General features: G+C 36.0%; 1 protein-coding gene across 2 annotated transcripts; it reads left to right on the forward strand.

Annotated features, from left to right (window-relative positions):
* Positions 1-4,213: 4,213 nt before the first annotated feature.
* Positions 4,214-48,052, forward strand: LOC135076743 (cadherin-89D). Of its 2 annotated transcripts, XM_063971163.1 has the most exons (21): positions 4,214-4,344; positions 9,279-9,417; positions 24,254-24,353; positions 31,190-31,376; positions 33,918-34,026; positions 35,133-35,335; positions 35,848-35,976; positions 36,348-36,540; positions 36,655-36,813; positions 37,021-37,154; positions 37,234-37,837; positions 37,935-38,093; positions 38,182-38,362; positions 38,433-38,596; positions 38,677-40,829; positions 40,935-41,314; positions 42,809-42,877; positions 43,745-43,948; positions 45,268-45,585; positions 46,245-46,361; positions 47,003-48,052. In XM_063971163.1, exons 2-21 carry the CDS (start codon positions 9,348-9,350, stop codon positions 47,499-47,501), a joined length of 6,132 nt encoding a protein of 2,043 aa, XP_063827233.1. In that variant the 5' UTR covers positions 4,214-4,344; positions 9,279-9,347; the 3' UTR covers positions 47,502-48,052. The 2 variants fall into 2 exon arrangements, with proteins under 2 accessions (XP_063827233.1, XP_063827234.1); XM_063971164.1 differs by lacking the exons at positions 45,268-45,585; positions 46,245-46,361; positions 47,003-48,052 and adding an exon at positions 44,967-45,261.
* Positions 48,053-72,089: the final 24,037 nt, after the last annotated feature.

The following is a 72,089-nucleotide window of genomic DNA, read 5'->3' on the forward strand; positions in this document are numbered from 1 at the left end:
CATTGTAACTTTATAATGTCACTTCCGAGCTGAGGTAAAGACTATCTCGGCTAGATAACATTCTGCTTGATACCATCTTAAGTTAGTGCGTTGGAACTAATTAATATCCGATCACCTAGTACTGCAGCTGACTGGTTAATTAAGGCAATGATCATTTGAAATCCAATTATAGATTAATGACTCAATACTGTTAATTACTTTAGATATGAGGCTGTAACTACATCTCATGAAAATTCAACTGTGGATTGAGTGCTTGTTAAGTAAAGCTTTTTAAACCATTTACGCGATTAATCCATTTTAAATAATTTTAATAGCATTACTTATGGTAGGTAATTGTTCTAGAACTTTGCTCTCGTAATGTTTTAAACTTATTTTTGTATCTTAGAATAATTTAAATACTAATGTTCCTTGCTGGTTATTTCGATGTTGTCTAATTTACGGTCCATTAAGTTTAGAGATTAATTAACCGCATCGGCACATCTTTATGCATTTATTACAGAAGTGGTCACATTAATATTATAAAATATGCATTTCATGACCTTGTGATCCAATATAGTTTCGTGTGTTTAGCTGTGCAATCTTTTATATTTATTACCCAGAATAAATACACACAAATTTTCATAATTATTATTGCGATGTCTTGAAATCTATGTTTGGTATTATTTTTTGGCTCATTTCCGTTATCGTATTTGTTCTTTACATTAATTTTAATGTTTGTAAATATATTGATATTGGGATTATAGTCCAGTCAATAAAGCATTATAGATGGAAATCCGTGAAACACATTTTCTGACTTCAGGACTTTATTTAGACTAGTTAGGAGGTGAACATAGCAAAAGTCCCCGCCCTTAGCCCTTGAGCCGGCGGGGAGAGGGGGGTTTAAAGGTACTACTTTTCGGTTTTTCGCTTAATCCTCGGAAACTATGCGTCCTAGTGACATGACTACTATGAACCAAAAAAAGCTTATTCAATTTTCTACAGGTGAGACAGTCAAGTTTTTCTATATCTTTTATAGTTTTCACGGCATCTGCTCTAGAAGGTCTGTAATATTGGAAATTTTATTTTTGTCTAGTCTAAATAAAGTCCCGAGGTCAGAAATTGTGGATTTCTCTCTACACCGTCGTTAAAGCATTCGTTGACTGGACTATTAGGTATATTCAATTTATAGGGCGAGATCGAATCAGAAATGAGGAAATCCGTAAACGAACTAAAGTCACTGACATAGCCCGACGGATTAGCAAGCTGAAGTGGCAATGGGCAGGGCATATAGTACGCAGAACTGACGGCCGATGGGGCAGCAACTTCTGGAATGGAGGCCGCGTACCGGAAAACGCAGCGTGAGACGTCCACCTACAAGGTGGACCGACGACGTCGTAAAGGTAGCAGGGAAGCGCTGGATGCAGGCCGCTACCAATCGATCAACGTGGAAAGCATTAGGGGAGGCCTATGTTCAGCAGTGGACGTCCTATGGCTGAAATGATGATGATGATGATGAGATGGAAACACGAGAAACAATCCCCACCTATTCATATATTATAAAAATACAAATATTCTTTCTGCAGTTGTTTGTCAACCCTCGACAACTATTCCTCCATGCGTCTCAAAGTAATTTAAGTTTAGTTTATACCCAAGGTAACCAGTTCTCCTGTTAGGTAGTTTTAAGTAAATGAGTGCGCTTCAAAATCAAGACCGACCGGTCTAATGTAAATCCAGCTCGCAACACCGTTACAGACGGATTTATTCTGTGACCTGCTGACGGTAGTCAGAAAAAAAATATGAAAAATAAAAGCTGAAATGTATTATGATGCTTATGTCGCCTCTAACCTTCTAATGAGTATTAAATACTACGATTCTATCACTGACCGAAAGCTTAGTGTTCTGTGGTGAGGTTTATAGTCACGCATACAATTATTTAAAGTCATAGAAGTTTCTTACATAACTGAATCATCGTTGGTATTAATGTGTTCTATCATCCCTACCATAGCTCAGCTTACTTCTGGTTCACCGTGATTACAGTATGCGCTATTAACATCCCATATTAGAGGCAGAGCGTTTAGCGATGGTGTGGAAGCATCAAACCGGCTCGAAGAAAGTGCTCATGAACTTTTGATGGAAAGTGCTAAGTCATAAAAGGTTCATTATAAAATAATTTATATAATTTGAGATATAAAACGTGTGGTTACTTAACAGGTACTAAGATATAAGAAATAGCCGTTGGTTCAAATTCATTTCCAAAGCTATGTCGGTATCTTGAATGTTTATAAATATTAAACTCAAATTAATGGTCAAAATATGATCGGAAAAGTATTTAATTCCTGAAATACCTTAAAGGTTTTTTGTCATTTACAATTCAATAAATATTTATGTCCAAGTGTCCGGGACTTTCCTAACGTCCGGGTATGTCGTAAGAGTAATTTATAGGCGAGATTCAAAAAATATTTAAGAAGATAATACAAATTTCGTTTGGACCTTACAATGACTTAATAACAGCGTTATTATGGTCAAGAATCATGTCGAGTTTTGTTCGAAAGTGCAAGTGGCAATTTAGGACAATTAGTTTTTTGTTGGATGCTTTTTATTCGAACACTTCGGTATGATCGATTATGAAACGCACCTGTGATTGGAGCTAATAGGTTGGCCTGGTCGATTATCTTCGTACTTTTTTTTACCATTCTTATTTTTACACTCGGAACGAATTCAATCGCTGGTTACGGTCGGTAACACCAAGATTGTCAAAGAGTGAGAGCAAAGAAAGTAAAATTACCTAGTTCACTCATGGTGATTCATACATACAGGATGTAATGGTAAAAACTTTGACAGTAGGTAAGTACAGGTTAGAGTGCGAGCAACAGTGAACCCAGTGGAATCATTTACACTTTGCACCATTTTTAATCAGTCTATAAAACTTTTAATAATTAAGAAAGAAAATAAGTCTTTGTAAAACATTATTAGGAATAGTAAAACTAATTATGATGATGCTTTAATCTAATGATTTCAAAAATTTTTGTTTTAAGTAAGCAGCAAGTAAAAGTTAAAAAGATCCAATATTTTTCAATTTCAATGAACTCTACATTTGCCATAACCTTCGAACATGAAACGAACATGTAGCCGTTTTACCTCAACTGATTAAAAACCATAACATGCAGTCATCTGAAACCATTACCGTCCTTCCTGCACTTAAAAATTCGTCATTTGCGCAGACGCACACGCGAGGTGGCGAAGATTGTGCGCAACCAGAGCGTGCCCGATCACAGCGCGCGTGAACATGCTCTCACAAGGGACAGTGAAAGTCATTCCAGAGGAACAGATAACATGGCTAACAACCTATTGCAATTAGCTTTTCCCGTGTACTTAAAAATAAATATGGTTTTGAAGTACGACCAAGAAAACTTTTCTTACTTGTTATTGCAGTAAATAAATATTCATACCCGAGACTTCTATCCGATATTATGGATGTCGTTAGAGGGTTAGATTCTACGAACAGAATGTGATGGATTAATTTATTTAGATCAAGTCTAGATTAATTCTAAGGTCGGTCACAAATTTTTTGGAGGATATGTGAAGACTGGCGTTGGTCCGATTGAGCTCTGTCTGACGCTTACAGTGTCATGAATTCTTACAACGTGATAATAATGATGTATTTATTGTTCCCTACTTCCGATAATAAGTTTGGAATTCTAATTTCGTAGGCACACAAAATAAAAGAAGTAGGTATGTTCATCAAAATGATTGTGGATTAGTAGATCAATTAATATAGATTTGCATATTAAACATATCTTTTAAATAATAAGATCATAAGTAATTTTATTGCAATATTCAGGACCCAAGCTATTAATGGCTATGCTATTAATATTGTGCCCAGCATGCAAATAATTTTCTTAAGTGGGTCTCATTTCCTCCAATATACATGTCGTGCTAAATCACTTTCGCTTATCCCTCTAGGATAATCTAAAAATAAATCATTCAAAGAAAGTTAGCTTACTTAGCTTTCTATCAGACATTTTTGTAGCGTTTGTTGTCAAACGCTAATTTGGTTGACGTTAAAAACAAAAGATCGTCGCTTAATTTGTACGTAAAATAAGTAACACATTTTCAAGTCATAAATCACAAGTATAGATGGACAAAGCACCCATCTATCACGGGCAGGTGAGCCGGCGACGCAGCCGGTTGCAAAAGCTCGCTGACATCGTCGGCTCGCCGTGCAGTAGCGTCTCCTCCGCGGCGGCAGTGGCGCGTGCGCACGATTTGACGGTTTCTTTGCGGAAATTTTTATGTCAAACTCAGTGTTGTGTTTTTGAATTGGACTGTTATCGATTTTTGGATGTTACGATTTCTTGTGTGATGGTGAGATTCTTTGTTTTATTTACGAGCTTTTCGCCGGCACGTGGGTTCGGTTTGTGGAGGAATTTCCAGCAACTTCAAGGAACTTTTCATATTTTCCGGGATAAGATTACTTGAGAATTTTAGATAAGTTATTGAAATGAAAAGTATTGTAATAGTAGGTATATCAATTATATACTTACTTTTTTAAATTAAGACATATTATGATTGCTGTATTAGAAGTTTGTTAAACAAGAATAATAAGCTATGTGATCTAAATCCTAAAGAAGCATTTAACTACGACAAGTTAAACTTCAGTTTATACGAGTATTAATAATACTTACATTCATTTAAATCAAATTTAGTTGACTTTAAAATTGCAAAACGTTTGAAATAAACCTAAATATTTGATTGTCTATGCCTAATTTTCACTACTTTTGCGTAGATTTACATAAAATATAGGCGCAATAAAACTAAATGTTTCACTATAAATTGATTAGCACTTAATTAAAAATCGTGATCAGTATGCAAATGATCCTATATTATGCACTTTCTTTATGTTATTCAGTGACATAAACTTGAACAGTATGCCTACCAAGGAGTCGAAAGCCGGCGATATTGATATTTTGTATGTTGAAGAAAGCTGAGCGCATAATTTCGTGATTTGCTCGGAGGATGGCGAATTAATTTGTGTGTTAAAATTCACTTATACACCTATAAAGATTATCTATTCTGCTGTCATATTATGGGACATAATTATGGGATTTATTCAAAATGTTGTCATCAATAACATGTTATGATAGATCACTACATAAGCATCAATACTTATTAAGCTTACGCCTTATCATGCTCGTTTCTGCTTTTTCCTTAACTTTTGTTACAGCTTTACAAATGGAGCGTTTTGTTGTTACTTGATACTAGTTGATACTGATCAACTGGTATTTGCTTTCTTTGTTAGATGTTAATTATGAAATAAATATGGGGAAATTAAATCGATATATTATTCATATTTCACGCGCACGAACCATATTTATACAGGAGCACCGTAAGCTGCGATTTTAAAACACGTTTTTAATTTCTGCCTAGCATTTTTTTGCCATGTTCAATGCAACGAAAAAATTAAATTTGTGTGTCAATAAGAATTTCACTGCCAATCAATGGCAGCGAAATTTTTAAGTTTCGTTCTCACACTGCTATGACGTCCTGCTAGTTAAATTCAAAAGTAACAAAGATTTAACTTTTTTTTTGTTTGGTCATTTAGCGTCATTATGTATTTACAATGTTTTGTTTAGAAAGTGGATAATCTTCGACGATTGTGTCCCGACATTAGTGGTCAGCGGTTAAGAAAGTTATCCGTGATCGCTGTTGGTTTTTTTTAAAGGTTATTGCATCTTCACGTCGGCAAACAAGTTTCATTAACTTTTTCACTGCGCGTGGTTAGCAGTCATAAGCAGCAGTCAGATAATCTCGTAATTTTCATGTATGATCTGAGGTGGAATTGTGTAAAGCAATCGTAATCATTTGACAGTTCATAACGTACGATAAAGTCATTTAAACAAAGCATTTGACAGAATAATCGTACGTTATGAACTGTCAAATGATTACGATTGCTTTACACAATTCCACCTCTGACAGAAAAACCATAGAGTTGTCAAATTCAACAAGAATAATGATAAATGAGTAGGTGATTGTCTTAACTGTAATAGAAGTACAAAGCGTAGGTAAGGAGGGATAAGTAGGCGTAATCTTAATCTCTAATTTGAAGAGTTACCTCTAAGTAATTTTCCCGGAAATGAGAGCATAGAGGTCGTGAACTGCGTTTGTTTTTATTTTACAAATTAAGTAAATTACAAAATTAAGATGTTGACCAAAATTATCCTATTAGAGTAGAGCGGAAAGACATAAACTAAACTTGTAAATGAATTCGTTGCATGCGATTAGAATTCTTTTCAATCTTTCCAACCTTTCCAAGACAGAGGCAAGTGGAACTAACGATCCCTTAACATCGTTACTTGCAATAAAACCTCTTGTTAATCAAAGAGTCTGATTCTCTAATACACTTCCGCATAATCATCTTGGCAAATAGCACAAAAGACTGCAATTTGTACATATTAACCAGAACGCGGGCATATATTATGAAACCGCTATAATCTGAATAATTCATAGATCACTTGCGTAACTTATAATTGTATGGACAGTTGTATAAATGTCGAATTAAGTCCGACAACGGATGACACTGTCCGATGGTTTAGTAGGTGAGCACTTTGTTAGATAGGATGCCTGACACAAATTCGTACGATTACCTAAATGACATAAGTAAATTATTAATTTGTAAGTCATGACTCTGCTGTATTAAAATGTTATTTTGTAATATATCTACTTTATTATAATTTATGTTTTGTCAACACTATTACAGATACTTAGCTAAGCTCTAGGTAATGTATACTTAGGTAGCGATGTAATGTGCTTACAGTAAGCGTAAATAACAAAGAATCAAATACTTTTATGAAGTCAAATTGGGATACAAAATGTATGTAATCCTTATACCTGATAGCACAGTCCAGTAATAACACTGTAGGAGTTGCCCCCTTTACTGTGAGATGAGACTGTGGCCGCCAGAAACTGTGAACAGCCACCGCTGGATAATGGCCCGTTCCGTTACACACTTTGTTTCGGTTCATCGGGAATCAATTCGCGTGAACACATCGCGGCGAACGGGTTTATCGAATCATTTGCGATTCGATATTTGTCTAGCACCTTCTAGGGCAACGATTGGCATTCCTAGAAATGCATTCCATTAAAATATTTAAAGGCCGGAATTGTTACCGTAATTGTTTTACCTGAAATAAATACGCCTATATTATAAACAAAATTACTGAAGGAAAAACCATGTGCCTAAGATTTACTTTAGTTAAGTATATGCTTCGCTTTGCTTTGCTTTGAGACGATACCTACCGAGCTAACTCATTTATGACTCGGGGGCTTCCATCACTCTGTACCTACCGGATTCAGTCTCGTAGAATCTTCGGGATCGTAAATTCCACCACTAGGATCTGTTTACTAGGCCACCAGTTGAAGTACAATTGGCGGTCCATTAAATTCTAATTACGCATTAATTTCTCATTATCGAGCGGTGCTTTGAAATGCACGCGATAAATCCATCTTATTGGATTACACGTTTACAGAAAATTTAATTGTTTCTCATCCCATCTCAAAACAATGTCATTAACTGAGCTACTATAAAACAAAATTCAATCGGGCTTATTAGGTAACAGTTGCAAAATAATTAATTGTGCGATTGATCACGCGAGTGATTGTTGGCGCCGATCGGCGCGGGTAACGGGGTTCGGTTCCCGCGGGCGAGCGTGCGCTATTATGTTGTAACGATGTGTCGATGCGATAATGCTGATATTTTTAAGATAATGAGCGCAATTACCTGTGTTTCCTGCATGTCAAAATTGAATGCACTTATTAGGCAAGGCTTAAAAACATTTCACTAGATATTACTCTATACGATTAACAGTATAAGTTCACTAATCGGGTAGATTTTAAGCAAAACTGGTTTCTTTATAATCAAGTAAGAGGAAACTCATGTTTCAGCAAAAACGCATACAGCACTAACATCGTAGCCATCAAAGACTAGGCAAAATTATTATGCAATTTGTAAAGGTCTTCACTAAAGTGACCATCACCCATTATTCTCGGCTTATTGTTGTCAATTGCTGAAAATAGTTCCACTGAACTGAACTAAAGCGGAAGCAATTTAAAGTGCCATGCACGCATTTCTAGAGTTACTAACAAAATTGAGCGATTTCAGGGGTAGAGTTAGATGAGCAAGTGCGAAATCTCTCCTTTATTGATGAAGTTTAATATTTTTTTCGTCGATATTGGACGTACACTAAAAACTAATTTAAAGGGGTAAAATCCTTCGTGTAGCTTGTAATTTGAACACATACTTAATCCATAAAACTAGGAAAGACATAAAGTAGTTTGTACACCACCTGCGCCAATTTATAAATCTGCTTTACTGACAGTCAAGTGACAGTTCTGCCGCGTTAGAAAGTTATTTTATACACAGACATCTCCAACCAGTGATGTCGTTACAGTTAGGCGGTTATCACACTGCGCCGCGCTCCACCGCGGAGCGCGTGATTTTCATATAAAAAATCACGCGCGCGGACGCGTTGTCAGTGTGAAGTGCCGCGCGTGTTTTCTATACAAACTGAGGTACTTGCATACAATGATTAAATCTGTCGCCCCGCGCTCCGCGGCAGCGCGGCGCAGTGTGATAACCGCCTTATGGTCTCCGTGTATCTGCCGCCCAAGGGCATGCATTTCATTTATGCAATGTTCCTTATGTTCAGTGGATGAAAATCATTATACGATGAAGAGGAAGAGCATTAGGATGTCAAATATTAATCCGAGTAGAGCGGTGACTACTGTCATTGCGCTCTGTTTTTGCGACGCTAATGCCCGTTTTCACCATCAATCCCTAATATTTAAGTGACCCCTTTGTAAACAATTCTGTTATGTGTTACCATAAGGGTTACTTAAAAATAAGGGATTGATGGTGAAAACGGGCACAAGTTGTGTAGGCGCATGCGTCGGATTTACATCAAAAGTTTAGTTTTATTGTAGAGATAAATATCGATGAATTAATAGCGGTTAAGGAACCGTTCCCGAGTAACGGCTCGCGATTGACGGGTCCCGCGGGCGGTCGTGACGGCTCCTACTCGCGCTAACTTGATAATGACGCCATTCAATGTAACTGCTATCACTTAGCTCGAGGATTCCCATCTTACAAAACTGAATACAATGCTGAAGAGAAATACATATTATTTAGAGACCTACCTCAGTCTTTGCCAAAATGGTAGAGATAAAAAGGAAGCTGCACTAAAAATCGTAGTTGATAAATTCTTTGTATTAAAAAATGCTTAACATTTTTTTCTTTGTTCCAGGGTTCAAATGTGCTGGTATGAGACCAAGTGGACTGAGCGTCGCAAGATGATCCCAGCAGTGACGTCGTTATGACCAGCGCAATGGCTCCGCGGATATTGATAGTGCTGTTGGCTATAGTCTTCGCGAGGAGAGCAATATGTAAGTGGAAGCTTTGTTGTAAAATTCAAAGCTAACAAATCGTGCTACGGCACAATTTACTTTAACTAGTAACTAAAAAGTAGTAGCTAAAAACTCTAACATGAAAATGTATAATTATATACTGCGTCAGTGAGAAGATTTTTACTGCCGAAACGTGTACCAACAAACTCATTTAATAGGCAGCACTCGTACTACGAGTAAGTTGGTTTGCTTGATCATTACATTTTTTGTTTGACAAATTAATAACAGTACAAGCGCATGTCTGCACTTATTCACGTACACACAAAATGGGGAATTATGTTCAATTATAGAGTTCCGTTGTCATAAGCCGACCGTGAACTTAATTATTTCTGTAAGATTTAAATATGACTTGGCCAAAACAGTGCAAAATTAAACACAAATTATACCCATCAAGTTTTATAAACGACTTATTTTCTTGAAGAAGAAAAATAAATGATGACTTAGGTCGTCAATCATCATAGATAATTTGTGTTTCAAAATCGTTAGTTTGATTTGGATGTAAGAAAAAGTATTATGTAAATATTTCACTACAAAATATAAACATAACACTGTGTAATAGTAGGTACATCCTTATAAAAGTGATAAAATACGCAATATACCTAACCCAATTCCTGAACGCACGTACTGACAATTGTTCGCGGCGGCATTATTAGTCCACTAAAAAGCGTTTAGTGTCATTTGAACCGACTAATTATGGTCAAGAGTTCACTAGATTTGCTTTCCCAACTTTCACCGGAACAATTGTATCGAGATTAAAATACCGATTCGTCTAAAGATAATCCTTTGTGTGATGTATGAGAACTGCGCGTGATGAGATATGATAGTCGTGGAAAAATTCGTATGACCACGTCTGCTTCAGTTTTTGTTTGACTGCACTTTTGTTTTCGTTGAATCCATAAATAAAGTGAGAATGTGTTTAGTTTTTCGTCTCATTGTGTTTTGGTATTTTTCAGAATTAACATTAAAAAGTTTAGTTTAAAGTTTTACATTTATCAAGATTGCTATCTTTAGAATTTTAATTATTTTAGCTTAGCGTGAGATGATTAAAAAGTTAGGTTAACTTGTACCTACTTGTTTATCTTACAGCTGTGTTTTTACTTTTTAGCTGATCAAAATAATTCTACATGCGGGGGCTTTGTTCGCGTGGTTTGTAGACTTAGTAGAGGTATAACATCTATAAACTGCAACTTAGTTCTTTATATTAAAAGTAAACAAAGACTATGCTCAGTCAACATACGACACAGTTTAACCACATTCAGAGCGCAACCAGATCATATCAATGTCTTATCTGCACTTTCCATACGTTACAAGTTAAAAGTTGCTCAGATTAACATATGAACGTTAACTTAGAGCACAATAATATAAGGGCGTGATGAGTGGCCATCATGTTACAGTTATTATGCAAACTGACGTAAAGTTCTATTTGTTTTAGTATCGCATTAAGTAAGTAGCGTCAGTCACGGCTGTAGATGATGAACAGCTACGGTTATCTAATGCATCTTAACGGCTCAGTTTTGAACTACCGACTGAGATGTGACTAGTTTGATTGTAGAACAAAGCAAGTTTGTTGTTTTAAAATAACTAGTAACACAGACATTAAAATGTGACTATTTATTTACATTGAAGACATTTTTAAGGTTAGTTAGTTACTATTTGAACAAGAACTCTATTTTTTATTTATTTTTGTGTTTACCAGTTGTTTAATCACTGCGATCGGTTTAGAACTATGATTAGCATAATGTTACAATTCGACTTTTAGTTCTGCATGTAATTATAAGAACTCTTGCGTAAAAAGTATTTTTTCCCACGAGAATGAAATGAAAAAGTTAACTTGAACATATAATTTCGAATGTGTAACATGGCAAATATGGATAAATCTCTTGTTCGTGCATCACGTATTCACGAAAATTAAAAAATCATGTTGTTTATCTTACTTTGGAAGTAGAACTAGACATTCTCGAAACTTGAAACATAGATGAAGCTTTAAGACAAACTTAATGAAAGCTTTTTCTAAGCATCAAAGCAAAAGTGCTTTAAAAATTCCCAAGCAAGTTGTACAAGATGTTTATAGTATTAGTCAACTGTTATCTGAGATATTCTTATTTAAATGTTCTGAAAACGAAACGAAAACTAAGTAATAAAGTAAAATCTATGGAGAAACAAGAAATAAAGTTTTGTTTGAAGTGAAGTTTATATAAGAGGTGGGCAAATACAATAACACCGACTTAATATTCACTATTTGTCGTTTGGTATATTTTACTGAACATGAAAAAGAAACAGAGTAATGTGTAAGTAACTTTGTCCTACGATGGTTTGCATTAGTAAACCTACACAAACTCGGCGATACTCGATTAAGACACTCAGCGTGCATTACAGTTTTCAACATTGGCGCTGGCGGAAACGCGTTATGAATCAAATAATAAAAAGAAATCGGAATACACACGGCCATTTCTGTATTGTGCCTAAGTAAGTCACATCTCACGACCGACTTATTGCTATTACTGCCGATTTACTGTCTGCCTCGACCTTAGCACGGGGGGTTAAGATTGACAATCGAATGTCTTTGCGGGAGGTGTAAGCTAGCCCAGTTTAGTCTATGCTGTAATGGCGATGACACTGACTCTTTCTTCGGCTAATTAATTTGCGCGGGTTAGAGAAATCCATGGGAGCTGTCGTTTGGACTGTTTTTTGGGTTCCGCTTGATGATTTGTGTCTACGAGGCAGATATGTGTCTGTAAAAACATTCCATACAAACGTCTCTCACGTTTAAGTGTACCTTTAAGCCCAATAACTTTGAAGGTGGTAATAGGTTTCAGCTTGCGACCACACTTGGTTCAGCTTGCGACCACACTTGGTTCAGCTTGCCATGGTAATGCTGATCTAGGTCGATTCTAGACTCATAAAATCATTTCAGGTAATTTAGATTATTTATGATTTAAAAAAATATAACACGTTGCTCGCAATTAAGCTCACTGACCCAACTTGGTAATTATTTCATTAATGAGAAAACTCAGTGAAAAAACTTCATGCCCTTGTCGGTTACGACTTACACCATAAGTTTGTAGTTAAGTGGTTTTAGCAAAACAAAATAAGTAGGTATACTCATTACTTTTTATGCGGAACTCACTGGCGTTATTGCACTAATCTGGAGGTCAAACTTGCACAAACCGTCATTGGTTTCGGTCGGAGGAAAAGTGGTTCTTTTCATCTCGCCCTACGCCTGATAGACATAAGGGTCAGAATGGTAATCTACTTTTGAAACCAGCTACGGCTTCGTAGATGCTAATTTTACGGCCCTTAATTAGTCCAGTCACAGTGGTGTTGAAACCTTAGTTGAATATCAATCAATGACTTAAGTTTTGTATTTTAAAATGGTGATATTATATAGGTATGTGATGAATATCTTGGTGTGAACTTACCTTACATTTTTAAGAATTTAACTTTGAATTTTCACGTAATACGTAACTACGAGTACATTGGCTATAGGCTATATGCATTGAGTCGCTACTCTGACTTGGATGTTCGGACATTATCGTAGACTTCTTGACAACATGCGAGTTCCTTGAAGCAGTGCCTATTTAAACTTTGACGATATGATACTTAATCTAAAACTCATATCTAAGTATCATAAAATATAGTTATTTTAAATGAAACCAAAACTAAGGTAAAATCACTTAATCGGTCTTGCATTATACAGGAAAATATAGCAATACGCTAATAGCTCCAGTAGTTAGAGCTGACTTTAGGTAGTTTTTCATAATCCAGGCTCAGGGTGTGTTCAAATTGCCGCCCACAGACAGGCCGCCGCATTTTGCAACTAGTCTAGTTAGATATCCACACTGATTGGACTGGTGTGCTAATGTGTATCCTAGAACTTAATTATAAGCTTGATTTATAACTATCACATTATAATATCTTAGAAATTGTAAACTACCGAAATAGGTTAATATGTTTCGAAATAAATAAATGTTTTTTATTGATTGGATGAATGTACTATGTATTAGCAAAGCACAAACAACATCGATATAAACTAACGAACCTCTTTACTAGCTCCATGTTGTTAATTTTCACCTATTTTAATATGGACGTATCGTTCGTTCGTTCGTTTCAGCCAAATGACGTCCACTGCTGGACAAAGGCCTCCCCCAAGGTTTTCCACAATGAACGGTCCTGCGCTGCCCGCATCCAGGCTCTTCCCGCGACCCTTACCAGATCGTCGGTCCACCTAGTAGGAGGCCTGCCCACGCTACGTTTTCCAGCCCGTGGTCGCCACTCGAGAACTTTCCTGCCCCAACGGCCATCGTCTCTACGAGCTATGTGCCCCGCCCACTGCCACTTGATTTTAGCAATTCTGCGAGCTATGTCGGTTACTTTGGTTCTCCTACGGATCTCCTCATTTCTGATTCGATCACGCAGGGAAACTCCGAGCATAGCCCGCTCCATCGCCCTTTGGGTGACCTTGAGCCTTCTTATGAGGCCCATAGTAAGCGACCACGTTTCGGATCCATATGTCAACACTGGCAACACACACTGCTCGAAGACTTTCGTCTTGAGACACTGCGTATGATATGGACGTATGTCACCAGTAAATGAAGGAGCATCCACAATTACATTAAGCGCTTTCTTTAACAATAAATTATCATTTTTAACCCGATACGTAAACGCGAAAGTGTCGTTCCATTGAAAGAAACTCTAATTTCAATATTGCCTTTTAGCTCGCAGATTAACCACTACTTTCATCTAATTTAACAGTATAATCTGAGAATTACCCAGGCAAGTGGCTACCTGATGCAACTTCCTACCCCTGATAATGTTTTCAAACTTTATGTCTATGGTCTTAGGCGTAAATTCCCAGTAGGTATCTCTCTATGGAATAGACTAATTGATTTTGTGCAGAATATCTACTTAAAAATGAATAGTAAATGTCAATAGTTTTATTTACGAGTCAGACAAAAACCTATACAATATAATCAATAAAATCATGTTTCATCATCACACTAGAAACAAACACCCACAGCGAGGCAAATACACGCACAAAACACATTCTCCTCGCTCACTACATTACGCACGGCGCACATAGGTACTCATTAACGAACACCTTTACACAATAGTACATACTACTCTACTCGTTTATCTTTTTAGAAAAAGACAAACGCATCACAAACATGCAATTTTTTACCTGTAGGTACTAATTAGAGTTTACTCGTTGCTTTACTGTTACATATCCAACAATATTTAGTCGGAGTAGAGTACATGGACAAATAGTTAAATTTAATATTTTTAATCTTGGGCACTATCACTATTATTTACTAGTGTGATCTTGTCATGCTGATGCTCTACCATTGCCATAGGATAGATGTTTTCTATGTATAATATGTAAGTACTTATGTAATTACAAAAAAAAGTAATTAAGATGTTTATAAAATATCCGTTGTCTAGTACCCATAGTACTGCTTATACTACTGCTACTACTGTACCTGCTTTGCTTAGTTTGGGACTAGAGGCGCAGTGTAAAAATATCCAAGGATATCTATTTATTTATTATTATTCATAGGATCCTAAAAGTATTTTGCAGTTAAATTGCTGCTCAAGAGCGAAGGCTAGTCCTCTAGTGTTGACGTCTCAGCACAGATCGGGTCATTGCCCGGCGCAAAAACCCAGGAAGCATGCACCTGATGCGCTCGCGCAGGTAAAGGCGCGCGCTCACTCGGAACAGACGCCATTATCGCCTCGCGTGTCATGACTCGATCACTGCTCTGATCTGCCACTAAAATGTTATTTCATATTTTACAACTGATCCTTATCTAGGGAATGTAATACGTGCAATTAACTATATCGGCATCACCAATATAATTATTGAATTACAAGTACATAACTATTAAGTTACAGATGTTTCAGGTTTACACGTGTTTGATCACGGAACAATTAAGAACTATCAGGCGTTACGGACTAACAAATTTGATGACCTTAAACTTAAAAGCATTTATCCTTGTCTCTATTCAAAAGCAAAACAATGTATGTGAGAAACTTTTAACTAATTATCATTTAATTCATTTGACATTCGGTAGGAGTATCCATGTAGTTAATGATTTCAGAAAATCTAATCCGTTAATAAACTCGTTTTATGACTTTCAAAAACGCACGTTTAACTCGGTGAGGCCTCTGGTGTGAGTGCAGCTTGACGTGACAGTCCATATAAATTGACAAGGTAAGGGTATAACGTGTAGTCTCATCAGCCGAGAACTGTCAAGTTTTATGAATGTCGAGTAGTATGTCGGGCTTCAGGGACGCGGCCTGTGTACCAGGGCCTTTATAGTAATAACTATAACACGCTTGTGAGAACAGTCAATAGGCGCGAGTTAAAAAAGTGCATTCTCCCGAGATTCGTTCCGCATTCCTGTTACTCCGAGGAAATGCAGTGCGCACTATTTTTTACTACTCCTCGCTTAGTGTCTCAGTCGTACCTTCATTGTCTATTTTTATTCCTACTTGAGCGACTACGATTGTCTGTTAAGAAACATATGTAAATGTCTTAATAGTACCTGTAATGCTATTGTTTTGGTATACTCTGTAACACATTTTTTATGATAAGAAGACTGAAACGAAGTCATACAATTTTGGTCTGAAATTCAAAGCTGCTATAAAACAAAACGTCTATGTCGTGTTTGGTTTGGTAAATTCTTTTTAATTTCTGATTATGAATAACACATCAAAATTTGAGTTATGCATTGCTAAATAATACAAACCACGTCAGGTTGTATTCTAAGCTTAAAGCTTCTTTAATTACTGCAACACATCATTAATGAAATCGAAATAATCTAAGATATTTATTATTTAATAACTACATTTACTACATGCAGGGACTAATTAAAATTAAATGTTTATGATTACAATCACCCAAAGTGATTCCACGTTTATACTCGGCGCGGATCACTTTCGTTTTTTGAGGGACCGGTTCTGATACTGATGTAAATTCTTGGACGGATATTGTTCCTAGCTAAAGATGCTTGATTTTTAATGAGAAATTGGTTACATAACTGATGCAGGTAGACATTTCTAAGATTTATACAAAATCAATTTTGAAATGCAAGTCTTGCATTAGTGTCTCACGTAAGGTAGCATATTTCTGCCATATAAATATTATTAATTTATAATATGAACATAATTTAAAATTCAAGTTTTATGGATGAAATGATCTATGTTAATGAGTTGTAAAACATTATCTTCACGTTGACATGCCTCAGCATCAGCACAAAGCATCATGTCCAGACCTCAAAACTGTTAGTGGGCATTCCACGTAGTATTTAATGGCGGCATTAAGATGAACCACAGAGAGGGCAATCGCGGTGAAACCTCAACCGGCAGTTAGAGCCGAGCACGCAGCCCTGCCAGGTGGCTAACGGGCTGGCGCTGGAAATCGAAATCGCCGTAGGTCAGGCACCAACCGGTCCGTTATGGACAACTCGAATCGGTATAATGAAGTTCTTGACCTTGAGAAGATCGTCAAGTTCAATTTCACTAGCAAACTAATTGAACAATATGCACTAGCTCTATCTTCGATTCGAATTTCGTTATTCGTTTACATTATTAATATGTATTAATCGATTTTATTTTTGCAATTCCAACGTAATTCTTTTTAAATTAATTCAGCTTATCGAAAAATTGGGTATTCTTACAAAAAATCTGATGTCATTACGTAAAAAGATGCGGACAAACTTGGACTCTGTTTCGCTCAGCTTTCCAACCACGCTTTCTTCCAAATCAGATACAAATCTGAATGATTTGCAGATGTGAATAGTGCACCTCATCATAATGATAAAATCATAATAATATTAAGGTTATAGCATAAGGTTTTCACACTAACTTTATTTCGAACCTCTAACGACTGTCATTACCGTCAATAACGATAAAATTCGAAATATAACAAGACATTTAACAAAAAGTTCCCACAGTTAGTTCCCGCATTACACAGATTTAAGCATTGATCATTTATTACGAAGTCAGTTATTTATAAATATGGTTTGCTTCGAGTATGAGAGACGAATATTGATACTCACATTTTGTCATATTATGAGAAAGAAAAAAATTCCCAGTTACTACGAAATCTCTATCGAACAAAGCACGCCAGATTTTCCTGGTGCTTAAATCCTACTTAGTTGAATGAAGCAAAATAATACATGACGGGAACGAATACCTAAAACATAGATGCGTATATCACAGAGCTCTATTCAACGCTGTGCGTTCGATTTGCTGCTTAATTTAAGCAAGCATCGTTTGTGAATACGGGTGTATGTCGCGTGGTAAAGGAAATCTTAAAGATGGATATTAATACAATATAGCCAGTTATATCAAATTGAAATCATCTCGATTCCGATAGAAAGTCTAGAGCACGGCGTTATCCGCCAGATCGACCCAAATATCACATCCACGGTACAAACCATACCCTTGCCCGTGAAGGCTGCATCATTCAACGTCATGATTGCTATCTGAAAAGCTGTTATTTTAATGCTGAACGTACAGTTACCTTCAAAAATATGTTCAGATTTTCTTCTTCCATTGCGTTGTAATAGTATTTTTTGAGATCAGAATTAATCGGAACGGGTACTAACATTAAAAAGTTTTTTACGAGTAATTAACACAACTCTATTGCGGTAAGTAGGTACAGTCAACACCGTATCAGACTGCACATTTTTGTTGAAAAGTACGACTTTACAAAGTAAGATGCCACAATTTAGCTTGATGTGCTGTCGTCTGTACGCATAATACTATGAATGCATTAATGATACGAGTATTATAGAATTCTAATAAATAATAGAATTAATCAATTCAATGATACGTGCTCTTATTATGTGCCCGAGTGTACTTTTCCTGAGTTGGGTAGATTGATAACAGTATTTTGGGTTGAGAGATTGAGATCTATAATGTATGGCAAGGAAGTTAACGGTGGTGTAAGTGCCATTCTTGAAGCTTCTTGAAGCATGTATTTTGATAAAAGTTAATACTATGGTATGTCTTTAACAATAAAGGTAGACAATATCGGCGACCCTTGATGTTCAGATGTCCACGGGCGGTGGTATCATCACAGTGGCCTACTTGGATTGAACTAAATTATTATCTTAACGGCTAGGTGTACCGATTATTCAAATTGTACTTACTATACATACTTGAAATTAATTATTTCTTTATAAGTTTTTAGGACGTTTTTAACTTTTTGTACCAGTTTTCTTTAAAAATATGTAAATCTTTCGTTTTCTTGTAACTTCATACGAGTAAATGCGCATTCTCCGTTTATTTTAGCAAACAAACAAGCTTGCAGATTGCTTGAAAGCGAGGTGTATAAAGACTTTACTTAGCATAATTAGTACATGTACATTTATCCAGTCGAGTCTCAGTAAAAGTGAAAACATGGAAACCAGTAGCGGAAGCCAGGAAACACGCCGCTGGACCACTGTAATATTATACTGGACTTAGAGGCAGGCTTAGTTTCCTGTATTTGCATTTAGCTGGTAAAAAGGTAAGATTATTTACGATAAAGATCCGATCACCGTTTCATTCTTTAAACACCTATGTTGTATCAAGCTCGGCAAGCTCAAGTTCAAGCTCAAGCTATTAACTTTTAGTACCTGTACGACAGTACCTCAATATTGTCAATGAAACAATAAATCAGATGTTGCAGTATAAAAAGATGCCTATTCACGCGTAGTAGGTACATTCGCGTTGATTTCACTCCTACGCAATTTAATTAGTATCGTAACAAAGCGTGTACTTAGTAATCAACAGAAATTGTATAAAACGTAACAGGATAATTCTAAACAACATTGTAGCAATAAAAATCACAACTCTTTCCACGCTTCATTACGGGCCCGCAGCAGGTACATTTCCATAAAGTTCATTTGCATCTGCATAATTTCATCTCGTATTATCATAGTCCGTTATGATTTGCCGGTGGATACAAGCTATTGGCTGTACTAGTAATCGCTTGTGTATACGTGTGGGAACATAATAATATTGTTTAATAACAGTTACTTAGCTCAATTAATTATTTTATAGCTCTACCAGGTCGCTTAGGTATTTCTTAAATTACTAATGTAATATGTCCTGGTTTAAAACTACAAAAATTCATAGTACCTATATCTCACTTTCAAAGTTATTCAGTTTGATTTTTTCCGTTATTCTATGTTATGACTTTATAGCATAAGAGTCAAAACTCAACACATGATTTTACGTTTTTCAAAATTGTTCATTCAATAGTAGTTTGCCACAGTACGGTTTCTATTGTTCAAAGTTTATTTCATACTATTAGCTTTTGCCCGCGGCTTCACCCGCGTTAATTTAGTTTGTCACGAATCGTCATTATAGCCTATATGTTATTCTGGGTTATAATCAATAATACTGCAAAGTTTCATCAAAATCCGTTCAGTAGTTTTTCGTGAAAGAGTAATAAACATCCAGACATCCACACAAACTTTCGCATTTATAATATTGTGTGGGAGCAGTTAGCTAGAGACCTTTGGCTTAATTGTTTTTCTTTTTTTTATTGTGTTTAATACTGTATCTCATGTTGAAAGCCCAATAAAATAAATAAATAAATAAATTAAGTAGGATTTTTGGCGCTTTTATCGAATTTTTATGCAATTGAAAAATTACAGCCAATTTTTTGACCCATTTACTGTTGAACTTCATTGAAAATTTTAAATTACCAAAATTGCATCAGCAAGACCGAAGCCAGCTTGTGCAAAACTTTTACATCATTCAATTTCTCTGCGGTCGCAACAGATATACCGGTCCTTAAGTATACCTACTCCCGTCTATTTTTATCTGACCCAGAACATGGACGTCTCTTACACGGAACAATACACCCTCATTACTGATCACTCTCCATAATTTTACTGCCGAAAGATAACAAAAATGTTCACGCTTCTGTCTTCAATTTACTGGATGCTGTTATTTGTGATAAGTATAACAATGGCCTGGGAGGAAGTGTTGCTATCGCGGCATCTATGGCGGCCTTCTGTTCCATTCAATTGGCTTTTCCCGTCAGAGATTAGGATCGGTTATGATGGTGAAGGTATCAATATTATTTTATACTTCATTGAGTTGGTTATTTATTTTATCGGTGTGTGATTTGGTGATTTCGGTTTCGGTGTGTGAGTGAGATTTTTTTTAAGATCATGTTACCCAATCTCTAGTATCTCTATTGCCCATAATCGCTATCTAGAAAGATGCTTCACTTGTTAGGTTTTTATTGGCGATCAATCTGTAGATCCTGGCTACACAGGAGTTGCAGCCTTGTGAAGGAGAGGTGGTGTCTCTACAAAATTCTAAATCAGCTTTATCGATATGATTTCAGGCAGGTCGTTTACTAGTGCGTGTTCAATTATATCGATCTTTATTTTTTCGCTTGTCGATCATGACGATGATCGATGGATAGTTTCTGAAGTTTGAAAGTTTCGAAGTGGGTAAGTAAGCCATTGAAGTGAAATACATCTGAAAATAGTTGATAACTTCAAACATGCCGATGAGAATTTCAGTTTACTTTGTGTGCTTCTTCACAATATACTAGTTGTTGGATGCTTTATAAAAGTTTATTACAGTGTACACTATCATCTGCAGCGTTTACCCTGGGTGTAATAATACGTGTACGGTGCTATGTCCCATCACACGGCCACTTGCGGTATTTTATAGCTGCGTTACACTTATGGGAATCACTATAGAATTATTTTCACATTCAATCTGATCAAGTTCCCAGGCTTTGAGATTTAACGGGGCTTCAAATTGTTTTCAGTCAAATTATTGAAGAAAAAATAAAATTTTAACACATAGTTTCCTTCTTCAAAAAGTCAAAGATTTTCTCCTGACAATAAATGGACCTCCTGTTATGGCAGTGAAATGCTGTTGTATGCAGATAAATAAGTAAATGAATTTCAAGTAAGATATAGGCCATGACTATCATGAGATATAAAATCGGATGGAAAATGAAGAAAAATGTAAGTATCCAGAGAAATCGCGCACTGAAAAATCTTTTATAAAGATTTGTTAAGCTAGTGATTTAAAATCAGTTAAATGGTACCTAGGCCATCAGCTCGCTCCAGCTTAGACAATATGCTCAACCCCTTGTTCTCAGACAGAATTGCCAAACACACCTAACATGTAACATAATTATGTAAATGTTTTTTACACGAACTAATTAATTATAAAATTTCCTAACTTATATCACAATAGACTAGACTTATGCCAGATTAATCCTAACGCGTTTCAAAACGAAGCATCGCGATTAATTAAGAACATCAACATGTCACTCATTATCTTAAAATCGTGAGAAATATTGGTTCTTTTAATATTGCCCGTGAAAGTTTTTGGCTCACTTTCGTTATTGTGCAAAGTTTATTCGTGCCAAGTATAATTATTTACATGTTAACGTTTATGTGGAGAAATTACGGATCATTATGATTGTTCATAAAAACGTGGAATGGAAAAAGTTTTATTGCGACAAGCGAGGTTTTTGTGGCCGTGAAGATAATTTAAAAAGCGATGACACGCACTAAGTAGGCCTGAAAACTAAACTACAAAACATCTACTTACTCGCCATGACTATGTAAGTAAATCGCATTAGAAGATATAAATCTGGGTTTTGAAACTTCTATTTCGTGAACTTAAGTTTAATGTTAAAAGCTTCAATTTTAGTAGGTATATCGCTTAGAATTTTTGATAAAAATACCAAATAAATTCATAGGTGCAAACCAATTTATTTACTTGAGGACATTATTGACATGTTGATTTAATTATGTACATATAAATACATATTGAACAGTGCATCGAGTTAACGAAATAATGAACAAAAAAATCACCATACTTATAACGTACTCACTTGGTCACTTCAGCCTTGCTTTTTGCCAAAGGCCTAAGCAAATTGTTGTTTTTAGCAGCTGTTAAAGTCCTTGAACCAATGGTGTAAACGGTAACAAAAGTAAATAATTGAATTGAAATCCCATCAAACAAATCTATTTCTTGGCCAATGTAAACAGATAATTTTGAACCATGGACAATTGATTTCACGGGCCCAAAGCCATCAGATTCCGCTTAGGGAAATTGTGAAACGATGGGAACATTGACTACAAAGTGTCGCTACATTTGCTGCGCCTGCGCGTAGATATTTTAGGTCAGTTGAGTAATTTGATTATCCAATGAATAATTTACTAATTTTAGAATCATTAGATACACTTGGCAATAAAGGTAATAAGTAGAGTAAGTAAAGCTAAAAGTGTTATCGCGATGTCAGCAAAAATAACAACTGAATGAAATTATTAACATCTAAAAGTATTGTTGATTTGTGACAGCAATAAAGAAATGTACACTCGATAGCAAATAAATCGCACCACCCGCGACGCGAACTTTAAAGATTTTCTTTTGACACAATAATGGTGCCCCAACAATATTGGTGTTATTTAAAAGCCCAATAAATATCCTTAAAGAAAAACACATTTAATTTCTTAATAAATGATTAACATATACCATAAATGTGACTTGAAAAAAGACCTCACTTTGGGCTCACCTCTGGGATCAATTAGACCAAATTTTATGGTTATAAAACCAAATAATGATCACACGTGTCCTCTTTAACAGATGGATAGCGATTAATCCCAACTTAACAGTTTTATAGCCATAAAAGTTGGCTCAAGCGTAACTATCTATTTTTTGAAGAAGTGTCTCTGGATCCTTCTAAAGAAACATTTTTGGGGTAAAAACCTTTCCTTTAGTGAAATGAAGTTTAGAACTAGGCTTTTGAATGGTACCAATATTGGTGTGAAGTGGGGATGCATACGTTTGAAAGTGCTTGTCGCGGGTGGTGCGATTTATTTGCTGTCGAGTGTATTGTTATATTGTGTGCCGTTTTGTGACGTAATCAATATCAGTTATTTCCAAATGAGTTAATTACTAAAGATCCCACAAACACTGACTAGTAACTTTTCGCCTCAGCTTGACATCAGAATGGCGACCACGATTGAATGGTCCACTTGTGAGAATTTATTTCATTGCAACATACTGTAGTGCTGTGAAATAATCGACGCCATTATTGATCGATAACCAGACAATAGGAGATTGACTAACAAACACATAGACTACGATTTTTTAAATAATGCTTTGCCTGTCTGAAATGTTTTAATTTGACCGCTATTTTGTGAGCTTATCTAATGGTAGAGTCAGGAAGTAAGGACAACATAAACTGATTTTTTGAGTTACTATTCTGATCTCGCTGGTCCGGTCAACGAAACGGTCCGAAACGGTCCTAGTACAAAACGTGCAAATAATATTTTTCTACGGTATATTAAAATGTAGTTGTACTAAAGAATACGAAATACAATTTAGGCATTTATTTTCTCAAAAGAAATTGCAAGTTATCGATGAAATAACTTATTGCATCACTATTGTATTGGGCGCCCAGTTGTATTGAGATGAGAATTTTTGTAGCATTGTCTAGTAGAGTCATGTACCTAAAAGGTTTTTACTGTCGGACCATAATGGTATTGTTCGATAGGAATTTAGCGTTATTAATTGGTATTTTGTGCTTTGTTTTAAGTTTAATAATAGATCTGATAAGCAAAGAATGCATTACTGAACCATTAGGTTAAAATTACTGTTGAAAATGTTTATCTTTAGATATTGAGAAGTGGCGGTTTACACTTAAAGAAAAACATAGTGTTATCAAAAATCTACAAGCGGCTTGAGTAGACGTGAGACAATGATATGACGTGTGAACTTTTGATAATACGATTTGGACGAGTACACCCACTGACATCATGATTTATTGTTTCAGGTTGCAACTTTTATCCTGTAGGCGAATACCTGAAATTCGTCAGGATACCAGAGAACCTCAAGGTTGGAGATGAGGTTCTGAAGGTGGAAGTGCATCCAAGGTAATGTTTATAAATTATCTACATCGTTTTTATTGTCTCCCTCTTTATGAAATAGACTGACATAAATTGTGTGTGTCTAGATTCTAGATATGTGTGAGTAGACCACCAAAACCAGAGTTTTTGTCGTCATACAGTTAGTTAGATAGCAAGAAAGCTTGCATGCTTCAGTGACCGCCCGCGCTATTGGATGACAAGTCGTTAGAGGCATAGAACAAGTTTGTCATAAAAACAATAATTTTCGCGAACAAACGCGACCGAGCCCGTCCGCATGATCTGGGTCGCCGCCCCGGTCTTACATCATGAATTCTTGTAATCAATTACCATAAGTATCACTTACTACACGTTTTCAAGCATTTACAATTACGTCTGGCTTAAATTTTGATTTATTGTTATTTAAACGGTCAGTGTCATTGTTATCAGCTCGGAAACTATCTTGTATCACTTGAAATATTTTGTGTTAGATTTCTAGCAGATTAAGGCTGGGTTGCACCACCGAAATTTGACCATAACTATAACGATAACCGGTGTATTTTCTATGGAGTTTTACAGATTTTTGACGTTTGTCAAAGTTAAAGTAAGATGGTGCAACCCAGCCTTAGTTTATGTAAATATCGACAACTCAAAAACATTATTTTTCCAGCAATTGATACCTTAAACTTATTAACAGTACTAGAATTACAGTACAATTACAGTTCTCATTTAAGAAACCTAATTCTTTCAACCAAAAGAGATAAGGCAAATAAAGATAAAATAACAATATCAAATCATAAGTGCCACTTGTGGTCTAAACTGAATAAATATTTTTGATTTTGATTTTTGATTTTGATTTTTGATTTTGATTTTTGACAATTAAGGTTGCAGCAAGTAAGTTTGTAATTATGTGCGTCTTTTAACGATCGTCGATAGTAACAAAGTAGGGTAACTTACATACCATGAACTGCAATAAACATAGTCAACTTTTAAAATTAGGATTTGGGGTCCGTTATGACCGATTGTCTGAGTTCGAAGATATAATAAAAATAAAATAAATAAAGATTGAATTACTTTAACTGTATAATCTGATTGAGTGTCGCAATGTGACATTAGTGGTTCCTCAGTTGGGTAACAGGTTAAAAGTAAAAGTGTGATGTCATTTAGTGCGAGCTGTCGTACCTACTCTCGCTGGAGGTCGGCGAGCGATCATTATCTTGTATCGATATCTCATCGCTAATCCCAGTGGGAGTTGTGTGGCAGTTATTTTTTAAATAATATAAATAGACAGCTTTGTATCAATTAGCTGGGATATAAGTAAGTGGCAAATACTCGTAAATGCGCTTAATGCAATCATAGCAATCTTAATGGCAAAATCTAAATAATATCAAAGGTGACTGACTGACTGACATAGTGATCTATCAACGCACAGCCCAAACCACTGGATGGATCGGGCTGAAAGGCATGAAGGTAGATGTTATGACGTAGGCATCCGCTAAAAAGGATTTTACGAAACTCCATCCCTAAGGGGGTAAAACGGGAAGTAGTAACGGGTAGTTGCAAATAAAACTGTACACCTAACTCTACATATCTCAAACTTTTCATCACTTCTATAGACTTATAAATAATTTATAATTACAGTCTTAAAAGTCAATGATGCAATGCACCTAAGTTTAAAAAAATTACCTATTTATCTCTACATAATTGATTCCGGATATTGATGGTTCAAAAATTACCCATTTATAAACTCCTACTTACTCTTACATAACAACATAGGCATTTCTAAATTCCTGAACATTCATCGTAATATAAAATCATGACAATAACAGTTTATGAATAAATTACGCATCACTGTCTCTAATAAAGGCACACGCAAAAAGATTCACAAATATGTAACATGTTACTCAATTATTACTAGTACGTCAGATCGTATCTATTTATCGCTGTGCGGATCGTTTAATCGACATCAATTAAATAATATTCCTTTGAAATTCTTTCACCAAGGTACCAACATGCAGTAGCCTTACTTTAAATGGCGTGGTAAGAAAGCTCTTGCGGCTAGATCAAATGATGAATTTTGATCTAAAAAGACGGAAAAGAGTGGGATGCATTGCTTTTTGTCTCTATCGTAACTGTTAGAGGTGTATGTTTTGATTGCTAATATACTTAGACCTAATATAAACATATTATGTGATGTAGGAGACACAAGACCCCCTCATAAAAACCCCGGAAATGGTTCGTTCAACTGCAGCAGAAATTGTTATTTTATTTTTCATCATGTATGCATGAGTAATTTATTTCCAGATTAACTTACATAATAGGCAGTATTGCACTTGCAGGCACTTAAAAGCTCATTGCACGCACAAGGACTGGCGTTATAAAGTAAACATTATTTTGTACAAGCTCATTTAATGCGGTTTCCACTTTCAATTGTCTCAAATACCGCGGAAATTGCCTATCACAGAGTAATAGCTGTAGAATTAACTCGAAAACACTTTTACTTTCAATTTTCTATGACTTATAACTTGGTGTTACATAAAAGTGGTGGAAATGGGTAAAGTATTAGTTGTAGTGCTACTGTGCGTGCGGACTGTTTTAATGTGGATACTTATTTAGCCTGAGGACCTGTATTAAATCTATTAATTTAAATATGTTTATTTAATGTAATCTGTATCTATGTGTGTGCTTACTTACTTGGAATGCAACCATAAATTACATGGATAATTCTACATTATAGAAAAACAGGTTCATACGAATTCTAAAAATTTACGAAATACTTTAGTATGATTTCTTCGTCCAGTAGGCCTAAGATGCGCGCCGTGATAAGCGGTTATCACGCCGTTTTATCGATTTTTCCCATACATTTTGACGTCGATAAAAGTTATCACGGCGCGCATCTTAGGCCTACTGGATATTGAAAATAATCATGTAAATCCTTCCGTGTAGACTACTTCGATAATAAAATTGCATAACTGAAATAATAACAACAGCATGTCAAGTCGGTCACTGAATGCGACTTACAAGTCATTTGTTAGTTTAACCTACTGCATGATTTACACAAGGTATAATTTTAGCACATTCGTTCAGTCACATAACATCTCGATCAATATCAGCATGTGATTATCTGCTGTCGCTGTATTATTGCAATGAGCGTTTGTATTCAGATAGTTTCATTTAAACTTTTTTGATCCACTTAGTGCAGATATTTACTCGTATGTGGGTCATTTCTAAACGTAAGAAATGTTTTGTTTATGGATTGTAAATGTTGTTATGTTATTCGGAGCGATAGCGCTTTGATGAGAGCTTTATGATATGAAAATTATGTAACGTTTAATTATAAAGTAAGAATTTATTGGTGGAGAATGTCTGAAAACAAAATGTAATGTAAAGAATTGTTATATATGCATACATGTATGTATACCTAGGTTAGTTAGTTGCGCGGCTGCGCCCGCGGTTTACTATGAATAAACGCCAGTGCGTTGACAGCCGTCTACAGTTTTACTCGTGCCCCTCTCGCCTCTCATACTTAACACTGGCGACGAGGATGGGATGGCGGAGAAACCGATTCTGGTGGCCGTCGGACGCCTCTATCCATGTTTACATAGGAGCCGCTTGGTGGGGACAACGATGCAGTTGCTATTTCATCCCTTTCCCGATTTTATGGAGATGGATACTAACTAGAAGTCGTCGACTTAATAAGGATCATAGGTACAGCGAAGCAGGTCGATTATTGATGTTTCATTGAGGCATGTTTTTTCATTTCGTTTTATTCAAAATAGAGCTCATATTTTTATCAGCAAAATAAAATGTTCAAACAATATGAGGTTATCCGTTCACCAAATCTAGTTATTCCTTTTGCAACTCAAGACGACGATTTAAAACTCACATCATCTTTATGCATTAATGTGCTTCTGATCGACAAATCTGCATTATGCAAACCGTTACTAAACTCATGAATAGAATTTCCTAATTCAATACTATTATAAGGCAATTTGCCTCATTACAATACACTTATTTGCGAATCAAAATATTAATTTCTTAAGGATCTTACCGGTAGCGATTTACCATGCGTGTAGCTATGGACGGATCTCAACGGGGTGCGAATATTAATTATCATTTCATTGAGATGATACCCTGTCCTTGACAACAAAATGATCAATCCATCAACGTTGTCGCAATAAATGTCGAAAATAGACCAGTGATCTTTAACATCTGGTCTAGTTTCAAAAACCACTAAACAAGGTTTTGATATCTTTAAATTGGATTTAGATGCTTATTCTTCTTTAATAGCATCTCTTGATTTATGATTATTCATACGAGTAGATCTAATTGAGTATTAATGTTTTACAGCCGAGACTTGATATGCAAATAAAAATAATTTTGTCAACCGCATCTGCGTTAAAATGTTGCGTAAAATAAGATAAAAATAAGGAACCTCTTTGTCAAAGTTTGTGATTTTATTAATTACTAGCGGCCGCCCGCGACTTCGTACGCGTGGATCCCGTTTTACCCCCTTAGGGGTGGAGTTTCGTAAAATCCTTTCTTATTAGATGCCTACGTCATAAAATCTACCTGCATGCCAAATTTCAGCCCAATCCGTCCAGTGGTTTGGGCTGTGCGTTGATAGATCACTATGTCAGTCAGTCAGTCAGTCACCTTTGAGTTATATATGTTACGGTCAAAGTGATAAATGTGAAAATTATGAATAATCGCCGGTTATTATGAATAATTACCGCATGATTTGGTAAATGTGATTAATATGAGGTCATTTATGTGTGTATAAAACTAAATAGGCGGCTTAGGGGTGGCCCAAGGGCCACCCCCGCCGCACCTTAACCTATTTTTCACTTTAAATCAAAACATTATGTTATGGGCATCATGGAAAAGTAATATTATGCAAGAAAAATTCCAAACTCATTATGCCAAATTATATTAATATATGATATCAAAACGTTCAAAAGTTTGGTTGTACACGAGCACGTACACAAGATGTTGTTCACTTTTATGAAATTTGTTACCTACTAAGGTTGAATTATTAAATAATCACTGTTAAATGTGATTAATTTATCACTTTTACCGCGATTGTCGGTAATTATTCATAATAACCGGTTATTATTAATAATTTTCAATTTATCACATTAACCGTAACATATATATTTAGATTGTAGTAATGTTAATTGACAAAAAGGTTTATAACCCAGAAACTAGTCAAAATTTTATTTGAACGTATCAGGTAATCTAGATTTAGACGTAAATAGATACTAATATCCATAATGCAATAATGGCTGAAGTGTGACGCGTCTGCACGCACTCGGCCAGTCCCAACTAGACTCAAACTAACTAGAGTATAAAATCTACATTCATGTGAAATAAATTTAATTACTCATACCAACTTATCGCTACAATTTACAACGGACAGACAATGTTTTACATAACTCTAGCATAGCGGAAGAACTTCCAGTGGGTTTAAAATAAGCTGCAATTCAAAATATAAAAATACTTAGCTTTTTTTTTGCTTACTTAAATATTTTATTTTTTTCTGGATGGTTGGTAAGATTTAAATGGGATTTGATTAGGTTACATTAAACTACCACATTTTTTATTTATTTTGAAAACGTAGGTATACTGGGAGATGCATAAAAATTGTTCAAAAGGGGACTTACATAATTACTAAGTATCTCATTAATGTACATTCGGTACCCTACGTAACTTCGTTTATTCATAGAGCATACAGCGTGATAGAAGTGATAGCGAACTACGACTTCTGATCCTATCTTCCATTATGACTCGAGTTTCCGTTCAGACATGGGAAGAATTTCGGTTTGAAGATTAACACAGTGTTAGTTGCATAATTATTATTGTATTTTATGTAATTTAGTGTTACGTGTCTCATAAGTGGGTTACAAGACTTTACCGTTGGGTTTTAATGTTTGCGGTTAGTAGGAGCGACAGTTAACTGGTCATTAGTGAAATAGATTTTAATGGACATTAACTCCTGACACTGTAACTGAGTTTAAGTGCTGCAAGCTGCACTTTAAAACTATGTAGGACTTTTATGTACCTACTCTACCGTTTTCTTGCAATTTCATCACCTCAATTTACTGAACTGAATATTATTATGGATAGGTAAATTTATAGAAACTAAGTCCTAAGAAAAGTACCATCCGAATGATAATAATAAAAATATAAGTACCTATTATGCAATAAAAGACTATCGAAATGGTTGGAAGAGGCCTTACGTCTGATAAACTAAGTAATCTGCAGAAATCAAGCAAGAGTCAAGCAGGTACCACGTTTATGTTTTTATATGTATACCTATTATAGTTTATCAAGTTGTTTAGAATTAAAATAATCCTGTATTTTGTTAGTCTTTTTATATTTTACTCTTAAAACCTTACCTATCATTCTAAGCGCCACCTAGCGATTACGGTTAGAACGTTCACAATTCTTGCGAGCGCTCGCCCCAGACTTGCTCGGAACCTTGGAGGTGTGAGCGCTACTTAAGTAAAAGTAACCTCGTTTCCGCTCACAGACACAGATGGCACTTTACATATTTCCCGAATATTATTAGGTTTTCGCATAGGTTTTTCGTTTATTGCTAAGCTTACTTATCAAAAAACTTATCAAAATTCCTTGATTTCGTCGCATTATGATCTTTCTAAATTCTTTGATCGTGCGGTCCACACAACGTATGACCGCAGTCTGTGAAGAAACACTATCTGTGGTCGCGTATGATCAGTGAGGGACCGAGGAAGAAGAATAATGATCCTTCTGTAGAATTAGGAAAGTCGTTAAGTTATGGCGTGAGCAAGGGAAATGGGGATTAATTTTGACATAATGTAAATGATCGGTTAAACTTTTTCCAGGAAGAACCTGAGCCTGCAGCCGGTGGACCGAGAGGAGGACGCGCACCTGTTCACGTACCGTGATGTCAACCGCACGCACGTGGCCGTGGTGCTGGCGCAGAGCGTGGACGCACTGGTGGACAGCGACACGCCGCAAAACGTCGTCAAGTTCCGCCTCGGCTGCGACTTCGACACCGGCGACGACCTGGTGAGTCATCATCGACGTTTTTCTTACCACGGGGCACTTCTTGGCTTGCTTCATCAGGAATCCTCAACCATAGAAGAACTGGCTACCTTACCTCTGTCGACAGTTATGGTGATAGACTTAGGTAAGACGACTCTGCGGGTCCGTGGCCGAGTCCCCCAGTATTCGACGCACCCGTGGTTGAAGCCCCCGATTTAAATAAATTTAATATCATATTTTTTTCGGCTTTTGCACTAAGTACAGTCAACGAAAACCATGCATGTTTGACGTTATTTAAAATGATGTATTTAATTTTTTGTTAAAAATACTTAAAACTTTTATAATTAAAACTTTTATTTGTAGTTAGTTAAATGTAGAGAGAGTAGAGTTATTTTAAATACTGATTGTTACAATTATTTTGATTAGGTAAAACGATTTACATGTTATTATAGGTAAATAAAACCTATGATAAAATATGATAGGTTAAAATAAAACCTATTATATTTTTAGGTATCATTATGGTAAAATAATATTAAACATTTATTTGTACGATCAGTATAAATATTTATTCGTTTATAAATATATTTGTGACTGACTGTACATTTGATTAAAAATTGTTTCTATCTGATCGGGGGCGTCGACCACGGGTGCGTCGAACACAGGGGGACTCGGCCACGGACCCGACTCTGCTCTGTTCTTAGCTGCGGCTACTGGGCATCGAACTAGGGAACTCTAGGGCTGAGACATTTGTTCCTGCCGCAAAGGCGCCTCAAATGAATAGTAGTTAATACTCCTTATTACTTTTACTTACGTTTAGTTTCGATTAAAACTTTTACGTTGATTTTCAGCGTGGATGGAGCGTAGCGGTCAATGTCTACCGCTCCCCGCAACCGTAATCAGTATCAAAGAATCTTAATTAAACACTAGCCGTTTCTCGCGCTAAGTACTTTTCCTACTGATTAAAACTTCAGCTGTTTATTTTTCAGAATTAGTATTTTTTAAATCCATCGACCATAGATGAAAAACCAAGATTATAAATATTTAACATTTTCTTTTACTCAATTTTTCACTTTCAGCAATTTTATCTTCAGTTTCATAAAATGGTAGAAAATTATTTTAAATTAAATAAGAAACCCTATTAATAAACCCTTAATGCGTGTTGACAAACTGATAGTAAAATGAATCCTTTGTCCAGAGTCGTAAAGCATTCGTACAACACTAGTAAATAAAACGAATGGGACTGAAAGACGATTTTACGTTTACTTTTACAACGGCTGTCGTAAAAATGAAAAGGCGTCATTTTAATGAAGTCAATGAACCGCGGTGCGTAAGGAACTCCGTGCACCAAGGATACACAAACATTACACACTTTTCAGTTTTGGCATACCTTCAAGTTCTTACAGTCATGTAACTGCGCCAAAATACTCAATTCAATAACTAGATTGTAAGTACGGCCGGCACGGTAGAGAAGAGTCTTGATACAATTATTAGCTCAAGAGTTCGTCAAACGAACTCTTTTGTTTTGATATATTGTCTTTTGATGCCAGCTTAACTTATCGCTCCTACTGAACCAATGTTCAGCTATCTGGCACCAGGGATGTGTTCTCGACACATCCAATACCCCCAGAAGTGTAAAAATAGGTATATTCACCTACCTACTTAAAGATTACCTACCTATAAACAGAAAAATCAAGGTAACATTACTGTTTTAAGTACTATCGTGGTTCATCTAGCACCTCTAACTCTATAACAGCAATCGTCTGTAGATATGTTGTTGTTTTCATGTGCCTGTCGCTATAATATTTGCATAATAATGTCTCCACGAACACACCATGAACGCAGTTTTATTTATTATTGGGTACGTAGCAAATTCAAATAAATCAAGTACGTATCAAGCACATATTTAAGTGTGTGTAAAAACAATAAGAAAATGTTTATTATTAAGGTCTTTGCGTCAGACCCTACACAGACAGGAAAACCCTTGCAAAAGGTTTAGGAAAACATTTCAGGTCTTAAAATAGTCATACTACGAGTATTTTTAGCAACTGAAAATTTAAAATAGAAGTAGTCTCCGGTATCAATTTGCATCAAAGGAAAACACAAGTTGCAGAAATAACTCTACCATTTCTGAATAAGAATGCTATGATGTCTATGATAATCTTTTCGAAGGTAGACAGGGTTTTCTTAGATAAACGAGTATTTAAGGAATATTTCAAAGTTACTATCAAAATGCCACCCACAAACAAGACATTAGCATTAGCAGAACTTTAAGTCTTTTAAATGTCAGTATTATTTACTAAGGGCAATATTTTTAAACTATTTTTTTCATAAAAGAATAGACTGAATAATGTACGTTCTATTTTTTTTTTGTGGAGGTTCCTAAAGTTTCAGTTTAACTCCATGTCTTTGTTATGGAGCTTGGCGTTTGATTCAATTCTCGTGTTTTTATGCCATGAGTTTTAGATAGAGTTAAATTGGATTATTTTCTTTGTACCATGCAACTGTTTCACAGAACGACACATCTATTAGCTGGTCACCTAACGATTGTTTTTCTCTACATTTCAGATCTCAGCGTACCTCTCAGTGACGGTGTACATCGAGGACGTCAACGACAACGTGCCTCAGTTCCTGGACACCCCCTACCGCATCACAGTCGATGAACTTACGCCTACAGGTTCGTATCGCTACTGTGCTGTGAAACGCGCTTACTAAAAAATGTATGAAAATAGGTTTTGAACGTTTCCTGCTAGGAACGCTGTACAATCCGTCATACATTTAGGCTGGTTTTAGAGTCAAGCTGACGCACGCTGACCGTCACAGCGCTGACAGCCAAAATGTATGCGTCAACGTATGATCAGCGTCACTCAGGAACGTTCCCTTCAATTAGGTCCCTTCAAACGAGCGGTCAGCGCGATTCTAAAATCCGCCTTAATGTCATGTGAGCGCGTTTGATGTAAAATCACACTAGGCCCTCTGTTTGCTAGTGATAAGGAAACGTCCTACAGTAGGGCCTTTAGTGCTGCCTGCGAAGTAAAAAGATTAAGAACAAAGCTGCTGTAACTTTTCGGCAGTCTGAAGTAACTTGCGCGGAGCCCTGTTAATAGAGCATGAGTAACTTGTAGTGGTCAAGGCAGACAGGACATAAGGAACGGTATATAGGTATCTATTGTTTCTAAAAGGTCACATCTAGAGTTATTGTGTATATTATTGTTATGATTGTGTATTGTGTTTTCGAGCTCGCGTAGGAAGAAAGTATACAATCATTTTTTGGTAAGTGACAATGATCCCGAACTTCAATAACGATTACGCCTCGTTATTTTATTTATTTGGACTTCCCAAAGGTTTCCGCAAAAATACGGGGTTTCTTCCCAATAATACGTAAGGCCAATCGGGTTCACGTTTCATAAAGTTATTCTCGGTTTGTTTGGATAACAGTATTAAATAACACCACGTAATTCTCGACAAAATTCTACGTAAGATTTCTGTTGAAGTTATTATTGTCTCGAAATCATTATTAATTTTACTAGGTACAAATTACCTAAAGATATTTAATTGTCTGTTATAACATTTTCAGTATGAGAATTATTAGGTGTAATTATTTATCTCGAGAGTTGTAGTGAAATTCAATTGAAATGGAATTTCAGGAAATATCAACATAATGGTCTGAATAGCGTAAATTGTACTTGGCCTGCCGAATATAGGTATTGATCACAATTTAAGTTCCAGTGTAGGCAATAAGTCATAAAAATAATAATAAATTATAATATTACTCTAATCCAGGACTAACAATCTACAAGGGCATCCGCGCCTTCGACCGCGACAAGCCAAATACACCCAACTCCGACATCCAGTACAGCATCACGTCCGGAGACCCTGAGGGCCACTTCGCCTTGGAGAGCTCCCACAAACCATCGCTAGTGCTGAGAAAGCCACTGGACTACGATGCTGGTGACAAGGAGTTCACGCTTGGTATCACGGCTTCAGTAAGTATTAATTTAAAAGGTGCTCTCCTTTACGAAATTAAATAAATTGAAGATAGTAAAAACTTAACTTTCGAAGAACTTAAAGTTCAATTTTAATTAACTGGAAATTCCACAGATTCATTACATTTCGGCGATGTTCGATAAAGTTGGAAACAATTACTCCATCTCGCTCAGTTAATCAACTAAACGGCAGTTTGGAATTTGTTTAATATTATTCATCTGGTTCGTTGACACGGTCACATTTTAGACCTGTAGCAATTAGTATCCAAACTTTAATTAAATCAAAGACGCAAGTTATGTAATCAAAAGTTGTACCTGCAAAATTAATGTGTTATGAAGTTACCTACATACTAATTTGACAAGCTATCAAGTTTGTATTTCACCTACCTAAACTATGATTGTCAATTATTTATTAAATTGTGTACAGTATCGGAAATATTCGCCAAGTATATGCTTCAAAATACATTTTATCATTATTTTATTTTATCTTTCCTTTTGTTTTTATTTTTCAGGACCGTGGTTCGCCGCCTCGAAGTTCGAACACAACCGTGCACATCATTGTGCAAGATAACGATGACCTGCCTCCAAAGTTCACTCAGGATGCGTACAAAACTCAAATACCCGAGTTTTATCCCATTTTGGTAATTATATTTTCCATTTTATATACTTCTACTTCAAAACATCATTATTAGGCTACAAAACGGTGTTTGAAAATGTTTTTATGTCTGAGGTATTAACCAGTACACGGCCTGCTAAAGGTGCTTGACTTATTTACGGCTATAATGTCTGAGTTGTCTCAGAAAAACTGAACATCCACTGATCATGTTTCCCCCTTACTGACAAGACGTTAAGAATCTACGAGTATTTACAGGTTTGCTACCAACCCCGCACCGGTGCGGTCTCGCATCTTAGTAGATTCATTAAAAAAAAACAGTATTTGGCGTCCCAGTTGATCATATTTTTTTGAAGTGGCAGCAAACCTGTTAAAGGGATTATTAAACGTTAATTCCAGGGCAAGCGTATCCACCAAGAGCTGCTATTTCCAGAGCCGATCCACGCGTACGATCAGGATCTAGGTGTGAACGCGCCACTCCGCTACGAGCTGATCTCTGGCAACGAGAGGAAGCTGTTCACACTGGACCAGCTCAACGGGACTATGTTCTTGGAGAAAGAGATCGATTTGGATATAGAAGTGGGGTTACCTGGTAAGAACTTGGAATCTGAATACATTTTTAGCCAGACTAAAAAATAAGATTCAGTAACCTTCGTGTCTGTAGAGGGAAACAATAATTCTAATACTTATTTATTTTTTATTTTAGGAAACACATTTGTGCTTCAAATTCAAGCAGCTCAAGTCGACAATCCTTTGAAGACAGCTCAAGCCCGAGTGGAAGTAGAAATAATAGACTTGAACGACAATTTACCTGAGTTTGAAGTTGATTTCTACAACATTAGCATCGTGGAAAACTTGCCAAATGGTAAGTTTAAACCCAAGGGTTAACGAGTAACTAGGTAAAAAGAGATTATGGTCAAAGTTATTATTCGATTTTTTATAAGAATGTTAAAAGCTTTCAAATGAAATACTTAGAATGGCCTAAAACCTTTGGAGTTCCTCAAATTTTAAAGTCACTATTCCTACCTAGAGGTAGATAGGTACTAATACTGGGTCTTTCACATTATTTTAGGATTTAGCGTTCTACAAGTCATGGCCTCTGATAGAGATCAAGGTGATAATGGAGAATTCACATATCAATTGAGCGATGCTGAAGGTGCATTTTCAATAGACCCTAGATCTGGATGGCTCACTGTTAGGAATCAGGTAAATAACTTATTAGAAACGTAAATACAGATGCATCGCGATGTCCAAAACTAATACATTTCCTTTTTTATTTTTACAGTCTGTTTTAGATAGAGAAAAACATTCATCTCTGAGAATGAAAGTATACGCCAAGGAAAAGAATCCAAGCGTTGTAGGTACTTTTTTAGACAAGCAACGCTTATCAAAATGGCGACGAAATCCTTCAACCTCCAGACCACCTTACAAAGATAAAACGACTTACGTGTTTCCTGATAAAATAAATACCAGGAATGAAAACATTGAGTACTTTGAAGATATCCATCAACTAATGTCATTTGTTACTGTTGAAGTAACTTTGCTAGACGCTAATGACAATAATCCTGTATTTGTTCCTAGTAATTTATACGAATTCGCAATAAAATCTAATTCTAAGCCGGGCACATTCATTGGGAAAGTTAAAGCAGTTGATCCAGATCTTGGAAGAAATGGAATAGTTTTATACGATTTGCAAAGGACAAGTAATTTAACAATAACTTCGCCATTTCAAGTAGATCCTCAGACAGGGGCTATCTCGGTAGCAGAGTCTCCAATAGTTGAGGGCAGACATGCTTTATTCATTGAGGCATCGGATCAACCCGCCAATCCAAGTGAAAGAAGATACTCGTTAGCTGTTATTACTATCGATGTCACTAGAGCTACCAAAGGTATTTATGGGTCAAGTTTTGTCAGTTAAATTATCTGATTGGCAATAAATAATAACATTTAATATATTATTATTTTGTGTTATATTACAATTGACAGGTAATAGACCGGACAGGCCTGATTTTGTCGGAGCTCCTTATGAGTTCTGGGTTGGCTCTAACGTTGGAATTGGAACAAGTGTGGGCCAAATAAGAATTAATGAAGCAATGAACAAAAATGATGTTTCTTACGACCTATTACATAGTTATGAAGAAGGAGGTAAGTTTTCGTTAGTAAAACAATGTAACATGTATCTACTACCACTTAAAAGTTGTTGAAATTTTATTGTAATTTTATTATTTTCCAGTACCATTCGCCGTTGAGGAAAAATCTGGAGTCATAACTGTAATAGATGAACTTTCGAATTTCAATCGACCTTTATATGATTTTGAAGCGGTAGCTTTACAAGAGAATGCAAACATATCAATATCCACTAACACTACGATTCATGTTGTTGACGTAAAAGACGAGAGAGGTGTTTTATTGAAGTAATATTTTTTTCCTAAATTTCTTAAACTTACAGCTTAGGATTCTCAATAACATTATTTACATTTGTAGGGGTGCGCATTCACCACTTGTGTTCCACGTCAAAGAAAATATTGCTGGCGCGACCATTGGACAAATATTTCATGTCAATATAAGCGCACTTCCAGTGAATAGTACAGGAAATATTCGATTTATCATCGCAAATCAACAAGATGTAACAGACGATATAGCCATTGGTAAGTATTACATTTATATGAATAGGTATTTCAAACGTATGTGGTCGTTACATGAATTGTTTTTTTAAATTTCTTTTCAGGTCAGGATGGCACGATTTTTGCCCAAAAACCTTTGGACCGAGAAAGACGAGACACGTATCGAATGACTGTTATTGCTGAATTCAACAAAGGAGTGATATCTGGCGCTGGTATCTATCAAGTTACGATACACGTTGATGATGATAACGATAATCCTCCAGTATTTGAGATGCCTGTTTATGAAGGATTTATCAAAGAAAATTCAAAGAGAGGAACAGAAGTAAAAACAAGTAATAAGATAAAAGCTACTGATGCAGATGAGGGCCTTAATGCGCAATTTATGTACACTCTATTTGGAGATGGGCATGAATTATTTAGTGTCGATGAAAAAACTGGAATTGTGACCTTCATCGGAAATAAATTAGACCGGGAAGAAAAAAGCATGTACCTCTTGAAAATTGCAGCCAGAGATAAAGGAGGGCTCAATTCAGAGGCTAAATTAACAATTACGATAGTAGATGAGAATGACAATGAGCCAGTATTTAATCAAATCATAATACCACTGGGAGAAAATGTAGAGTTATTAGAAGCAGATGATAAACACAAAGTGAAAATTTATCGTGAAAAGAAAAACGATCTAACGGGCATAATAACAAATACAGAATTAAAACCAAAAAATAAATTTGCTTTTAATGTCAGCGAGTTGGGTCCATTATTTTTGGTGCCAGAAAATGTAGCTATCGGTTCAACAATTTTGAAATTGAACGCCATTGATATGGATAGTGGTACTAATGGTCAAGTGAGATATGAATTTGTTTCGGAAGTTTTTATACCTCCACATGCATTAACTCCTCATATGATGCAAATCAAAAGATACTTTGTTATTAACGAAAGACACGGTCATATTATTGTAGCACGATCTTTGCCTCCTGAATCGGAATTTAGACTTAATCTGTTGGCTATAGACGGAGGAGAATTGAATGACAAGCTTTCAGTCAGAGTCTTTGTCAAAGATGTTAATGATCACTATCCTATGTTCAAAAAATCATGGTACACATTTAATGTGGAGGAAGCTCAATATTCAAGAAGAGTTCTAGGAAAAGTAGATGCTACTGATGCTGACTTCGGCCAAAATGCGAATCTGACATATTTTATTCAACCTTCAAGTAAAGAACTTCCATTTGAAATTTCACCTCTTACTGGGGTTTTTAGTGTTAATGGCGAGCTTGATAGAGAAAAAGAAGACAAATACATTTTAACAGTTGTAGCAAGAGACAATGGTCAGGACAAAAAGTCTTCATCAGTTAGCGTCGAAATACAAGTATTAGATGTAAATGATAATGCACCTAAATTTTTCGGCTACGATGACATTCTGCAATGGAAACATCCAGAGGCAGGTGAACTTTCAAATCACAATTTTGAATCAGTTTTAATGATACCAGTTTACAAAGCGGTACTGCCAGAAAATGCACCGATCGGTACTGTAGTTACTAAAGTATACGCCAATGATTCCGATTTTATTGGCAATGGAAATGGTCTTATTCTTTATAGTTTGCCACAGAAGAAGAATCAACTTAATCTTTTTGCCATTGACTCAAAAGAAGGAATCATAACAACAACAGGAAGATTAGATTATGAAACACAATCAATGCACAATGTGACGGTAGTTGCTTCGGATTTAGGGTCACCTAGTTTAAGTTCAACAGCGATGTTATTGTTGACTGTCACTGACGTGCCCGACGAAATTGAAGTTTCAGACAAGCCAGTATTTATTTCACGTTATTATGAACTGGAAATAGAAGAAAACGTTCAAACTCCTATCGAATTAGTAACACTAAATCTTACAGAACATTATGAGACCTTCAAAATGAAATATTTTATTTTAAATGAAAACGACACGGATATAAAAAGAACATTCATAATTGATCCAAAGAATGGTACTTTGTATATGATAAAAAGCCCAGATAGGGAAACAAGAGACGTATACGAAGTCATAGTGCGAGCTGAAAGACAGAAAATTAGTAGAGAATTGCCTCATATGATATATCCAGTACCTGACGATGTTCTTGAAGGAATGACGAAATTTGATGTTAAAGTAATAGTAAGAATAAGGGATGTGAATGATAATGCGCCTAAATTCATAAACGGTGGCCGACCGCTGGTAACGGCGATAACAACTACTGCACCGTTTGGCTATCAAGTTATTCAGTTACAGGTAAGTGTTTTTGTGATGAAGTCCAATTTTGTGTTTATGTAGATTCTAGACAATTAAAGGTTTTGATGAGTTTCTTTTAATATTGTGTTCTTGCTCTATTAACAGGCAACCGATGCAGACTCAGGGATAAACGCTGACATCCGCTACCAGATTATCAACGAACAAGCCCCTCGTTTCGCCATTGACCACGTGACCGGTCGCGTGAGAGTGGTGGGTTCTCTAATAAGAGATTCCGGTAGAGTCTTCGGGTTCGACGTCAAAGCCACTGACAAACGCGGGGCTGATGACGGGAAGTCAGCAATCGCCAATGTTTTTGTGTACGTTTTGGATGAAAACAAACAACTGGTATTAGTAGTTGCTGCGAAACCAATGGAGGTTGAAAAGGAAATATCGAATATTACGCGGTACCTGACCAAAATGACCGGTTTTGACATTAGAGTGAGAAGGCTGGAAGCTAACACAAAGGCTTCGATGGATGGATATGCGTAAGTCCTTTAGTACTGCTAAAGTAGAAATTTATCGAATAAAATATTTACTTTCTACTTTTCTATAGAGTTGAAATAGCGTTCCGAATACGAGAACCAGGCCTGGCTCACTCCGCGCGGTACATCCGATAATCACCTACAGCGAAGCGCCCCGCCGGCGGGTATTATATCAGTCGAGTGTCTCGCGCGCGCCCGTCGAGACTTGATGTTTTGCCTTTAATAAATAATTTCTTTTGAATACAATTTATGATGTTTTAAGAATTTTATCGTTAAAATATTAACTATTACCTTTCCGTGTAGGTAAATGAAACGGAAGAGTAACATCGATACACTAAATTACGACAAGCTAGTTCTTTTACCATAATGCATAGGTACCCCAACACTATTCAGTAAAAAATAAATTGTTGCCAAAGTACAGCGAGTAACATTAGATTAGATTAAGTTTGTGCAAAGCCAAATACAAATATGATTTTCGGGTGATGCATCTCGTTCTAGGATGTAGCCGTTTCGTGTTTGCGTAGTAAGTAGGTAGGTAGGTATGATGTCATTCTTTCTTCTGTGATAGTAGGTATGTTTAATTTATTTGTCTTATGTTAAAATAGGTATGAATGAAGACATTGTATTAAAATAAGTACTTTTTTATCCTAAGTAGGTATATTTAAAATGTTATTTTTACAAAGGTAAATTAACACTAATACTTACCTACATACGTACCTGATTACAAATACCTAAGTAGATTAATTCTATTTTTTCACTAGACAGCATAGCAACCCTAGCAGCGTAAGAAGAGTTCAGAGGCACGCGATAGAAAGAGACAAAACTTGTAGGTGAATAAAATTGTAGGTACGTAGTGCTGTGCGAGCTGAATTCCACTGTATCGCGTCGTAGCAAGACTCGCATTTATTTAAATCGTCTTGCGGAGTAATCCTTCTGTACCTGTACTATTACTTATTCTGTGCGAGAACGTAATGTGATATCTAATCAATAGAATTGTAGATAAATTACCCAGCTGTTGTTTATTTTACAACTTTTGTATTTAGCTAACGTGCATTGAATAAAAACTGTAAATAAGTTAATTTTAACACGTGCTTTCTCATAAGGATAAATAAACGATCTCAATTTTTTGCGATCTCAGTCCTTAAAACTATGCCTTTTAAAATAATGTTAAGTATACAAGAACGCGAATGTTTCGGTTAATCCCAAGTTTTCAGCGTCTTTTTTAGTGTTAAGGGTAATTTTTCCCTAATTGTCAATTAAGGGCCGAGGTCGAGGAACTGAGCAGATTAAAAGTATTGAGTAAACTTTAAATGAAAACAATCACTTTCTTTTACGTCCATTAGAAAACGGTTCAAATTGTTTTGTTTGACAACATAATAAACCGTTGCGGAACTCATTTAAAAGGGAAGGTTTAATATTTTGTGGAAAGAAAAAGTATATTTGATTGTTATTGATTAATAAATTATTGTTTCATAAAAACATTTCGTTATTTTGCAGGACTGATATTTACTTGTACGCTGTGGACCCCATGTCAAACGCCATTATTGACATGGAAGTTCTTCAAAAGTAAGTAGCGTCACGTCGTTGTATTTTAAATATGTAGGTATCATTGTAACTGACAAACTCCGACCAGAAAAACTACAATGATAGTAAATTTTTTCTCTACTTTAAAACTCTTTAGGCCTAAAGGTCACTTAGGCAAGAGCTCGCATTCTTTTATACAGACTGTAACTAATGTACTAACGTCATGTATAAACACCGATATTGTTAAGATACTGTAACAACAATGTTACAGTTATATTATGATGGAAATAAAAGAATATGAATACAAAGTAATGTAAATCAATCGTACATGACTGTATTGTTTTCCTAACCATAACTGTTATGAGTAATATTTTTTCTAATGTCATACAAGTTGCTGGTTTATTTTTTCTATCTCTATAGTTTTCATTATGAAAATAGTAATGAAATAGAGCATAAAAACTGTACAGCTGAAGGCATACTATTAAGCTAAGACTGCGGCATCTTATACAGTACAGTAATTTGCGATATTTACATAAAAAGTGCAGTCTGATCAGATATCGACTGTGTTTGAGAGCAATGTCTATGTTGGCACATAGTTCGAAGAACTGATGACCGTTGGGGCAGAAAAGTTCCCACTCTGTTGATTATCTAGTGAAGGTCGCGACAATCACATGGATGCGGGCAGCGCATGACTAGTCGTTGTGGAAATACTTGGGGGAGGCCTTTGTCCAACAGTAGACAGAATGATAGGCCCCCACTAGTTGCACCGACGATCTGGTGAGGTCGCGGGAGGTGCCTAAATGCTGGCGGCGCAGGTCCGGTCGTTATGGTAATCCTTGGGGGAGGCCTTTGTCCAGCAGTGACATTCGGCTGAAACGAAGTTGGGATGATGTATGTTGACATCCTCAGATCGCTGCTGAAGCGCGAGGTGGACCTCCGTCACGAGCTGGCCGGCTTCCGAGTGCTGGAGGTGGGCGACACGGCCATGGTTTCCGCGCGAAGCGGCCGCCTGCTTAGCACCATGGAGATCAGCGTGGTCGCGCTCGGCTGCATCGTGTTTGTTGGCGCCTGCACGACAGCCGTCTGCGTGCTGTGCGTCAGGAAGACTAGGAGGTGAGGATGGGTTCACTAGCTTCTGCTTCTATCGCGAGGGTTGCTCTATTGGTTGACCACTAGAGCTATGCCGCTCATGACTGTCTTTCTAGGGTCTTCTTTCATGTTCGTTTGATTTTACATTCGCGGGATAAATTACAGAACGGAGCACGCTTTCCGTAATCCATATTTTGCTGCAGACTAAATACAAGAGTGGCACAGCTCTTGTGGTCAAGTTAAAAGGACACTACTTAGTAGCTGATTAAAGAATGACAATATTAAGAGTAGGCTATCTGGAATTTGATTAGAAATATTCAGATACATCGTAAAATACTTCTAGCCAATATCAATCGTTTCTGCGAGAAACATTATAGGTAACTACCTATTTAAGCATGACTAAATATTCTTTCCTCGCTTAGTTAGTCTAATACTAAAAACGGTGACTCAACGTCTGCTACATAAAAATCGTTGATGTTTTTACTAATGTCATTCAATTCTTGCCTCCAGTTGTGAGAATGAATTTATACATGATATCAAGTTACTTACAAGTCTAACTCATAAAATCAACATTTTGAACATCAATAAGACGCTCCAATGAGCAAAAATTAACTCTTTCGAACTATTAATGTTTTCGTTTCTCCATTACCCTTCAACGCTTAACTTTAAATTGAAAACAATAAAGATTCAAAACAGACTCGAGTAGCATTTTCGCAGACGAAGACTTTCCACTTTTAAAACAGTTAGAAGCTGTTTTACATCGATGCGCCGAGATAGGGAACAGCGACTACATAACTATTGCCGAGACGATTCCGAAAGTTAACGAAAAACTTCGCCTGCTGTAGAATAGTTTACAAATCCGTCAGAATATACCTATTCATGAAGAGTTCACTTTCAAACTTTTGAATAAAACATTTCCTGAGGTACTAGACACAGCACTGTTTTTAAATTATGGCTTATTTTAAAGTAGGGTATTTAAATTTTAATTCTAGCTTTTTAGCACCTTGAGGTAAGCAAAGATTTATTTTCTATTGCCTTTCAGAGATCACCGCCACCACAAACGCAAACATGTGACTCACTATATCGTTTGAGGACTTAATTAAAGCACGCTTTAAAATGTGATATAGTTCTTCTTGTTTGTCTTGGAAATACATCATGTAGTTTTAAATATAAATAACCTATTTAGTTTAATTAATTTATGAGTACTGGTAATAATAAATTCTGGAAGAATTGAGAGTATTATTATTGTTTCCATATCTATCTTTTCTTCTTTTGTAAATTCTGTAAAAACTTCTCAGTATTTGGAATAACTTTGTCTAACATTTCAATCTTTGCCCTAACAGAAAACATCACAAACCATATTCCCAGCAACGTCTTAATGCTTTCTCCACTGAGCACCTTACTAAATACGGCGGTCTTTTCCCGTCGGGTGGCAACCAGTGCCAGGAGTTGAATCAGTCCTATAGCGAGGGCGACTCGTACATAGACGTGATCAACCACAACGCGGCCAAGAAGATATGTCCGCACGGGAACACGGTGGAGGAGTTCGGGAAGGCGCACCAGAAGTGCGTCAAGGGCCAGTTCGGGGACCACACGTCGGAGTTCAACCAGAAGCACGAGCGGATGTGCATCAAGTTCAACCAGCGACCTTTGCAAAAGAGGTGAGACTGTTGGAAAATCTAAATTAAATTATCAATTTAACTGCATACTATTCTTAGCTTATGACGAGAGAACTAACAAATCAATGTCAGGAAAAGGATTTTTATTTAAAGTTAATGGAGGTTCCGGGTATTACCCGATTTAAAGTGCGCATAATTGAAATTAAATTTTCTTATTTAATTAGCTTTTTATTTATATTTACTGACTTTAAAAATAACCTTACTTATCACCCTGCCCCTATCCTTTTAATTTATAGCTCATGTTTTGCTTTAACCTTCATCATACTAACCTAATTACGCATACAATATTAAACCATACCTATTAACACTAGCCTACCTTTAATCTCACCTATAATAATGCAAAATATGTATAAATACACCAACATAATGAATACGAATAACAACCAAAAAAATACATCCTTTTTTTACGTTACATCGTAGAAAAAAATATACTTTTGAAGAAAAAAAAAGTAGAGTCAGAATTTAATGTTTCCTTTATAACTATCAGAGTGAAACTTTTCTAAGATACCTACTGATAAGCTCTGATAAGTTAAAGAAATGGAGCATTTAGTCTCTGATAGATGATTGATCAAAAATATCCTGAAGACACACTAACCGAAACTCTGAAACATGACACACAGTAAGCATGAGCATTCCGGTAGGAAGGGGCAGGACACGTCGATAACGTCCGTGAATTCCAGCGGCCAGGACTCCGGCATCGCCGAGGCGCGCTGCCCCTGCGGCCAGTCCAGCGTCCACACCTCCGAGGAGAGCAGCGGGTACTTGCTTTTGTTTTGAGCCTCAAGGCTTCTCCAAACAGAACGCGTACTTAGCGCGTGCTAAAGCGTTAGCCTGACGTAGCCTATAGCGTCAAATTGTGTTGTTAGAATGTGGATAGTTTCATGTCAAACACAGCGCTGGCACTAGCAATACGCAAAGCTCTGTGGCAGCGTTAGGATGGTGTGACGCTGGGTTCTACATTCTACCAATATAATTCAGCGTCAAAGCTCGACGTTAGGCTAGCGCTCTACGCCGCGTAAGTACCTACGCGTTCTGTTTGGCGAAGTCTTTATTTGTATTCACTAAGCGGACAAATTAAATATTCCATGTCTGGAGAAGTGCGGTGATGTCGTGAGCAGCTGCCAGACATCTTGTTACGTGAGCATTTTCATAAAAGTTCAAGCCAAGGACGTGTCAGCACTCATGAATGAACTTACTACGAGTTACAATCAGAGATCTCTGAACCGTGTCGGTTATTATTTAAAAAGCGTAAACGTAACATTTGTGCTTTAGCAATGAGAAACTAATATATCGCGCTTCATTGACGGCTTTTAATCATCGTTTCAGAAAATTATGCGCGTTCAATAACATTAACTGCATAATTTTCGTGTGCCTTGTCTTACTAAGACTCATTTTCCAGTTGCAGCTACGAGGACTCTCTGAAGTCCAACCACAACCAAGAAGGGCGCAAGGCGTACCACAGGGAGGAGCCGACGTTCCACCGCCGCGCGTCCTTCGGGCACCAGCCGCTCGACCCGCGGCACCTCCACCACCGGCGGCAGTCCTTCTCCGAGAACATGCAGCGCCACTTCCCGCCCCACGAGAGGATATCCACTGGCGGGATAACCAGGCAGATATCCACGCCCAATGTGTCCAACATTGGCCAGCCATACTTCGTCACCAACAAGAAGAGTTTGCGACGAAACGAGGTCTTGACCGAACCGATGATCGACTACGATCACAGCGAAGGTGAGGATGTCTTTGACACGAGGATAGATAGGAGGCCGAGTAAGAGCCACAAGAGAGGGAAGTTTATGGAGATAGGAGGGCAAGCGGCCGTGTTTGTGGCGACTCCCGCGGCGGCTGAAATCATGAGGAGGCAGGGAAGTGAGAGACTAATGTTTGCCCGACCTTTGTAGTGCTCGACTTAGTGAAAATTAAGACTTTGAAAAATGAAGTTTAGCCAAACTGACTTTCACGTTGTGTTGACAATAACATTCTAGCAAAATGTTAATTGAACAAAACTTATTTTTGTACAATCGTATCTAGGTAGGTAATTTACCTAGGTTACTTTACAGTTTATCGCTATTATTATAAAATGTGATAAACATTATTTTTCAAAACGACCAGTTTTAAAATTGGTTACCAAATTGTAACTTAATTTTAGTTTACTAGTAATAATTTGTGAATAGCTAATATGTACACATTGTAAATAGGACTGTAGATATTCTTAAAAATTAGGGTAAAAATCGTTTTCGCTTTACCGAAATTTGGTCCACACGTGTCCAAAGAAAATGTTAAATACTCATTGTAAGTGTGCCATTTGGTCGTCTTCAAAACAAACGGAAGACTTATTAATACTTATTTACCACCTCTACAATAATTACTGCGTGATGCGTATTTATGTAATGTAAATTGTATTTTTGTAAATAATTTTTAGATAATACAGAATTAAATGTATTATTTGCCATGCGTTTGTTTTTGTTAAAACCAAATACTTACATAACTAAATTAAGTTTAAATTAGATAAATTATAAAAAGCTAAAAGGTAGTATAGTAAAAGCTGTATGGTGAGAATATAGCTTTTACAATTTCATAAGATGCCACCACATGCAAGAAGAACTTGCATTAAATATTACTCAGAAACTACATTGAACAAGCATATGAGAGACCCCATTAATTTGTTTAAAATAAGTATTTACAAGTATGTTTATATTATTTAGATTTAATGTCTTATTTATCCAAAACAAGGAGCATTAAGAAACGAAACACGTTACAGACCGTTTGACTGCGTTAAAATGAGGTGCTATTAATCTTCGTCCGGCTAATCCGGACATTACCGGGGCAACCCGGACGCGTCCGGATGGGTTAAGGGGACATGAGGTTAGCTGCTGGGTCGACGACCGGTGGAAGATCACGAGGCAGAGGCTTTGGGATGCATTTTAATACTAATGTGAACCTTTGGACTATCGCTGAATTATTTTTTTTCATCTTAATTGTCTCATGAAAATTTTAACAACATGTCAATATTTACTAATTTTATTAGAAAAAAATCTGCTTAGAAAAAAGTAATGTCTTATTATTTTGTACCTACTTGTAGCCTCACCAAAAGAGTCTGTGAGAAGAATGGCCTCTTCATATTTTGGCAAGAACTTTAAAACGATAGTATGAACGTAGGTAACTAATGCCCTTTTTCACCATCAATCACAATTTTTTAACTAACCCCTATGAAAACAAAATTCCTGTTATGTGTTACCATAGGGGTCACTTAAAAATTAGGGATTGATGGTGAAAACGGGCATAAATCTCCGAAGCAAAGCTCTTTTTAAAAAATACAATATTTTTTTGATAATTTTGAACTTCGTTTGCTGTTACATCCAAGTAGTCGCTTAGTTTAACTAAGCATAAGTACATTGTATAGTAGAATTCAAAGTGCCTTAACCACACCATTTCCTTTTAGGGCATCGATAAACGCTAACATAGGTTGCTTAGGCCTCCAACAGTGCGACATAGCTATGTACTCCGAATTAAGTGTAAGGTCCGTAAAACAAAGCTTATTATTTATAGCCCTTTTACGATCTAAATAAAAAACCGGTTCGGGTGACTTGTTAATTTACTGGGGCTTTAAGGTCGAAGTTAAGAAATCTGGACAGGATTTTCATGAAAAGAATTTCTACTTAAGTCAAAGGTCAAAATAACGCAAGTATCTGACCCGTTACGTAAGTTGACTTTGTTATTGTTTGTACAACCCACCTGACTTTGTAAATAAACCAATTTTCATCTTCATTTTTAACATTTCGAAATTCTGTGTAAAAGGTTATTTATGAAATACTAACATCCTTGAAGGCTTGAACATCCTTAGTACTAGACTACGGCCATTCATTATTGATGTTCGTTGAAAAGCATCACCAAACAATGGAATTACGACAGCAAGCAAACAGATGACAGAACGACCTCAGTCAACCTGCGTTACAATAAAGAATATATATGTAAATAGTCGTTAACCTACTTATTTTAAAAGTGCAATGAACTTTCCTTACATTAAAAAGTAATATTGGAAAATAACTCGTAGTGAGAAGAAACAGTCACTTGGACCAGGAGGAGAAACTTTGCAAACAAGAAAAGTTTAACAGGTGAGAATGGAAATAGAGGTATCCAGTGTGAGATGGCAATAATAATTTAGAAGGCATACCTGCCTATACTATGTATGATATTTACTGGTGAAACCTTACAGCTGTCTATTAACACGTTTATAATATAGCTGAATAAAGAGGTACCTAATTTTTTGTATTAGGGTAACTAGGAAAATAATCGAAATATTTTTTTTTTATTAATAACAGTTCGCCGACAACCTAAAACACAAATGGAATCACTAACCACAGAAATGTGCGAACATTTAACGAGCTTTCAAAGGGGATAATATCTAAAACATTTTCATAGTTTGACTAACCAAATTATAAACCGAAAGTAAATAGAAACGGAAGGCAACTTCCGAAATTTATACCAAAGTAAATATTCATATTTACGGGGAATTTTGCCTTTTCTCCCACGCAGCAGTCATCAACCGCAACGAATTATTAGACTAATACAAATTCAAACTACCTACTAGTTTACTACTACCTAATAGTATGAGGCCAATAATGGTTCTTATTATACTTCTTTACCTTTTGCCTTTTTTGCAATCAAAATCAAAAATATTTATTCAGTTTAGACCACAATTAAGTGGCACTTATGATCAATCTCAATCTCACCCTTACATCAACGTTCCACGTTTGAAATTAATAAAAAAACGAAATTGTGAAATCGATGACACGAAACAATAATAACAAATCAAAGGTGCATTGGCCTACAATGATCCGATAACCTTTTCAGGAAGTTCGTGAAACAAAGGGCAGGCAGAGACGATAGAGTTCGAAGATCGAATGACTTCAAAGCGGGCGTGAGGCTGGGTACACACTGCCCGCAGTGTTTGCGTACGCACTACGCATCGGCTGCGCCTTGCTGATCAACGGCCTTTACACTAAATGGTTTTGGGTTCCCATAGACTTTTCTCAATTGTTTCTAATCGAAAAGTCTTAATCATGAAGAGCTTGTACTTATCATGACCACTAAAATCAATAAAATTAACTAAAAGAACTACATATGAATTTAGGTAATCATGATGCCGTCGAGAATAAATAAATTCTCATACTAGGGAAAAATAAATTCGTGAAAAATGTTTTGTAACCTAAACTTACCTAAATGTATAAGTTGAAATAAAACCATTGGTTACTGAAACAAATTGCTTTGCCTGAAATAATGCATCAATTGAATTAGATTTTGAACAGCTACCTACTCCAATATCTTGCTTCATGTAGGGCGATTTATCTCTGTCTATGTTATCTAGAATAGATTTTAATTTACGAAATTGCCCTTCTCTAAGGTTATACCGATACATAGGTACGTATTTCAATTCAATCTTTGCTGTTTTTTTCTAATTTTGTATAAAATAAAGATAGTATCGACTCATCATTATCCATCATCTAGCTAGCCGCTACCCTTATTCAATCCAACTGTTTGTTGGTGCGTACGGATAACGTATGCTCCTTGTGTTAATCTCATGCTACGCTTATGATGTCATCTGTCCAACTTGCAAAAGAAAGCGCTCATAAAATATTGAAAGCATTGATATTTTTCCAAATCTTTTGAATGTAATTGAACTAAACTTGCAAGTAATTATTTGTTGAGATGTAGGACGTATTTTCGTAACGTAATAATTCAATTATTTATTTATAAAATGTTATGAAGCCTCCCTTCAGTTGAAAGCTTGTCCCTAGGTTTTAAGCACGTGGATGTACACGTATTAGATCCACTAATGACTGAGTGCGAGGTTTCCGTAATGTAATGATGGTCGTTAAGTTTTAAAAGCTTTTATGGCGAGTTGACTTACGCCTCAGAAGCTTTACCTACGTAAGAGTAGTGTTCGTGTAGCCAGTAATTAAATTCGGGTTCTCGTTTAAAAAAAGTTTTACTTTTACATTATATTCCGCCATTTGTTGCTGCTCATCATCATCATCATCATCATCATCATCTCAGCCATAGGACGTCCACTGCTGAACATAGGCCTCCCCCAATGCTTTCCATGTTACCCGGTTGGTAGCGGCCTCCGTTCAGCGCTACCTTTACGATGTCGTCGGTCCACCTTGTGGGTGGACGTCCCACGCTGCGTTTTCCGGTACGCGTTGTTGCTGCTGATAAGCTGTAAACTTTATGTAATCAAAACCCTAACTATACTAAAACATTCTATGAAATAATAACAATTTAAAAGTTAAGATTGAAAAAAACTGTTGTTTTTTCAATCTCGAATATTACTCGTACCTATTTAAACATTTTACGTGATTGATTTGATTGGAAGAAAATCAAATATCATGGTAGAACATTGTAAAACCCTGCATTCTCAAAGACTTTACTTTATTCCCCATTATTGCCTAAAAGAGGTGGAGCACACAAAAACACTCCGAGTACCTCAGGCATTCCAAGAATAGCTTACATGAGGAGTAGGCTTTATCACGATATTATTTTATATTCGTTTTCACAGAACTGTTTTCACCAGTATTCATTCACGATTATTTGTAATCCAGGAAGAGCAGAAGCATAATATCAAAATATTCAGAAGCACATTATCGTAATAGAAAAATGTATTGCATTTATTTTAATTTGATTCAGAAATAAACATTTTCAATTAATAAGGGTAATGTCTGCATTAAGTTACATCCAAACAAAATTGAAAATTTTCTGCTTATTAGGTAGGTACTGTTACACCTTGAAAATGTTGGCTAAACTGCTGTATTGCCATCATAACCTGCAGAGTCAGCATTTTCACGATGCAGCGAGCCTGAACCTCCAGTTCGGAGGCGCAGTTCAGACCGGGCATCCATCCAGTAAGGACCTCTAACTTTCGGGCATTCAAAATAGAGTCAGTTCGGATATTCAAAGTAAAATTCTGTGTTTAAAGTAAACGTATTTCAGTTAATAAAAAATAATTGTTTTTAAAAAGACATTTTAATATCCCGTCATAACATTGGTGTCAGCGAGAAGGGATGTAAAAGTACATCTCAAGGACGTCTCCAAGTGTGCAAAAATAATCAGCAGTGCCACGCATCCAACATCGTCATCACCCGAACTATCATAGCCCAGTGTCCGTCATCATCATCATCGTCGTCATCATCGTCGTCATCATCGTCGTCATCCCGGTTTGGACTCATCATCATCCAGAGGCCGGAAGTATCCCGGTTCATCCAAAGCCGAAATTATCCCGGCTCTCCAGTGGTCGCGCATCGCTCTTCTATACCCCGCTGTATCCTGCTCTGCAAGTCGTGTCTACGTGTCCAGTGTCAACGAGTTCAACTACAGTGTTCCAGTTCCAAGGTCAACACTTCGAATCCCGTTTAGTGCATCGTAAAATGAAGTGCATCATCCTGTGAGTTAAAACAACTTTTTATTTACTTCGGTTCAAGATCTAATTCAGTGATAAATTCAACAACATCCAGTGAATAATTTTTAGAAAAATAACTATATCATAGCATTAACATTATTCATTAGAGTAACAACATATTAAATTAAACTTTGTACTTAATTAATATCTGTTCCTGTAAGTAAGTGTTAGTCAAAACAAGCGTCGCCTCGTCCGGCGCCCACGCATTCACATACCTTCGTTATCGCTGTACTCGCCGCTCGCAGTGTCTTCAAACCAGGTGGCTAAATTAAACAATATTTTTATACAGGGTCTCTTCGTAAATTTATTTTGTTTGTGTGTCGGTTTTTATTACAGATTTTCCTCGTGAATTTTACGTAATCATTCAATTATTGTGCTCTTATATTATTTTTTGTCGTGTTCATTGTTTTCAGCAAGTTAAAATATTTCATAAATAATATTCATCAATTCAGTAATACATTAAATTAAAAATGCCGCCAAAACCAGAAACCGAAACGTCAGAGGAGAAATTAGACATATCAGTTTTGTTCAAATTTATTAAACCATTCGACGGAAAACGCGAAAATCTAAATTCATTTCTAAGTAACTGCAATAATGCCAACTCTCTCGCACATTCAACACAAAAGCCGATTTTATTTAAATATATATTGAGCCAGCTCGAAGGCAAGGCTGAGGTAGCTTGCTCTATAAAAGACTTCGACAGTTGGGACCAGCTCAGTGAATTCCTGAAAACCCAATTCGGAGAAAAGAAGCACTACACTCACCTCCTTGCTGAATTACAGGAATGTAGGCAGTCAAATTCTGAGCCCGTTAATCAATTCGGGTTACGGATTGAAACTTGCCTTTCAAAATTATTAACAGAAATCACACTATCCAATAAAAAATCAAAAGAATTAGTCGGAAAAATCGCTGCAATGGAAGATTTAGCTCTCCATACCTTCCTTCTGGGATTAACACCCAAAATCTCAAATATTATCAGAATGAAAGAACCCGCAACATTAAATGAAGCCGTAAACCTAGCCATTTCAGAAGAAAAGATCCAAAAATTGATGACCCGCCATAATCCTGCTCCTGTGGCCGGGCCATCACCGCGTCCCCGATTTAACAATACGGGAAATAATTTATTTAGACCCACAATAAATAATATTCAAAATCCCAATCAAAATCCCAATCAAAATCCTAACCAAAACCCAAATTTCTGCAGATATTGCAAAAACCAAGGTCACACAATTGAAAACTGTCGAAGGAGAGAATACAATAACAACCGATTCAAGTTTTCTCAAAATCCGACGCAAAATTCCAGTCGTCCAAGCTTTAATCAGAACCAGAGATCTAGAACGTCTCAACCAGCACGCGTTCATTGCGTTGAAAATTCCGAATATCCTGATCCTGAAATTCAACCCTATATTTATGAGGACACAACAATTCAACAGCCCGAAGACGATGACCAAATCCCAACAAATCATTTAAACGAGTAGTGGGCTCACGCAGGTGTCTCGTGCAGCCCAAATTTACGACCTTAGCGCGACCCTATTCTATCAATGGCACCATCAATCATACAAAAATCCAGGACCACACGGGTAACCAGCCCCAAGCAAGTGTCCGATCCTCCAAAATCCAGGACCACACGGGTAACCAGCCCCAAGCAAGTGTCCAATCCTCCAAAATCCAGGACCACACGGGTAACCAGCCCCAAGCAAGTGTCCAATCCTACAAAATCCAGGACCACACGGGTAACCAGCCCCAAGCAAGTGTCCAATCCTCCAAAATCCAGGACCACACGGGTAACCAGCCCCAAGCAAGTGTCCAATCCTACAAAATCCAGGACCACACGGGTAACCAGCCCCAAGCAAGTGTCCAATCCTCCAAAATCCAGGACCACACGGGTAACCAGCCCCAAGCAAGTGTCCAATTCTCCAAAATCCAGGACCACACGGGTAACCAGCCCCAAACAAGTGTCCATTCAAATATCAAAACAGAAAAATATATACCCACAATTCCTAAATCCTGTAAGGATACAAACAAAGAAGTCTACGAAATCCTAACTGATCCTACAAAAAAATCGTTACCACATGTGCTAATCCAAACATCAGTATCTGATATACCTCTATGTCTACTAGTTGACTCAGGTTCTTCCATCAGTCTTTTGAAAAGAACTTCAATTCTAAATCGACCCAAAATAATCAGAGAACCTATTCAGATCAAAGGAATTGATCCTGTAGAAAAACCAACTCCAACTCTTGGACATCTAAATTTAACTCTTTATTTGTCTGATAAAATCCCTTGTAATTATATTAATTACAAATTCCACATAGTTAAAGATATTCACCTCCCCTACGATGGAATCATTGGAAACGATTTCCTCAGCAATTTAAAATGTAATATTAATTACAACAAAAATATCCTTATGATCAATCAATTCAATTTGAATCTTTACTTCAATGACCCCGTGTACGTGATTCCACCACGATCAGAAACCGTCATTGAATGTTCCGTATTAAATCCAGATGTAAAAGAAGGACTTGTTCTTGACCAACATATTTCTGACCAATTGTTTGTTGCAAATTGTGTAACAAAAGTAAAACAAAATCACAGAATCAATATTTCAATTTTGAATACATCCGAAAACCCAACAACCGTTAACTCGAACCTGAAACTAAAACTTACTCCCTTGGAAGAACCTATCAAAGACAATGTCAAACCAATTAATTCTCAATTCTCTAATTCCTATGACTGTTTCGAACGGACTCAAAAAGTTCTACAACTCCTCCGTACATCTCATATGAATAAAGAAGAAATTGAAGCTCTTCATGAAATCTGCTCTACGTATTCAGATATTTTTCATCTTCCTAACGAAAAACTTACCTATACTGACGCTATAAAACATGATATCACGACAACTTCTCAAAATCCTATTCACGTCAAATCGTACAGATTCCCAGAATGTCACAAATCAGAAGTTGATACTCAAATCAATAAGATGCTCAATGATGGAATCATCAAACCTTCCAATTCTCCATGGTCATCCCCTATATGGGTGGTCCCCAAAAAGCTCGATGCATCCGGACAACGCAAATGGCGCGTCGTTGTCGATTATAGAAAATTGAACGATATTACCATTGGTGATACATATCCCCTACCTCAAATTAATGAAATATTAGATCAACTTGGAAATAGCAAATATTTCTCAACCTTAGACCTAGCCTCAGGTTTCCATCAAATTAAATTAAATGAAAACGATGCGCCCAAAACAGCATTCAATATTCCTCAAGGGCATTACGAGTTCACCAGAATGCCCTTCGGCCTTAAAAACGCACCTTCAACCTTTCAGCGATTAATGAATACCGCCCTATCCGGACTCAATGGTATACAATGCTTCGTTTACCTTGATGATATTGTCATTTATTCACCAGATTTAAATTCACACGTAAATAATTTAGCGTCAGTATTCCACAAACTTCGGAAATTCAATTTAAAACTACAACCAGATAAGTGTGAGTTCCTCAGAAAGGAAGTCACTTATCTTGGTCATGTAATAACAAATGAAGGTGTCAAACCGAATCCAGACAAGATTAAAGCAGTTACTGAATTCCCCATTCCTGAATCCCCAAAAGATGTCAAATCCTTCCTCGGGCTCGTTTCTTATTATAGAAGATTTATTCCAGAATTTTCAAAGATTGCCAAACCACTTACTTCTTTATTAAAGAAAGACGAACCTTTTTTATGGGAAAATCCTCAACAACTTGCTTTTGATGAACTAAAGCAAAAACTTACCACTGCTCCTATCTTATCCTACCCAGATTTCAGTCAGCCATTTAACCTTACCTGTGATGCATCCAACCACGCGATCTCCGCAATCCTGTCCCAAGGTCCCATTGGAAAGGATCAACCAGTAGCATATGCGTCCCGAACCTTGAACAAAGCGGAATGTAATTACAGTGTAACGGAGAAAGAATGTTTAGCAATCGTGTGGGGAACTAAAGTTTTCCGTCCATACTTATATGGGCACCGTTTCAAAATTTTAACGGATCACAAGCCTCTCAAATGGCTCTTCAATTGTAAAGATCCTGGATCAAAATTAGTCCGATGGCGACTCAAACTCGAAGAGTTTGATTATGAGATCGAATATAAAAAGGGTAGAGTTAACAGTAACGCTGATGCGTTATCCCGCTATCCAGTAAATCCTGTACAACATTCAACTGAGCCACAGAATTTTCACAACGATGATCCTCCTGCTTCTTCCAGTAATCGAAATCCTCCACTTAATGATCCAGCACCATCCCAAGATCCTTTGCTCGACATTAATCTTGATGATTTCGGACTCCTTGAAATCAGCCCTCATAGTGATGATCTCAACGTTGATTTCGACGTCTTAGAAATTCCCTCTCCACAACCTGATACCTTACCTGTCGAAACACCAGGTCCTGCCGCTCGTCCACCGCCATCAGCCAATACCGATTCTCCCGTCTCGTCACCTTCTCACGCTACCGCACCTGAAACAGAAAATATAAATATTAATGAACATAATGTACAAAACAGTAACTACAGTCAATTTCTTAAAGCAATTGGAGATAAAAATAAATCTTTTGACACAAACATTTTGGAACATAATGAAAGTTTAACTAAAAGTAACTGTTCAATAATACTTATCCCCACTTCATTGGATTTAGATGACTCAAATCCGTATGTGCAAGAAATCTTATCCAAAGTAGATGATCCAAACTCCTATGTTGCAGCTGAAAAAGAACTTTTTAGATATCAAAAAATCCCTTGTAATAATAAAATATATTATTTCATTTTCACAAAAGTACATTACTTTGACGAAGCAACTTACCCCGATATATTCCGAACGTTAGAAAATGTAAAAGCTGAATTACTATCCGAAGCTCATGTTTCACAATTCGCTATATCAGATTTCAAAAATGCGTTTGAAAAACATTCTTTTGTCAAAATTTATAATATGCTAACATACCTTTTTAACAACACTTCTGTCTCTGTAAATATATACCATAACAACATTATTTATCTTACACCCAGTGAGATCTCAAAGATCATGAAAGAGAACCATGATATTCCTATTGCCGGACACCTTGGTACTGAAAGAATGTTCAATAGAATTAGAGAAAGATATTATTGGAAAAACATGAAATCAGACATAGAACACTACGTAAAAAACTGCTCAGCCTGTCAATCCAACAAAGCCTTAAGACAGATTAATCGTGCACCCATGCAAATAACAACAACATCCACACGTCCTTTTGAACGGGTTAGTCTCGATATAGTAGGTCCCTTGCCTGAAGCTGGACTTAACAAGTTACGATACATACTCACTCTACAGGACGATTTAACAAAATTCTCTATAGCATACCCCATTTCCAACGCAACAGCTGAAGAAACCTGCGAATGTCTAGTTCATTTCATATCACTTTTTGGAATTCCAAAGTCTATATTAACTGATCAGGGCACAAACTTTACTGCAGAACTTTTCAAGAAAACGTGTGAATTTCTGAAAATAAAACAAATTTGGTCAGCTCCATACCATCCACAAACACAAGGTGCTCTAGAGCGGAGCCACAGTACCCTCAAAGAGTACCTTAAATCATATGTTAATGATAATGAAACCAATTGGCATAGATTTGTTTATACAGCCATGCTCTCTTACAATAGTGCAGTTCACTCTACAACTAAGTTTACACCATATGAATTAGTTTTTGGGCACAAACCCTTCATTCCAGATTCAGTATATGATCTACGAGAAGACCTCACATACCCTGAATATATTAAAACACTTCATCACCGACTTAAGGTTTCCCGCCAAAAAGCAATAGAAAATATAACATCCTCCAAAGAAAGATCTAAAACATATTATGATCAACATGTCCGTGCAGTGAAGTACAAAATTGGTGATTTTGTTTACCTTAAAAATCACCCCCGGCTAGGCAAAGCCTTAGCCCCGATATGGAAAGGGCCGTATAAGGTCGTAAAAATACACGGAGGAAACACCTTATCGATACTTATCAATCGTCGACATGTGAAGCATCACTACGACGAACTGAAGCTTGCGAACCCAAGCTTAGTTAGTTAGGACTGCCCTTAAGGCATTTTATTTTAATATAAGAATTAGTCTTAACTAATTCTCTCCTTCTATTATATAATTATAACATGTAGTTTTATATTATATTACAGAACGGTTTCAATCAGCCTCACCATTGTCGCTTCAGATAATATAGTGCAACAGATAGACGAGAATCCAGGAATTTACTTCGACCCAATTGGAACAGTTAGAATCACCAGTGATGACCTTCATGTTTTGGTTCCGGTAGACATAGCATATATAAAACCTCACATAGACAATATAAATTCCATCCTGGGAACTGCTAGGTATCTTTGCCAACAAAATGATTATGTTTCAGATATTGAATGTAATAGTTTATTACAACCCCTGGTTTCAAGACTCAGTGACATAAAACGAGATTATAGTTCTATCTCACATTTGATTTCAAATCGCGATAAAAGATCAGCCTGGTTCGCCGGAATTGGAACCGCTTTTAAACAAATAATCGGTACAATGGACGAAGACGACGCTATTAAATATGGTAACGCCATTCAAACCCTTCAACGTAATGATAAAAAACTTGCATCATTACTTAAGGACAACATCTTAATGACTAGTACGGCACTTTTGCATTACAATGAAACCATAACAGCCATTACCGTAAATGAAGCACGTTTGAATGACGCTATTGAAAATTTGTCAGCTAGTGTTAAGAACCTATCTGTAGTTTCTAATAAGTTAATAATAGAATCCAAAATGGATATAGTCTGTAATGAACTATACTCAAGTTTACTTACTTTATCATTCAAAATTGACGATTTGGTTAATGCAATAATGTTTACTAAAAGTCACTCTCTTCATCCATCTATTCTTACACCAAAACAATTTTATGATGAATTAATAAGTAGTGTCAGAAATTTACCGAAATACCAAGAGTTGCCCATAAGTCTAAGTTTGGAAACTGTTCATAATTTAATAGATGTTTCAAAATTAAATTGTTATTACACTATAAATAAAATTGTTTTTGTAATTAAAATACCATTAGTTCATGGAATTGAGTATAATCTGTATAAACCTTTACCGATACCAGTACCACATAATAAAGAAAATCCAGATACATTTGCCATGATTGTGCCTTTCTGTAATTATGTAGCTGTAAGTAGAGATAAGTTAACATATGTATGTAGCAGAGATATTGGGGAATGCGCTAAACCAAATAACCAAGTTTATATATGCGGCGATCTAAACGTTTTGTCTGTACAACATACACCTATTTGTGAAACTGAAATGTTATTAAAAGTAGTAAATAAATTGCCGCAACAATGTAAATCAAAGTTAATTTATGGTCAAATAGACATCTGGCAAGAATTGAAGGGCAACCGATGGATATTTGTTGAAAGTGAACCTACTAAACTTACCGTAGAGTGTGGTTCCCAAGTTACAGAGACTAAATTATCAGGTACAGGCATCCTTAAGTTACAATCTGGATGTATTGCCTTTTGCAAGAATAGAGAATTAATTGCTAAATCTAATTTAAATTTTACAATAAATATAAAATATTCAGATTTTAATTTAATTAAAGATAACTGTTGCAATGTAGAAAAGCTTAAATTGTTACAAGAAAAAACGAAACCTCTTAAATTAACTGATGTTAAATTGAAAAAACTTTTAACTGTCGATAATAACCAGATAGTAACAGATGTTGATAAAATTTTAAATGAACCTAGCCCATTAATTGAATATGATTCGCATTACCCCATTCTCACTTATTGTGTAACTATTGTAATCTTTATAATTTTAATTTTTATATTTTATAAAAAGCTTATTAGTAAATGCCCGAAATTTAGTTACAAGGTTGGAAATAACTCTAATAGTAATGATAATGATTCGGAAAATGCTCAAGAATTAGCAGAAATACCTGCTCCAAGAATTAGAATATTATCCTGAAACTTCGCAAATAGCGTAAGTTTCATCTTAAACGGGGGGCTGTTACACCTTGAAAATGTTGGCTAAACTGCTGTATTGCCATCATAACCTGCAGAGTCAGCATTTTCACGATGCAGCGAGCCTGAACCTCCAGTTCGGAGGCGCAGTTCAGACCGGGCATCCATCCAGTAAGGACCTCTAACTTTCGGGCATTCAAAATAGAGTCAGTTCGGATATTCAAAGTAAAATTCTGTGTTTAAAGTAAACGTATTTCAGTTAATAAAAAATAATTGTTTTTAAAAAGACATTTTAATATCCCGTCATAACATAAGCAGAAAATTTTCATGGACACCAGTTATATTATGCACTCTAGGGACATACCTACATAATTCGCTGCCATTGATAGTAGGTATTAGCACAGGTATTAGTCCCTTTTGATAACTTGTATTGGCTGGACTATCCCGTGTAACGTCACGCTTGTCTAGGCCGCGTCGTATCAGTGACGACACGAGGTTATCGCCCGGGCCCAGTTTATGCCCGTCGGGTCGCGATCGCCACGTTCAACTCTCAACCCTTTGGAAGTCAGAATGTTGTAATGAATAAGATTTCATAATATACTCGTAAAATAACCCACGATTCCATGTTTATGTGTTCACAACTCTATCTGGCTTTGTCACAATTACATGTGACAACGTCACGCTTGCACGGGGCACGGTGACGACACGGGTTCGACGGCCGGTCAGCTGTTTACGGGCGGGCGGGCGCGTTAGTCACGTTCAACTTTCAGGAAACCTGATTGTTTTTCCGCAAGAAAGTAGTTTAGGGAATTTGCAGGTAAACTTATAAAAAAATCACAATCACCTTGCAAGTGGTTATTTTATGGAACACTATGGCTTTTAAGCGATGTAGAGTAAGTTTATAACCCCTCAAAAAGTTATTTTATTTTATAAATACAAAATGGTTTTATTTTTAATTTATGAATTTAGAATTTCTATCATAGATATTCATACAATTAGAGGATATTTACGTAACCCGTTATTTGATAAAGACCAGTCTGCAATGGTAGGTATTTATTCTGTGGCAATGGTATACTTAGATAAGTTGTTTCTTGTGGTTCGTTTAAAACATGGAAATTTTATAACATGACTCACGACTGCTGCGTCTAACAAACGAGGTTCTTTTAGCAATAAATACAGTAACAAATTATGTACATTCCCTTACAATGAAGTTCATACTAGTCGCATATTCCTCGAGGCCCTAGTTCTGGCGTCCAGTTAACAGTCCCGTGGAGTTCTTCCCTTTTGGGTCGTTGCCACCTGCCAGCAGACACCATGACGTGACTCTATAATTATTATGAATTAATCTTTTCTAGTATTAGGTAATTTGGTGTGTAAGTAAATAGGAGTTAACTAGTTTTAATTTTCCTGAGATTTTGACTCTACTTTTATATTTTTTTCTGAAAAGATAAGCTATAACTACAACTATAACTTCACAAAAACAGTCTTTCTATAGGTACTCTTATTTTAAAATACTTATTTTGCAGGAAATTTTTCACGAAAACAAAAATGAACTCACGATGAACTTTTTTGTTAGAGTTCAGATAAGGTATTTCCAAGTATAATTAACTATTTGCAAGCATTTGGGAAGAACATCGGGTACGTGACAAAGAGAGTATCGGAGGCATAAAACAGGCTGTCGACCTTTTTGTTTACGCGTCGTCGTTTAAAAACTTATAATGACATCGGTGCCAATTACGGCTCTTTTGATATCTGTTTTCGTCTTTTGTTGACTCATTTTATCGTCACCACGACGCAGATGGAAGATATTAGCCAGTCAGCGCAATAGTTATAATAGGACCCATATGTTTCCAGTGCGAAAGGTTTCTTCCACTTACATTTGTGTATGTAATAAACTAAGGTAAACGGCTACTAGTTCGTGATAGTACGTAAGTTCGTAAGTTTTTTTTCTAGCTCAAATAATAAGCAAATGGAATATTATTTATAAAAAATCTATTAAAAAAAAGTTACTTGTTGATCAATTACTTATTTATTCAGGATACTAATTTATACATTTCCAACATTATAACACCTTAAAGTTAGTACTTCTTGCTTTAAATGCTCCAATCGAACTGCCTGTCCGGCGGCATGCCCGCGATAAGGCAACTTCCCCTTCCATTCGTCAAAGTCAACCGGCTCGAAACGACTTATCGACAGCATGCCCCGGAAGTAGTCAAAATCAATACTTAAATAACAATTTATTCTAAATTACTAAATCGTATACAATAAAAATTCTAAAATAATTACATTAAATAATAAACATGAAATATGTAATTGAATATAATATAGAATAAATTCTAAAACCACTCTAATATCTGCAACAATTTCCAGGAAGTAATCAAGTAAAGTATTTAATTTTAATAATGGGTTTTTAAATTCTACCAAAATTATTACAATAACTATTTATAAGCAACTATTAATCGTATAAAATACAATATTAATTCTAAAATCATTACATTCGGCCATCCGTCACCGTGATGCCTCCTGGCATTCACGTCTCAAAGATATTAAAATCATTACATTCGGCCTGGTATTCCCGTCTTAATAAAGATATATTCTAAAATCATTACTATTAATTTTCAAAACAACATGAATCATATTATTATTTATACAACTTGTAAATAAGTGTTATTATCATGTGCAAATTTTGTTAAGAAAAGGTAGAAGATCCTGAATTTTATTTAATATTGTACATTAGGAAACTTAAAAACTAATCCACGTAACTTAGGTACTATGCACACACTGTTGGGTACAGCAGTCTTTACACAATAACTTTCCTTAGATATACCTAATACCTATTACTTATAATATTTACTTTAATTGTCCACAGAAAGCATAATAATATGCCTACCTAAAGAGCATACTGTTCATTATTTATTTATCACTTTACTACATCAGAATTATGTTTGCACACACTGTTGGGTACAGCATTCTATACACAATAACTTTCCTTAGATAATACCTATTGCTTATAATATTAACTTTAATTGCCCACAGAGAGCATGATAATATGCCTACCTAAAGAGCATACTGTTCATTATTTATTTATCACTTTACTACATCAGAATTATGTTTGCACACACTGTTGGGTACAGCAGTCTACACAATAACTTTCCTTAGATAATACTTATAACTTATAATATTTACCTTAATTGCGTACAGAGAGCATAATCATATGCCTACCTAAAGAGCATACTGTTCATTATTTATTTATTACTTTACTACATAAAAATTATGTTTGCACACACTGTTGGGTACAGCAGTCTATACACAATAACTTTCCTTAGATAATACCTATCGCTTATAATATTAACTTAAATTGCCCACAGAGAGCATGATAATATGCCTACCTAAAGAGCATACTGTTCATTATTTATTTATCACTTTACTACATCAGAATTATGTTTTTCTAAGGCCTCAACATGAATCTAAGCTTGTATGGATCATAATGATTTTTTTTTTTAACTTAGAACACCAGTAGCTATCCTAGTATCGTATTTCCTAAAATTTCTGTCAATTTATAGGGACCAACAAACTTTGACAGAATCTTTGCACTTTTTGTTTTCAGTTCTATAGCGAACGGCCTTCACAAAAACATTTTAGAAAATGCATCTACGACAGTAACGATGTGTGTTTTACCTAAAATATAATTCTGTTGTGTTACCGTCTTTCGTCCTCACAGAGGAATCCAAATAATCCATTCAAGTGCGAAACTGTACTTCAACATTTCTTTTTTTTGTTGGATATTATCTTCATTATAAGCGCACTTTAAGTATGCCCTAACCTTTTTTTGTTGTTTTGGAAACCAATACTGTTGTATTCTTACGAGTGTTTGAATATCCGTAATGCTCGATTTCATCACGATTAGCACACAAATGTCTCATCTAGCATTACGTGGGATCACTAAAAATAATTTATTATTAACTTTAACGTGGTTTGGTTATGGCATTATTCTAGCTATAAAAATAATTTTGCCTGAGGTATTGTTGGACAAGGAGACATATTAAATAACAACGACTTCTATGCCGTTGTGGATTAAAAAGACTTAACATCCGGTACTCGGCCTCCGGTTAATCTAAATATATATAACTCAAAGGTGACTGACTAACTGACTGACTGACAGTGATCTATAAACGCATAGCCCAAACCACTCAACGGATCGGGCTGAAATTTGGCATGCAGGTAGATGTTATGACGTAGGCATCCACTAAGAAAGGATTTTACGAAACCACCTCTTAGGGGTAAAACAGAAGGGCGCTAGTTACATTATATTCCTCTATCACTATTATATCACTTGTTTTGCGAACCTTAAATAAATAAATATCAATGATATCGCAACTGCCTGTGGGAATTAAGCCCACGAAATTATTTTGATCAGAGGAGACTAAGAAATTTGTAACTATCCTCGGTAAAACCAGAATTAGTACGCTTGTATCTGTGATTTCTATTGTATCAGTAACAAAAAGTGCCAAAAAGTCTTCGTGGTTCTCAAAAATATTCTGATTAGGACCTTAATTATAATGTTAGTGTAGAACTATTATTCAAACCCGTGAGAAATGACAGTTCCGAGAAGTTCCGACCATTTGTCAGTGGTCTACATACCTATACATAATTGATTACTAACATTACAACAACGTCAATCTTATCAACATTCATGCTTATATGTTAGTTCTATCTATAAGTAAGAATGATAATTGACTAAATCTTTTGCAACTGAAATATTGTCAAAATGCTTCGCCAAACTAAGTACATCAGCGTCAGTTTTGCGTAAAAGAGTGCTCTCATTATAAAAATCTAAACCCGCGTTTATGGATTTTCCATTTACCAAAATTTCTCTTACTAAATGACTTCAAAATCATGGTTTTTCTCCAGAGTCATTCCCAATACGAGAAGTAGTGTTTGAAATTGAAGGAATAGGAGTTAAACTCACACGCATCGTTTTTGTATTCTAAATGATTGCTTAAGCTACATTTAACGAGTGGCAGTTAAAACATACCATAGAGTATTTTCAGAACCTGAGTTGTTTATCTTTGGGGCTGGATGAATCTGATCCTATGATCGATTATTTGCGAAATAAACTGGCTTTAATGAGAACAAAAGTCTGGGCAAGTCTTTGGGTTTTGTTATTTCACGCCTATTTAACCATCCTAGTTCGTCATAAAAATCATCACGTAAGTTTTCATCCTTTCAAGGAGCAAGATCCAGCATTTCCTCAACCGTTCATAATTCTTTTAGCTAGGAAAAAGTCACTGCCACTCACTTCAGGCATAGATTACCATCAAATCAACAAAGCCTCAATCTATCTTTTGGCTAGGTTAACTAACTTTTGCAATGAAAATTGTACTACTTATTTCTCATTCTAATTATTTGCAGAGTTGAATTCAGGGATTACATTATTAAAGCTGTTATTGAAAGAATGATAACTACTAGACATAAAATAATTCCAAAAAATCTCTTTACTAGAGAGTATTTACGAATCTAAGCTGCTAACCTGCTTCATCGGTATAGCTGGAAGAAGATGAGCCCCTTTGCATTCTCTTCTTGCAACTTCACCCCATAGAAGACCGTCGTGGTGACGCCTCCTTACTTCGACAACGAAGACAAATTCATCCGCTTAGCTCGCTTATTTGATCGTTGGCTGACGGGCGTCCCCGGTGGTGTACCGGCTTCATATTCAGACGTCATTGTCCTCAACTGTGAAATAAAGTTCTCGACGGAATAAACTGTGTATGACAAGCATCAACTTAAAATTTTATGGGGCTATGTTCAATTTTTATATCATATTAAGCTCTTGATTTATTTCCTATTCAAAACCAAAAATAAATCTAAAAATATATTGCTTGACAAATATTGTATGCTCTTCTTTGCTTTGCCACTGTTACATGTAACAATTTTACTTATGCTTTATAAATAAAGATGTTCAGTTTGTATTTTAGTCAGTGCAACCCTCATACACAACTGCGACGACTGGATGGCTCGCTTAACATACCAGCAAAATCCTGCCCGAAGTCGGCAAGCACACCTAGTGCGTCTCTTAACCTACAATATTAGGTGGGTAAAACATTATGAAAAAGAAACTGGAAAGGCTAAAAGCTAGCTATCAAGCTAAAAAAAAAAATTAAAACAATTGTCCACTATGGGCACAACGCTAACGCTTCATAACTAAAATCAAGGACACACTTGGCCCATCGGCACACCTGGCCGCTAACTTAAAAATTATGGACACACCTGGCCCATCGGCACACCTGGCCGCTAAAGTTAAAATCAAGGACACACCTGGCCCATCGGCACACCTGGCCGTTAATATAAAATCAAGGACACACCTGGCCCTTCGGCACACCTGGCCGCTAACTTAAAAATCAGACACACCTGGCCACGCCTGGTCGCTACTAGTTGTGGAACATACATAGCTCCAATGAATCCTACATAGCATTTATGAATTTTACAAATGAAGTGTCTTTTCATCATACCTCGAGTACTCATTGCAAAAATAGCGTCTAATAAAACTACACAAGTCTGTCGTCTGCATACTACAATAATTATGAACCTTATTTATCACTAGCACAAGCAGTCGTCGGTTCGTAAAATCAAAGTTATCTTTATTCGACATTCGTCTAGACTAATTAAATTAGTTACTTACAAATGTCAAAATGTTCTTAAGGAGCCTAGTGCTTCGAGACAAATATTTAGTAAAAGAAGCGTACCAAGAATCGCTTCATAAACTAATGATAGATCTTATCAATTCTACAACAATATAAAAAGTGGCATCTAGCTTTATACCAGAAAAAAAAACGTATCTAACTTTGTACGAGTAATTGTAGGCGCATCTAACCGTACGAGTACTTTGTAGACGCATCTTGATAAACTGAAGGCGCATCTAGCCTGATAAACTGAAGGAGCAATTAGCCAATTAACAATCCATATTTCACTAGCTTTTGCCCGCGGCTCCACCCGCGTGAAATTTAGTTTGTCACAGATCCGTCATAAATCATAGTCTACATGTTATTCTGGGCTATAAAGATTAATACTGGAAAGTTTCATCAAAATCCGTTCTGGTATTTTTGCGTGAAAGAGTAACAAACATCCATCCAGACATCCAAACTTTTCGCATTATAATATATGAAGTAAATTTATGAAGATTTAGAGTACCTTAATTGGGGACTTCTAATATTATGCGAACTACTAATCTAATATTATTCTAACTAGGTATATACTAGTCTTTGAATTATCTTCATCAGGACATAGCACACTTAACTAGTTCTTAACGAAAATAGACTACACACTAAATCGGTCAAAAGTAAAATAAAATTTAATTTTATTAAGTTAGTATCATCAGAGGGTAGACCCCATCATATACGAACATAATAATTTGAATACAAATGTGCTCCGTATTATGTCCGTTCCGCCAGAGAATAGCCCCGACCATATACGAGACACAATACAGCACACATGATTCGAACATGCACTTCAGTAGGTTTTAAAATATTATTACAGGTACACACTAAACTTCATTATGCTAGTATCATCAGAGGGTAGACCCCATCATATACGAACATAATAATTTGAATACAAATGTGCTCCGTATTATGTCCGTTCCGCCAGAGAATAGCCCCGACCATATACGAGACACAATACAGCACACAAGATTCGAACATGCACTTCAGTAGGTTTTAAAATATTATTACAGGTACACACTTCATTATGCTAGTATCATCAGAGGGTAGACCCCATCATATACGAACATAATAATTTGAATACAAATGTGCTCCGTGTTATGTCCGTTCCGCCAGAGAATAGCCCCGACCATATACGAGACACAATACAGCACACAAGATTCGAACATGCACTTCGGTAGGTTTTAAAATATTATTACAGGTACACACTTCATTATGCTAGTATCATCAGAGGGTAGACCCCATCATATACGAACATAATAATTTGAATACAAATGTGCTCCGTATTACGTCCGTTCCGCCAGAGAATAGCCCCGACCATATACGAGACGCAATACAGCACACAAGATTCGAACATGTAGTAAAAAAAAATGTTTAATACTATCATAATCTTTTGTACGAAATAAATGTTCTTTTAAAAATATATTGCTACATACCTTTGTTTGTGAGCTGAAGATGTGGATCACATTCCCGCTTCCGATTTATTAAAAAAAAAGTTACTTGTTGATCAATTACTTATTTATTCAGGATACTAATTTATACATTTCCAACATTATAACACCTTAAAGTTAGTACTTCTTGCTTTAAATGCTCCAATCGAACTGCCTGTCCGGCGGCATGCCCGCGATAAGGCAACTTCCCCTTCCATTCGTCAAAGTCAACCGGCTCGAAACGACTTATCGACAGCATGCCCCGGAAGTAGTCAAAATCAATACTTAAATAACAATTTATTCTAAATTACTAAATCGTATACAATAAAAATTCTAAAATAATTACATTAAATAATAAACATGAAATATGTAATTGAATATAATATAGAATAAATTCTAAAACCACTCTAATATCTGCAACAATTTCCAGGAAGTAATCAAGTAAAGTATTTAATTTTAATAATGGGTTTTTAAATTCTACCAAAATTATTACAATAACTATTTATAAGCAACTATTAATCGTATAAAATACAATATTAATTCTAAAATCATTACAAATCTTTATTACTACAAAAACTCTATTATTTAAAGTATCTAAAAAACCAAGTACCAACATTGTGGCGCCAAAAATGAGAACAATACAAAGCTTCAAACTCTCAGAGAGCCAAAAACAGTCGTGCGGCGTGAAAATGTTGCTCTCACCGTAAGGTTAGCGCTCCAACTTCTTAAGCTTATAGAAAGGCGAAGAAACGTCCATTTGCATAAAACTTGTAATAGTGGTTTCATGTGTTCCTTGACAATTGATTTGGCTTAGAAAAAAGTTATATGAAAACGTAGAATTCCTTTAAAATTGCGATTAATTGACTCACGAAATAGCGTACATATTATTTTTCGGGTGTCCCCGTTTCGTGATACTACCGAATCAAGGATATTGAGGATAATATTTTGATGCTTGGTTTTTAAATAATTATTTATGATAATCGAAATGTAAGTTATGAAACAAATAATACATTTATTAAAGTTTCTCATGATCTAAATTCGGTATAAGTATGTTTCGTTCACTAGAATTAATATGACACGAGTTTGAAGTTCATATAAATTACCAATTTTAAGATAAATTAGCATAAGTACTACCAGCGTAATTTTGGTTTTAATTCGATTCGTTTTATTTATCTTGGTTTATTTGTATTTTATATGGGATATATAATAGTTAATTGACACAATTTGACAATAATCCATGAATTTTACTTGGGGAATTAGGAATAATCAGTATCACGAAATAAGGAACCGTAATTATTGTTACTTTTTCCCAAGTTCGTGATATATAAATGTATAGTGTTAGGTACTTGTATGACACATAACATCAAAGAAATCGACATATTGTTTAGTTTTTAATACTTACCTACCTAAGTAATAAATTAATTAATTTTTATTATGAGTCATTGGCGTATATGGGGTTATTTTCAGGGGGGGGGGACAACACTCACTTGAAGCAGCTCCAGGGGTGGGGGACTAACCCCCCACCCCACATTTTTTAAACTTAGACTTGGATGAATAATTTCACTTATCGTTAGAAATAAAAAATCTAAATTTTATGGGTACGAAGGGGAGGGGGGAGGGGTAAGGCCCCCCTACATTGCTGGTGATTATATAAATATTCTCACATATTGTTAGAATAATAAGTCAAAACTTTATACGAAGGTACGTACCTACCTAGCTAGACAGACTCACATTATTTATCATGAATATTTCAGGTAAGTAATATCGTCAATTTCACAGAATTCTTTTATTATAAATTTATACTATCGTTTTTAAATTTATTAAACCCTTAATCATTATTAAAATATCCTAACTCGATGCGTAAAACTTTATCCCGAAATAGGGGACATGAGTTCACGAACTTAGAAACAGAGCAAAATTTTATCACGAAACAGGATCCAAACAAGAGGTCCGCAGAACAATTAATATTAAAAAAAGTTCAAACAATATAACTATAATTTATGTATTAAGTTACTGTCAAAAGACCAAAGTTTAGCATACAAAAGCTTTCATATTGATATCATGCTTGGTTATTTTTAAATAAATTGTTAAAGTCGTCAGAGCCTTAATATACCGAAGTAGGGGGCACTTACCTTATTCACTCTTCTGCAACATTCACAAATAATGTACGAGTATAAATCTCTATCTTTGAAAATAATAAGCACATCGATATTTTGTAAACTATAATATTCAAGAATATAAGTTGCCAATTGAAGTTGTTTTCCAACCAGTTTAATTTTTCAAATGAAACCTTTTTCAGTAAGGTGTAATAATTGATTTCATGATTTTGTTGATTTCGGATTCGCATTCAGAGTCTTTCATAGATTTTAAATTGCTTTACAAAGTCGTAGTTCAATTTATGAGTCTCAAATCCTTTGAAACTGGTAATTGAACCGCATTAATATGGATTCAATTATAAAATACTAGCTTTATCTTACGACTTCGTTCGCCTAGTTTTGGTTTGAGACATATTAATAGCAACTACATTTTTATCATCATAAGTTTCAGTGTTTTTTTTTTTCTAAAATAACACGAAAAATAATCTCAATAAAACCATCCTTACCTATTATCGGAGGACAGGTAGGAGTAATAAAAATTTACAAACTGACATAATGATAGTATAGGCGACGACCTTAACCCTAAACATTGTGGTAGGTACCTTTTATAGTTACAATAAGTGAGATTTTTCCCGTAACCTGTGTAGACTGTAAAAACACATGTTTGCGTTGCCCGTCCCTTTTTTTGCAAGGGCAGAAAACAGAACATGTTCGAAGTTGTTAGATATTAGGTACCTGCCCCGATTTATCCAAACATGTCGGGCAATAATGGGGTCGGTGACCCTTTGTAACATAA

Source organism: Ostrinia nubilalis, chromosome 12 (genome assembly GCF_963855985.1).
Source record: "Ostrinia nubilalis chromosome 12, ilOstNubi1.1, whole genome shotgun sequence".
Classification (NCBI taxonomy): domain Eukaryota; kingdom Metazoa; phylum Arthropoda; class Insecta; order Lepidoptera; family Crambidae; genus Ostrinia; species Ostrinia nubilalis.

What these genes read in the sequence shown, in the direction of transcription:
- LOC135076743 (XM_063971163.1), top strand. Translation starts at nt 9,348, where the DNA reads ATGACCAGCGCAATGGCTCCGCGGATATTGATAGTGCTGTTGGCTATA. An exon ending in AAGGTGGAAGTGCATCCAAG is followed by an intron (nt 24,354 to 31,189) that starts GTAATGTTTATA and finishes AACTTTTTCCAG; the next exon opens with GAAGAACCTGAGCCTGCAGC. An exon ending in GGCTCACTGTTAGGAATCAG is followed by an intron (nt 37,155 to 37,233) that starts GTAAATAACTTA and finishes TTATTTTTACAG; the next exon opens with TCTGTTTTAGATAGAGAAAA.